A 72,089-nucleotide genomic window follows, 5' to 3' on the forward strand; every position below is an offset into this window, starting at 1 on the left:
ATGTGCAAGTAACAGAGGAGCTAACATACGAGGAAATGCCCATTGCCATTTTGGATAGACAAGTACGAAGGCTTCGGAATAAAGAGGTTGCTTCAGTCAAAGTTCTATGGCGGAACAATAATCGGGAAGAAATGACTTGGGAAGCAGAGGAGAAGATGAAATCTATGTACCCCCATTTGTTTCAATCCCCAGAAGATATTCAAGACAAGACGTCGATGGTGTAAGGTATGTATGTTTTAGTTTTATGTTTTTGGTCGTGTGTGGCCATAAATGTGTTGATATTGTGATATAGCCCTGTGAGGCGAATATATTGTGGGTTGTTGTAATGGAAAGGTAGTATCCAAATTACAAAGGAAACTCTGGCAAAATTTTTCCAGAAGCCCCGAGTGTCGAACATTCGAGGACGAATGTTCCAAAAGGGGGAAAGAATGTTACATCTCGGAAATTTCTCCGTACTCGTATGATGAGTGGAATGATGAAAAGTTAAGTGAATGATGTTTTATTAAGTCGGGAATGGCTAATTAAGAATTTTTGGAAATAAGAAAGTCGAGGAAAATTTTCTAGCCCAGTGGTCGTATATGGCACTATACGGCCCGTAAAGTGGTTTACGGACCGTATAGTGCAATCGTCCTCCAGCTTGTCAAAAATCCCAACTTTCTGTAAATGTTGAGTATGGTTAAATACGACCCAGTTTACGGCCCGTAAACTGGTTTACGGATCGTAAACCAGGTCGTAAACTACCATGTCCATCAGTCAAAACTTTCTGTCTTTGAAATGGTTAAATACGACCAGAGTGGACGGACCGTAAATCAAAAAACGGTCCGTATATGGTGGTTTACGACCACTGTTCACCCCGACAAGAATTCATTAAAGATCAGATTTTGTGATTTTAAAAAGGAACTTAGGCTTCATATTTTTTCATTATCCATCCAACAACTCAAAAGACCTCTAGAACATTCCAAATAATTCCTCCACAAGACTTCAAGAGAATTAAAGGGAATATCAAGATCAACACCACTAAATTCATGAAAATAAGTGTAAGAACACATCAAAGGATCTTCTAAGTGAAGAAATTCCAAGGAAGGTGGAACTAGGGTTTGGCTAAGTGAAGTATTTCAACTTAAGGATTGTTCAACCATCATCCAAGGTAAGTTTCATGATTGTTACATGTTGTTTGAAGTATTGGAAAGCTTAGACACTTGAAATGTAGAAGAACATAGAAATGGGTCATTATTGAGTGAATAGTGACATAAGTGAATGATAGTGGAATTGAACTATGAATATTGAAGTATTGTGAGTACTAATACGTTATAAATGATGTTTATATCATGAAACAAGCATTAAATGCATGAAAACGCAAGGATGAGCTAGAAGTAGAAATGAGGGAAAATTGGAGGAAAATGGTGGATTTTGCTAAATGTACGTAAATGACGATTGTCGATTATGATACTGCGAGTAATGTTATGAATGTTGGGAGTTGATATAAAACATGAGAAAAATGGTATGAGAGAAGGAAGCGTTGTCCGACTTTTCCTAGAATTAGCGATGCGTTCTTGTAGTTAGTTACTAACGTTGATCCAAATTCTCTTATGAAGGTAACGACGTAATATTGAAGGAGAGCAAGTGAGAGATATCTTAGCTAAACGACCAAGGTATGTGAGGCTAGTCCTTCTTTCTAATGGCATGAATCTTTTAACTTGAATCCCTATTCCTTTTATGAGTTCTTACATTCTAAGAAGTTAAAAGCTCATACTTATGAATGTCTATATAAGATAAGTTATACGATATGATGACACTAGAATGATGATGATGTTATTCCTTGCCTACACTCACCTTACGTACTAGTCCTTTCAAGGTGAGGCAGAATGTCCATGATGGTTCCATAATGTAATCGGGGGATCACGACCTTACGTCACCCCGATAGAGTAAAGTTGATCATGAGTCTTATATACGCATTATGATAAGATAAGTATTTTATGATAAGCATATTACTATGAGTATTTACGTTAAGCATGTCATGATTGCATTCACACCGGGCCTAGTTGGCCGGGCAGACACCGCTTCGGCGGGCGGCGATACGAATACACCACGACCTACGGGCGTGGGCAGACACCACTAGTGGGCGGCATGAGATGGTACCCCGGACGCGGGAGGCCTGGACGCGGGCTAATATTATTGATTATCACACCGTTCCGACATAGACGGACAGCTTGCATATGATGCATACATGTCATGATGATGAGTATGAGTAAGATAGCATGCATTACTTCATTTATGATTATCAGTCAGATCCAAATGTCTCATGTTGATGTTATCCTCATATTATTGATGTTTCCTTTCATTATGTATGCCTCTCATACTCGGTACAATATTCGTACTAACGTCCTTTCTTCGGACACTGTGTTCGTGCCCACAGGTAGACAGGGAGGAGAGCTTGGCCCAGGTTCTCAGTAGCTGTCAGCTGATAGATAGCACTCCATCGTTCGGAGGTGCTTCTGGATATTATTTTGATGTACATTCATATATGCATATTTTAGGCATGACGGAGTCTTGTTCCATCTATGTATTCAGTATGTTAGTAGAGGCTCGTAGATACGCATTGTGGGTTAGATGGTCTCACAAGATGTTTTCATATGTATGTATATTATTTTGATGGCCAAGGGGCAAGTGCATATAAAGTATTTATATTTTGATTAAATATGATTTTCCTACAATTGATAAAACACAATTAAATGAGCGAGATAAGCAGTAGAGTAAGCGGTGCTCGGTAATTGCTCCGGGTACCCGTCGCGGCCCCTAGCTGGGTCGTGACAAATAAACAAGAGGCTACAGGGCATTTAGGAAAATGACCATCTTTCTTCTATGAGATCGTGCGATAGAGCCACGTATAAGATTCCATTCTTTCTAAAAGTGTGTTATGATTTCAGAATGCCGCCAAAGGGAAAAGCTACAGCTGCCTAGAAGGACAAAGCTACGACAAAAAGACGGGCGGAAAGAGAGCCTCTGATGAATGTAGAAGAGGGCGAATCACAAAATGAGGCCCCGCCCAATGTAGAAGAGCAAGGAGGAGCCTCGGCTCCGATTCCTCCAGCGGGTGCTTCGGGTCAACAGGTGACTGAGGCCATACATTTATTGACCCAAGTGGTTGCCGCCCAGGCACAACGACAGAATGCGAGCCCGAGTGATCGTTCAGCTAGCACGAGAGCTCGTGATTTTATGACCTTAAATCCTCCGGAGTTCTTTGGGTCGAAGCCGGACGAAGATCCGCAAAACTTTATTGATGAAATGTTGAGGGCCTTAAAGATTATTCATGCCTCTGAGACCGAATCCGTGGAGTTGGCCTCTTATAAACTCCGCGATGTGGCGGTATTATGGTACAACAACTGGGTAGCATCAAGGGGAGAGAACGCGCCTCCTCCGGTTTGGCAAGAATTTGTGGATGCTTTTATTCGTCATTATTTGCCACCCGAGGTCCGTCGAGCTAGAGCGGACAGGTTCTTGAATCTAAAGCAAGGAAGCATGAGTGCCCGAGAGTATAGTATGTAATTCAATTCTTTGGCTAGATATGCCCCAACTATGGTGGCCGACATGGGAGACCGAGTCCATAGATTTGTGAGTGGTTTGGGGCCACACTTGTTTAGAGATTGTCTGACGGCCTCTTTGCAAGACAGGATGGATATTACTCGAATACTGGCCCATGCTCAGAATCTTGAGGTACGACAACAGTCGCAACGAAGTGATCGTGATAGTGACAGAAGACAGGGTAAGAGGGCTAGATCTATGGGAGCCAGCAGTGAGTATAGAGGGGGACCGAGACAGATGCAATCTAGGCACTCAGGTCAGTCAGCGACTAGTATCGCCTCCCAGATTCTCAGACAGGAGGTTTGATCGTTCTTTTCAGTCTGGACAGGGCCAGAGTTCGAGGGCCTCAGATTCTCAGTTTAGAGGAGACTTTAGTCAGAGGAGACCCTCAGTGCCACGGTGCAGCCAGTGAGGTAGACTACATTCCGGACAGTGTCGTCAGGGTTCGGATGCTTGCTATGCCTGCGGGCAGGTTGGTCATATGATGAGAGATTACCCTTCAGCAAGAGGTAGAGTTGGGACTCAGCCTACGGGATCAGCAGCTGGGTCTTTCTCAGTACGCCCGACAGCACAGACTTCTCAGACTACATCAGGTAGAGGCAGGGGCAGAGGGGGAGCATCTACTTCAGGTGTTGTTCAGCCCCGCGTATATGCTTTAGCCGGGCGACAGGATCTTGAGTCTTCCCCAGATGTCGTCACAGGTACATTAACTATATTTGTCCGTGATGTATATGCTCTGATCGATTTGGGTTCTACCGTATCTTATGTTACTTCGTATGTTGCTGACCGTATTGGGGTGAAACCCGAGCCAATTAGACTTTTTGAGGTATTCACTCCGGTTGGTGATCCGGTAATAGCGAGGAAAGTGTAAAAAAATTATGTATTTGCCATATGTGATCGTCGAACAAAAGCTGATTTGATTGAGCTGGAAATGCTTGATTTTGAAGTAATTATGAGTATGAATTGGTTGGCCTCATGCTATGCTAATGTCGATTGCCGGACGAAGATGGTTCGATTTCAATTCCCGGGAGAGCCCGTGCTTGAGTGGAAGGGTAATACAGCTTCTCCAAAAGGTAGGTTCATTTCCTACCATAAGGTAAGGAAGATGATAGACAAGGGCTACATTTACTATCTAGTTCGAGTTCAAGATATCGAGGCGGAGCCACCAACTTTTCAATCAGTTCCGGTAGTGAATGAATTCCCAGATGTGTTTCCAAACGAACTTCCAGGTCTTCCTCCAGAAAGAGAGATTGATTTTGCCATCGATGTGTTGTCGGACACCCAGCCTATTTCTGTTCCTCCTTATCGAATGGCTCCGGCAGAATTGAAAGAGCTAAAGGCGCAGTTGAAAGACTTACTCGAGAAGGGTTTCATTAGGCCTAGTTCATCACCGTGGGGAGCACCGGTATTGTTCGTAAGGAGGAAAGACGATTCTCTACGAATGTGTATCGATTACAGGCAGTTGAACAAGGTGACGGTGAAGAACAAATATCTTCTTCAAAGGATTGATGACTTATTTGATCAATTGCAAGGTGTCAAATGGTTTTCTAAAATAAATTTGCGATCGGGTTATCATCAGGTGAGAGTTAGAGAAGCGGACATTCCCAAAACAGCTTTCAGGACAAGATATGGCCACTATGATTTCCGAGTGATGTCGTTTGGGTTGACTAACGCTCCGGCAGTGTTCATGAATCTAATGAACAATGTGTTCAGGCCACTCTTGGACTTGTTTGTGATAGTGTTTATTGATGATATTCTGGTATATTCTCACACAGAATCGGAGCATGCAGATCATTTGAGAATTATTCTTGGCATTCTTCGAGCTCGGGAATTATATGCAAAATTTTCAAAGTGCGAGTTTTGGCTGAATTCTGTGACATTTCTGGGCCATGTTATTTCAGATGATGGCGTCCGAGTCGACACTCATAAAATTGAAGTTGTGAAGACTTGGCCAAGGCCTACAACACCTACGGAAGTCCGTAGTTTTCTGGGTTTAGCAGATTATTATAGAAGATTCGTAGAGGGCTTTTCATCTATTTCAGCTCCATTGACGAAGTTAACCCAGAAGTCGGCTAAATTTCAATGGAATGACGCTTGCGAGCGTAGTTTTCAAGAGTTGAAAGACAGATTGACTTCAGCTCCAGTGTTAACACTTCCCGAAGGGCCGGATGGCTATGTCGTGTATTGTGATGCCTCCGGTGTGGGACTAGGATGTGTATTAATGCAACATGGGAAGGTTATTGCATATGCTTCGAGACAGTTGCGGAAACATGAACAGAATTATCCAACTCATGACCTCGAATTAGCTACGGTCATCCATGCCTTGAAAATGTGGAGACATTATTTGTATGGGGTGCATGTTGATATTTATACAGATCACAAAAGTCTCCGATATATTTTCAAGCAGAAGGAGTTAAATCTGCGGCAGAAGCGGTGGTTAGAATTACTGAAGGATTACGATGTAAATATTTTGTACCACCCCAGAAAAGCGAATGTGGTAGCTGATGCGCTTAGCCGCCGATCCATGGGCAGTTTATGTGGAGTTCATTCAGAAAAGAAAGAAATGGTTCGTGAGCTCCATCGATTAGCAAACCTTGGAGTACGTGTAATTGATTTGGGTAATGCAGGAATTAATGTCAATGATCCTACGGTCTCGCCCTTGAATGTGGAGATAAAAGAACGCCAGTATGAAGATCCACAAATATGTCATTACAGGGACGTCTCTTGTGAAAAAGAGAAGTCTCCATTTGAAGCCTCCGTAGATGGAGTCCTTAGATATCGAGGCAGGCTATGTGTGCCGGATGTAGCAGAATTACGCCAACGGATTCTAGAGGAAGCACACTATTCTCGGTACTCTATTCATCCAGGTGCAACCAAGATGTATCATGATCTCAAATCACTGTATTGGTGGGATGGCATGAAACTGGACATAGCGGAATTTGTAGCTCAATGTCCAAGTTGTCAGCAAGTAAAGGCCGAACATCAGAAGCCAGGGGGCTTATTACAGGCAATGGAGATTCCTACATGGAAATGGGAAGAAATTAATATGGATTTCATTGTAGGATTACCTCGCTCCCGAGGCAAATACGATTCTATATGGGTGATCGTGGATAGATTAACCAAAGCAGCTCACTTTATTCCAGTCAGGACCACGTATTCCACCGAAGATTATGCTAGGTTGTACTTGAAAGAAATTGTGCGACTTCACGGAATTCCATTAGCCATTATTACAGATAGAGGAGCCCAATTTACAGCTAAGTTCTGGAAGTCTTTTCAAGAGGGTCTAGGTACTCAAGTTAAGCTTAGCATGGCATTTCATCCACAGACCGATGGACAAGCCGAACGCACAATTCAGACTTTAGAGGATATGCTACGAGCATGTGTGTTGGAATTTGGCGGTAGTTGTGATGAGCATTTACCCCTTATAGAATTCGCATACAACAATAGCTACCATTCCGGTATTCAAATGGCTCCATATGAAGCTTTGTATGGAAGGAAATGTAGATCTCCAATTGGATGGTTTGAGACCGGAGAGACACAATTAATAGGCCTCGACCTGATTCAACAAGCAGTCGAAAAAGTCAAGGTGATACGAGATCGATTACTGACAGCCCAAAGTCGCCAGAAGTCTTATGCAGATAATCGCCGGCGAGATCTGGAATTTCAGGTCAATGATTGGGTATTTTTGAAAGTATCGCCAATGAAAGGGGTAATGAGATTCGGTAAAAAGGGGAAGTTGAGCCCACTATATATTGGAACTTATGAAATTATCCGTAAGGTGGGTCGTGTAGCCTACGAATTGGACTTGCCTTCAGAGCTTGAGTCAGTGCACCCAGTTTTTCATGTTTCGATGCTCCGCAAGTGTATTGGAGACCCAACAAGAATAGTTCCGGTTGATGATGTCCAACTGACGGAGAAACTAGCATATGAAGAAGTGTTTGTTGCCATTTTAGATAGACAAGTGCGAAGACTTCGAAACAAAGAAGTAGCTTCAGTGAAGGTCTTGTGGCGAAACAACAATCGGGAAGAAATGACTTGGGAAGCGGAAGAGAATATGAAAGCCAAATATCCGCATTTATTCCAATCTCCAGAAGAGGTTCATGATGATACGCCGAGATTATAAGGTATGTATGCTTACTTTTTATGTTCTTGGTCGTGTGTGGCCATAGATGTGTTGAAATTGTGATGTAGCCCTGTGAGGCGATGATATTGTGGGCTGTTGTGACAGGTTGGTAGCGCCAGATTACAGAGGAAACTCTGGCAAAATTTTCGTAGAATCCCAAGTGTTTAACATTCGAGGACGAATGTTCCAAAAGGGGGGAAGAATGTTACACCTCGAAAATTTTCCGCGAGCCTACAATGAATGGACCAATGAAGGGTATGAGTGTGCGATGTTTTACTAAGTAGGGAATGGCTAATTATGAGTTTTTGGAAATAAGAAAGTTGCGGAATTTTATTTCAGCCCAGTGGTCGTAAAGTGATTTACGGCCAGTAAAGTGATTTACGGACCGTAAAGTGATTTACGGCCAGTAAAGTGATTTACGGACCGTAAAGTGATTTACGGACCGTAAAGTGCCATCGTCTTTCAACATTTCAAAAATTTCGACTTTCTGTTAAATGTTGAAATGGTAAAATACGACCCAGAATACGGACCGTAAATCGAAATACGCCCGTAAACTGAGTCGTAAACTGCCAGGATCTCCAGCCAACCTTTCTGTTTCTGATATGTTTAAATACGACCGTGGAGGACGGACCGTAAACCAGTATACGGTCCGTAAACTGTGGTTTACGACCACTGTACACCCCGACTGTTGTTCATTAAAAATCAGATTTTGAGTATTAAAAAGGGACCCTAACCTCATTTTATTTCATTTCTCATCTCCACAATTCAAGAACACTCTAGAATATTCTCCAAAACACTTCATCCAAGAGAATCAAAGGAACATCAAGATCAACAACATTAAATCCATGAAACAACGTGTATGAAATGCAAGTAAAGGTCATCTACTGTCACGACCCAACCCCGTAGGCCGTGACTGGTGCCCGACCTGGACACCCGTATACATACTCTTTAGCTACATGTTCATTTTACAACAAACACAATATAGAACTTATAACGACCAAACCATGGTCTCGGAACTGCCGCATAAATGTATATATATATATATATAAATGCAAGCCGACAAGGCTGCTACCACATCATGATAATATCTGCAAGCCGGCGAGGCTGCTACCACGATAGAATACGCATACTGATAATACACACACAACTGATCACATCTGAATACGACCCACACACATGTCCACAGACCTCTAAGAGTTTCAGCAGTGCAATATGACGGGACAGGGCCCCGTCGTACCCTTAGACAACTTATGCATATATTTAGATAAAAAAGGATCTATACCAAATCTGGGCTCCGGAACAACGGAACTCTCCAAGATAGCAGAAGGGAAATCTTAAGCTGGCGGATCACCAAAGCGAGTATCTGCACCTACGGGCATGAAACGCAGCCCCCCGAAGAAAGGGGGTCAGTACGGAATATGTACTGAATATGTAAAGCATTGCTGAATCATGAAACAAGGAACAACGTAACAGTGAACAAGTTTAGAAAGCAACCCGGGAGTAACCTGGAACAGCATGTTGAACCATGCCATGTGGTCCCTTACACAGATTCTAGCATACACAATATAAATATAGAATATCCTACTCATAGCCGCTTCCGACTAATAATACAATAGTCCCTTCGGACGGCCGCTTCCGGCTCAATAATAATGGCCCCTTCGGGCAGCCACTTCCGGCTTAATAATAATGGCCCCTTCGAGCAGCCGCTTCCGGCTTAATAATAATGGCCCCTTCGGGCAGCCGCTTCCGGCTTAAGAATATTATAATCCAGCTGATATACATCGACTATTATCCAACGTACAAAAGACTTGAGTGGCAATAGCTCAGTTACCTTAAGAATTCTAACGTCAAGAAGTGAATAAGAATCTTGAATCACACTCGAAACTTATGAATAGAATTACCCCAAAGCTCATATCATATGCCACTTATATCTAAGACATGCCAAAAGAAGGAAGGGACAACTTTACATACCTTTGGCATTTATTCGTAACACAACACGTATAGGCTGCCCAAAGTTTCAACCTATATTAAGACGTCAAGAATTATGGTTAAGCTACGGGGAGATTCAAAACGTATTCTAGCGTTAGTAACTCCTTTCTAGATGTTTAGTCGACGTTTTCTCTTGTATCCAAACCAACTACATACAACCAATCCAACATCAATAATTATATGTTCAATAACAATCCGGACAGCCCACACAACATTCCAAACAGCCCACATTCACAACATGCAATAACGATTCACTTACGGCTACTACATTCTCAAGCTATTCTTAATAGTTCGTAGCCTTAACGTTTGCATGTAACAACTTTATAACAGCCCATCCAACATACACACAATGCATAATCTTAATTATCATTTATCTTCCAAGCTCAATAAGAACAAAAACAATGTGTCAAAACAGCTCGTATGCGATTTCAAATCAATCCATACCTTACAACATTCGATAATCGTTTTCATGCGGTTATGACACCTCTATTTTATTCTCATTAGTTTATAGTCGTAAAACCTCATCAAAATGATTCTATAACAGCCCAATTACCATGACAACATGATGTATACTCTTAGTTATACTTAGTTTCTCCAACTTAACAAAAACAACAACACGTTCAAGACAATCCCTAACCAACAACATAAAGATGCTCAGAATTCTTGCAAACGTTCACGAACATACTAAGCCAACCACATACGATTCTTACACATTATTTCATGTCTTCTTTTCATATAATTTCAGTAAGTTATGACCAGAAACCACACGACAACCACAACATCAATTCATACGCAACCAAGCTACATCGTCATCTCTATAATCCTTACAACAACTCACAAACAATTTTTGTTCCAACTCCAACCATTTAATAACTTTATTCTCATCATAAGATTCATGACAATAACAATCAAAATATCAAGTAAAATCAGTTCACTAACTTCTACAAAAAACAGTCCACACACGGTTTCAACATGCTTCAACATCACTCACATAAAATCATAGATTTAATTTATTTTCATACTAACACAACTTCACCTTTAACCTTCCAATTCTTTTCATTCTTTTTACCAGGCAATCTATGATAGCAACAACTATAATTACTAAAGAAAATAAGTCCATCATTTCCACTAAAACAGTCCCTACGGCCACATAATCATTCCAACGCCAACATTCATGATTTTATGCATGCGATTCATGTTCACCAAGTTACAACCATACTTCAACATTAACATCTATAACCCCATGACTACTATCATGTTCCAACATCAACATACATCATTTCATGCATACAACTTATATTTACACATCTACATCACCCTTAATACATGAAAAAGGAAGTTAGATCTTACCTTGACAATCCGACTTCTCAACTTGGCTAGAGTTTGTGAATTGAGATGGAAATGGTTCTTGTTACTCCAAAGACTATCTTCACGTTTCTAGGGACATTCTAAAGGGTTGAAACACCTTGGAAAATAATTTTTGGATCAACACACAAGGAGCTCAAAATCAGCTCCTTTGGCCGAGACTCTCTCTCTCTAGGTTTAGGTTTTCTTTGTTTGTGTTGTGAAGTTGAAATGAATTGTAATGGATGATTTCTTAGTCATTATTTGGTTAAAATAAGATGCATACAAGGTAGACACATGCTCCACTCATGACATTGAGCCACTAAATTAACTTTACACTAAAATCCCATTTCTTTTTCCCTTACTTTCGGCTAGGGTGGCCGATTGGTCTTCCTTGTCTCTCCTTTCTTTTAATTGTTTACAAGACAATTGCATGTGTGGTGGATGAATCATACACTAACCTTTGTCCATTGTAATCATACAAGGATGAATTGTCAATATTTAATGTACAATGATTCTTCCACCATGTGTGCCTTCATAAAGTAATGCATGCTTTCATAAAATAATGGTTGCTTTCAATATTCAAATGCATGCCTCACATGGATGCCTTAATTTCGGTCACTTGGCTGAATTCTACACTCGTGGATGAATCACATTTAAATGCATATTTGTATGTCTTCCATAATAGCCTTGTTTTAGATGACTTTGAGTCATCTTTTGGGCATTGCACGTTAGTGATCATTCTTGGTTCATTGTTGTCACAAATTTTTAATTAACACCACAATTAGGTAGTTCCTAATCTCCAATAACATTTTTATACTAAGTAAAATTTATAACCAATTAGTTCTAGTTTAGAAATTAAAAATCTGAGGTTTCTATCTCACGTCGATTCCTTCGCAAATAACTCGACGTATAAAATACGGGGTCTAACATCTACCTCAAGAAAACCCAAGAAAGGTTAAGTAGGGTTTTGGTGCAAAGAAGGTATTACTACTCAAGACTTATTCAACCATCATCTAAGGTAATTTTCATGACTTCATCACGTTGTTTAAGGTATTGGAAAGCTAAGATGCTTGAATTGTAGAAAGACATGAAAATGGGTCTTGAATGAGTGAATAGTGTCATAATTGAATGGTAGTTAAATGGAATCATGAATCTTGATGTACTATGATCATGAATACGTTGTAAATGATGTTTAGACCATGAAATGAGTATTATCTATGAGAAGATGCGATAACGAGCTATAACCATAAATGTGGAGAAATTGGAGGAAAATGGTGGAACGTGGTGAATATATATAAATGATGGTTGTTGATTGTAATAATGTGGATGTTGTTGAGAACGTTGGGAGTTGATATGGACTATGGGAAAAGTAGTATAAATAAAGGAAGTTCTGCCCAAATTTCTCCAGAAATAGTGACGTATTCCTTAAGTCAATTAACTAATACTAATTCGAATTCTCTCGTGAAAGTAGCGACGTGATATCGAAGGAGATCAAGTGAACGATAGCCTAGCTAAACGACAAAGGTATGTGAGGCTAGTCCTTTCTTTCCAATGGGATGAATCCTATGGTATAAATTCCTTTCCTCTTTATGAGTTCATGTATTCTGAAAAGCTAAAAGCCTATATCTATAGATGTCTATATAAGATAAGAGATATGCTATGATGAAGATGTTATTGATTACTCACACTCACCTTATGTGCTAATTCCTTCAAGGTGAGGCAGAACGTCACTAATTGCTCCATAATGAAATCGGGGGATCTCGACCTTACGTCACCCCGATAAAGTACAGTTGATCTTGAGCTTTACGCATGTACTATAATAATATGAGCATGTCATGATAATATTACACCGCGCCTAGTTGGCCGGGCAGTCACCGCTAAGGCGGGCAGCTATACGGATACACCATGACCATTTGGCATGGGCAGACACCACTAGTGGGCGGCATGAGATGGTACCCCGGACGCGGGAGGCCTGGACGCGGGCTAATGTTATTGATTATTACACCGATCCGACATGGACGGTCAGCTTATACATTATGCATATATGATTTGATGATGAGTATGAGTAAGACAACATGCATTACTTTCCTTATGTATATCAGTCAGATCCAGAGGCTTCATATTGATATTCTCTTTATATCATTGTCTTGTTTCATTGTTTATGCCTCTCATACTCAGTACAATATTTGTACTGACGTCCGTTTTCTTTGGACGCTGTGTTCATGCCCATAGGTAGACAGGGAGGTGAGCTTGATCCAAATCCATAGTAGCTGTCAGCTGATTGAGAGCACTCCATTGTTCGGAGGTGCTTGTGATTCCCCTTTTGGTATATATGCATATTTTGGGCACGATGGAGTCTTGTTCCGTCTATATGTATTCAGTCTGTCAGTAGAGGCTCGTAGATACGCAGTGTGGGTTAGATGATCTCACAAGATGTTATTCTATGTATATATTATTTTGATGGCCGAAAGGCGAATGTATATAAAGCATTATTATTTCTATCTAAAATATGTTTTTCCTATAATTCGTGTATGAAGTTGATAAAAGGGCCTTAAGTGAGCAAGATGAGTGGTAGAGTGAGTGGTGCTCGGTGGCTAGCCCCGGGTACCCGTCGCGGCCCCTAGCTGGGTCGTGACATCTTGACCGTCTCCCTGTCTACCTGCGGGCATGAATGCAGCGTCCACAAGAAAGGACGTCAGTAGGAATAATGCACTGAGTATGTAAGGCATGAATAATGATATAATAAGGAGATAAGGAGCATGAGATAAAGAAATAACCTGCACATATGATTGCCTCTTAAGACGGATACCATGCATGCTAACTTTTACCTTTAAAACCACATCATAACACACACAGACATATATATAAGTAAGTTGTCTGAGTTATATATCATCACTCGCCTGCGTCCGGTTATCCCGCGTCCGGGATAGTCATCTCACGCCATCCACTAGTGGTGACTGCCGGGCCAATTAGGCCCGGTGCAACTATCATCATCCATAAGCCACCCACTTACGCCCAGTGTAGTGGTGTCTGCTCGGCCAACTAGGCCCGGTATAATCATATATAAAAATAAGCATGCATGTGAGCCCAATTAAAGCTACAGTCATATCGGAGTGACGTAAGGTCGGTGACCTTCGATTACCTTATGAGATCAACAATAATGATAAAATCAAGGAAATCATGAAATAAGCTCAATAATCTCATAAAAGCATGAATTTCTAGAAATGGAATAATCATCATCATGTTCATCATAGAAAACATTTCATCTTTAGTAGCATAAGAAGCTTTTAAGAATCATGAACTTCTAACTTTTGGAAGTAAAAAGATTATGGAAACATCTATGGAATCATAACATAGGAATCATGCCTTTTGAAAGAAAGGGACTAGCCTTAACATACCTTTGTGTCTCCTTAACAACTGAACGTTCTCCTTCCAAGCTCATGACTCTACATTCAAGAGAATTTCGCACTAAAATTCGATAATTGAAGATACGCTTAAGTTTAAGCTAAAGCGACCAAAAGCTAACGAAAATTGGGCAGCATTTCCTTTGTTTCAACAACTCTCTCTCCATAAATTAAACAACTCCCAACATCAATAGCAACACCCATAATACCGTAATCAATAGGCTTCTTCAAGTTAAACATTGTTCAATCCTCAAAACTCCTTTTCAAAGTCATCCATAACCATAACTATAACATAATACCATATTCATCTACATATAATACTTCCTCAACATCATTAGTATCATCCACAACAAAATTATACTCATGGCATACCAAGAACTATGACTCAAGTCAAGTTACTATTTAAGAATACCATTAAATCCATGTTTGAGCTTCATATTCTACTTTCTTCTTTCATTCAAGTTACTCCACAACCAAATACTCTTAATAGCATGAAATAGATGAGAAAAACTCACTTTTGATCATATAAGATGCACTTTGGATGAATATATTTCACTTGAGAGAAACCCCAACTTCAATACCAAAAGATTTCTTGACTTCTACAAACCTTAGAGGGCCTTTCCACACTTGATTCTCTTAATTCTTGGTAATTAATTTTTGATTTCTCTTGAATTTGTGTTGATATGACGTGTGGAACTTTCTAGAATGTTCAAGAGGTGTGGAGAATGTGGGAAATAAGAAATATGAACTTGGGTAATATATTTATACTTGTGAAAAATCTGACCCGTAATGATTTATACGGACAGTTATACGGTCCGTATAAGTGACTGTATAATTCCAGCAAGGACAGACCTTCTCTGGAACTGTTATACGGACCCTTATATAGACCGTATAAGTGGTCGTATAACCCATTTTTTTTCCGAACTTCTCTCGTTGATTCGTTTGACCTCCAATCCTTATGAAACCTTCTTGGCACTTATATAATACTTCATTAACCATCCAAGGGGCGTTATATCTCTTCCTCTGTTATATCCCGCATTTTGTACATTCGGATAATTTAAGACAATTGCAAGAAGTTAAGGACAAGGCTATATTTTTTATCTTGTTTGGCACACAAGTTGTTTATGAAAGCTATTGATGTGGAAATATTAAGAAAGACTAGGGGTAAAAGGGGAATTCACAAGGTGGTCTATGGTAATATTGAGGAAGGCTAAGGGAAAATTTGGAATTTGGAAAATAATTTTTCATGAATTCCAAAACAAAAAAAAAATATACAATGGTCTTGAAGAGCCAAGTGGGCCGTCCAAGTATGGTGTGGGCCAAGGCCCACATGGATGAATTATGTAGGCATATATATATGACTTATTAGTTATATTTCTCACCCAAACTCTAGAACCTTGGAGAGAAAAAAAAAGGAGAAGAAAGAAAGAGAAGGGGGATTCGGCCATGGCTCCCAAATTGAGCCATGGAAAAATTGACCAAGAAAAATTGTTTTCTTCTAGCTTTTCTACCAATTGGAACGTCCTTAACAACATGGAGTGGTTGTTGGAGCAAGCAAACCATTTATTTGTGTAAACATACACCCCTAGCCAAGTGAAGAGATGTGTGGAGAAAGGTATGTGTTCAATCTTCTTTTACATATGTTATGGATGATTTGTGAATATTGTAATATGTAGAAATGGATGAGATTCATGAAATATGGGTGTGGAGGTCATGGCCGAATAGGGTTGTGTGTGTAGAAAAGATGAAATGATTTTATTTAGTAGTTTGATTGTTGTGTTGTGGATTCCATGATGTAAAATGAAGGTTTGGTGGCTCGAAATGAATTTGAAATCGTTTGTGCATTATTGAAGAAGTTAGTGTGGTTTCTTATATTTGTAAGAATAAATTTGTTAATGTATAGGTTGTTGATATAACTCATGAATTTGGAGATAAGAGATGTGTTTGGAAGATTGTAAGTTGGTTGTTGTGATTGGGTTGTTTTGAATATTATGTGAATTGTTTGAAGTATTCTTGAATTGTGTTTGTAAGGTCTTGGGCAAGTATTTGAATGTGTAAGCATTGATGTTGGCTTGATTATATGCGATTGAATTGAGTATAAATGAAATGTCGTCGAATTGTGTAGAAAGGATTGTTAATGTTAGAATGTATTTTGAAATAATTGTTGAAGTTGGAGATATAATTGTTGGTATTGTTGTTGATAGTTTGGCCGAGTTGAATTCTCGGATTGTTGTTGATAAAATTGGCCGAGTTAGATTCTCGGGGATGGTGTATTTACAGGGGAAATGCTGCTGAAATTTCGGCAGATTATAAACGAATTCATTTGAAAGACTAAGACAAGTATATGTCGATAAGTCTAATGATTATGTTAATTCTCTTGAATGTAGACTAGCAAGTTTGGATGAATAAGCGTAGCTAATTGGACGTGAGACAGGTATGTAAGGCTTACCCTTTCTTTCTTTTGGCATGATCTTTATGAAACAAGTAGATGACGTATATGTATGATGTCAAAGAAACTCCCATTCTTAGAGCCACTAGGATGGCTAACGTTCTTGATTTCCATAAGTTGCCTCATATGGTTTTGATACGTATCGATGATGTCCGAAGATCTATTTGATATGACTGTTGCTTCGATTTTCCAAAAATAGCTTCTGAAATGCTTGTAGAAGGTTCTGTACTTCAAACGCTCATAACTTTCTCATACTGAATCGGATTGACCCGAAACTTGTTTCTGAGCCTTCAGGTGTCGGTAAGTATAAGTGTCCATCGAGTCTTCCATAATATATTCGGAGGTTACCGACCTTACGTCACTCCGATAGGGACACAACATTCTTTGGGCTCTCCGGCATGCTGTTTGCATGATATATGTATATGATACATGAACATGATATATGTATATGTATATGGGGTAAGGGAAAGGTGAGGCGCTATAGACGCATAGCCACCTGATCAGTTGGTATAATATGATATCGTCCCGGACGCGGGATATATGGATAAATGGATCGGGCTGCACGTTCCGCAGCAATATAATATATATATGGATCGGGCCGTACGTTCCTCGACACTAGTATATTATGTTTATGGATCGGGCCGTACGTTCCTCGGCACTAATATATCATAGTTATGGATCGGGCCGTACGTTCCTCGGCACTATCATATTATAAATGGATCGGGTATATGTATATGTTTATGATGACATATGATGTCGGCACGCATGGTCTGTGTTTGGAAAGTAAGCATTTTGGCACTCTGGATGATTTACTTATTTTCTGTACCTCTTCTGACATATGACATCGGTATGCACGATTTGCATTCTGAAAAATAAGCATTTTGGTATTCTGAAAATGTACTTACTTTTGTACTGCTTGTTTCGATTATGGTTCTGTTTTCCATATCCCATGCCTTACATGCTCAGTACATTTTCCGTACTGACCCCCTTTTCTTCGGGGGCTGAGTTTCATGCCACGCAGGTACACCCAGATGAGTAAAGGACATTGCTAGAAGATGCTTCAGCTGGATTGGCAAGCTCCACTTACTCCTGGAGTGCTGCCGAGTCAGAGTATATGTGCTAAGATGTCTGATTAATGTTAGAGACTTTGTGGACAGAGTTGTGGGTATTGGAAGTCAGTCTTGTAAGCGGTTCCATCAGTCGATGTGTCATTTTGTGTTATGTCATAAAGTCCATGTGATTACAGATTCTATTTGATTTGAGTACGATGGAAAGAAAGATTCTGGAAGCCTTACTATGTATTTCATGTTTATTTGATTTAGAAGTCCAAAGAGATTATGTATGTAATAAGAGTCAGCGGGTTCGCTCGGCTCCGAATATGGGGTCGGGTGCCCATCACACCCTAGTAAGGTTAGGGTGTGACATCCTCAAAGTGATGCTAAGCAAGGCTTAACTCAAACGATGTGAAATTCTCCCAAAAAAGACTCTACCTTAACTTTCTCCGACGAGCTTTCTTCCTTTGCCTCAAATGACTTTGGAATCTTAATTAGAATTATTAAGTATCCTTTCCTACTTGTAGGGACTTCATGTACATTCTAGACTCACGTTAGTCCATCCACAACACAACGACATAAAATGTCCGAGGTGTAACAAAAAGATACCCTCACCGTTAGTCAACTAGCTCAAAACTGCCATTCAACTAGTCAAATAGCTCAAAAATATACTTCCTACTAGTGATTGCTCCAAATAAGGAGAAAAAAGCCAATTTCGCCCTTATCCCTTCTTTAACCTTTTTTTTTCGGGAGGAGGGGGGGTGGAGGTGGTTTGAATGTATAAGTGTAATAACATCATAAGAAAATAAGTAGTAGTAAGACTTCCTATTTACAAATTAGAAACGATGACATATACCTTCTTCCTTTTTCTCTTTCTGATTCCTTATGCATTAAGGATGAGTTATTATTTCTAAACATGAAATCATGTACCTTTCTTATATAATTATTTAAAATTTTATTTCTACATTAGTTTTATTTTATAACTCTAAGAATGATATGCTGAAAGAAATCAAATTCAATTATACATTAGTACGCTATATTACTTATTGCAACTTTAAGTCATCTCAAATTTCAGTTGAGCATATAATAATTTTGAAAGGAAAAAAATAGGCTAAATGTTTAATTGAAAATTTAATATTAATAATTAAACTTTATATTTCAAAAAATTGTCATTTAAAATCATCAAAGTAATAAATTTCATAATCTCCAATATAAGTTCTTGCTCAAGTCTTATAATTAAGAACACTTGTCCCGAGCTTTGCCCAATTTCGAATAGTTCAAGGTAGAATTCCTCCTTTTCCCTTGTTTAGAGCAACCGTTAGTAGAAACGACATTTTTGAGCTATTTGGCTAGCAAGAAAGTATTTTTAAGCTAGTCGACTAACACCGAGGGCATTTTTGAGCAAAAAAAATGTAACAGAAGACAAGGTTGACATATTTCGAATATGATAAGAGGGTTGCTCAGATGGTAAACACCTCCGCCTCCAACCCTAAGGTTGTGGGTTCGAGTTACTAAGAGAGCAAAAATAGCTCCTCGGGAAGGGGTTTTAAAAAAAGTAAAAGAAAAGTAGAGACCTATTTCAAATAGTTTAGGGATAGTTTGACCTTTTACCTTTTATTAATTAACACATACTCGTCCAAAATAAAATAAAAATAAAAATAAAAATAAAATAAAATCTCAGGCAAATTATTGAAAAAGGGAAAAATGAAATAGAAAAAGAAGTAAATATGCAGGGAAGGTGATTTTATTTTAATTGTTGGGAAAGTTATCTTGACTGTAATGTTTATTTTGGGTGCTTTTTTGTTAATGAGATAGGAGAAAGCGGCAGAGCTGAGTTGAGTTGAGTTGGCGAGAAAGAAGAATCGAAGAAGATGTTAGGAAAAGAAGAATCTCAGACGCTATTGACGTTGCTCAAAGCCGGAGATCATCGGCCCTTCGATGAGATCGTGGCTGACTTCATATCCACCTTCCCTTCCCATCGACAATTTAATGCCTGCATCTCTCTCGCTTTAATCCTTCATGTAAACCTCTCTCCCTTTCTCTATGTACCTTTTAGAATACTTTAGGGTTTGAATCGGTGTTTGATGTAAAAGAAGGATTTTTGCTAGGGTTTTCTACTTTTTGAAATTTTCCCGCTTTTTGTAAACTTCATTTGCAACTCTGGTTTTAGTTCTGCAATGAGACGTAGTTGAATTTACATGGTTTAATCAATTCCAGCTAAAACCCTGGGATTTCGATTTGGAGCCATTAAATTTTTGAACTTCACAGCAATACAGGTTTTCAACTACCAATTGTTGTTTGAATCTAGCTGCTTTTTCCTGGAAACACAAAGGAATAAGAAAAAAAGAAAATCTTCCTGGGAGGGAACAAAATGTTTTTAAACTTTTTGCACTTCAAAAAGAGCTGCTATTGGTAGGGGTAAGGTCTGCGTATACTCTACGCTCCCAAGACCCCACTTTGTGGGATTTCACTGGGTATTTTATTGTTATTTTTGTAAAAAGAGCTGCTACCGTGACAGGAACCGAGCTTTCAAGCATAAAATTAAGGGTATAGTTAATTGTACCGCGTGCAGACAGCTTTGACTTGCAAGATTTGCTAAAAGCAAATGAGAATAACTAATTTTGATTAAATTTGTGTGAGGAATTTTAAATTTTAACTATTTGAAGAAATTGCCATCAGGATCCCTAGGTGTGGCTTAGTGGTTGAAAGTTAAATTATCAACCTTCTAATCCAGCAGAGGCGACAGTACATGAATTCCTCCAATCTGTTTAAGTGTTGGTGGGTAGAATTAGCTGGTATTTGTGCTGGTGAAAGGTAGTAGGTTTAGTCGAGGTGCACGCAAGATAACGTACACCAGTGTTGTCACAAGAAAGGGAAAAAGGAAAAGAAGTTTGAAATCAGGGTCTTGCATGTAGGAGGGAACTGTCTTCCATTCTTTTGAACTTGGAACAAGCAAAGGGGTTTGTCTTGGATATAGGATTTCCTATGGTCCTTGTTTTCCACAGTCAGGAAAAGTCGTTACATACTTCCCTTTTTTTTTCTTTAAGTGGTAATAAAAGTTGCTTGAGAAACTATGTGTTTCCTTTGTACTGTAATCTTTCTCATCACACCAAGAAGTTTTGGCTGTTCTTGATGGATTCATATAGTAGGATATTAGAAGGTTTTCAAATGTTTGTTTAGTTGAATGATAAGTTGGCCTTTTCTCATGTTGGACGTTAAATATCTTGTTAGAGAAGAAAAGTTTTGCAACTTACAGCTATTAACAACCCAATATACCATCATCTATGCAGGAAAAACTTCTTAAACCAGTACAGAGATTAGTTGCTTTTGCAATTCTTCAGCAGGTTTATTCCTCTCAAGGGCCTTCTTCAAACCCGTTCATTTCGTTGCTGGTAAATGTAAGTGCCTGTTTTTGATGCTCATTATGATTCCATTTGCTATCATTTTATGTGCTGCAATTGGGCTGAGGCCCTGTAATATGCAAAATGTGTTTATTCCAATATTATCTGATAGATTCCTGCTGAAATTTCTCCTTTTTTGTGGAATCTTATAAAATTTATAGCTGTACTCATGCTAGATTTTGCAATGTTAGGATGGCCAACTATATAATGTCTCATGCATTTACCTTTCAGCATCTTTGGTTCCTGCTTGTGGTTCTTTTTTCTTAATTAAGCAGAACTTTAGTGGAAGTTGTTTTCTTCTGTTATCCTTTCCATAAACTGAGGTTTGTACATCACGATGGTGATAGATATTGAGTTGAAAAAATGGGTAGTTGCAGGTCTTCCTAAACCCTAGTTATATCTTGAAGAGGTGATGGGGCTGGAAAGTTATTTATAGACATGATTAAGAGATGGCAGAAAGGTATTCATGAAAAAAATGAATTAAGGCCCGGTGTTGCTCGGACCCTTTCAGAATCCCTGTTGCACCCCCGTCGGATTTGGGTGTGGGATGCTCACTGGATTGGGTCAAATTACCTTGGGTGCTTTGACTACATCTATAACCAAGAAGTATAGATGATTGGGTATTTGATTTTATTTTTGAGTTTATATCATATACATATAGTGAGAGAAAAAGAGTTATTTTAAGTATGAGTACGCTTTGCTATTACACAAGATATAACAACAACAGCAACATACCCCAGTGTAATCCAACAAGTGGGGTTTGGGGAGGATAGAGATTAAACAAACATTACCCTACCTCGTAGAGATAGAGAGGTTGTTTCCGATAGACCCTCGGCTCAAGTAAAGCATTCCACAACAGTTTGAAAAGGGGGTGGGGGGGGGGGGGGGGGAGGGTACAAAAATAATGAAAGCAGTAACAACAATGAAATAATGCAATAGGAAAGGCTAACATAGCAACCGGGGAAAAGTCAGTGACAACAGTTGGTAGACTTTTTAGGAAGCATGTAAATAGTTTTTATCTTATTGCTCCTTGTGAATAACTTTTTGGAGGTCTGCAGCATATCCTTAATGTTGAGGAATACAATTTACCAGTTTTCAAAAAAAAAAAAAAAAGTCAGTGACAACAACGAAGTAATGCGATAACAGAAGCACAAGAAACACAGGTCAGGTGGGAACAGAAATAGACGAACAAGAAACTACGAGAATAGTGCTAATACTACTGATAAGAAAGTAGTCAAACACGACCATGAAGCCTAATCCTGCAGAAAAGCGAGAGAATGTTCAACTACCAATTAACCTTCTACCCTAATTCACGACCTCCAAACCCTCCTATCTAATCTAAGGTCATGCCTTGGTAAGGGCAAGATGCGCCATGGCCTGTCTAATCACCTCCCCTTTACTTCTTCGTCCTACCTTTACGCGCGGGGGGGGGGGGGGTGGTTTCGGTTTGGGATTTTCAAACTTCGGTTTGGTTCTTCGGGTTTCGATTATGGAAAAGTGTGCACCGTTCAGTTTCAAATTCGGTTTTTTATAATCATACTTCAAAGATTAGATTAGATTGATGGCAAATTTTAAATAACTTTCTTCTACAATTGAGATTGTAAAGTGAACATGGAAACAAGAAGAGTATTAAAGAGGGCTTCTCATCCATGGCAGACGCAAATTACTTGTTCCCATATTATCTGACTTTTTAACACACTAAGATATGAGAAACGGAGAAAGGAACATTGAAGCCATCCTCATGCAATATTTAAGTACCATAATATGGAGGAAATATGAAGTTTTGGGGACATTCATACTTTGAAGATGGGACATCCACACTCTTAGCTTCACAGGCAAGTGAAGAATGAAGACATCGCATAAGGGGCTTGGATTACTGGAGATCGTAATAGGAAATAAAGAAATAAACTATTGGGGGGCTTGGGTTGGATGGGAATATTTTGGGCTCCAAGTCCAGTGGCAGTGGCTGACGCCTACAATAACAACAACATACCCAGTGAATCCCACAACGTGGGGTCTAGAGTGGCAGTGGCTGACGCCTGAGAGTTTTAAATTTTTTGAACCTATGTAATAAAAGTTCGGTTAAACCAGCCCGTATATGGTTGATAATTTGCAAAGAGAGGAATTCAAGGTGTTTTGAGGACATCAGTAATGAGGCACAAAAGATCAAACTGAACTGCATTAGACTTTTTTCTTTTTGTGTAAGCAGATATATCCAGAAGATACTGAGTCCATTGTAGATATTCTAGGATCTTGTTAGAATGTTGGATCAGTTGTTTTCTTTTGCCTGATGTAAATATGGTTTTCAGCACAACCTATGTGCTGGTTTACTCTATACATACAACTGTTACCTTCTCAAAAAAAAAAAAAAGTTCGGTTAAACCAAAGAACCAAAGAACTGGGACCCCAAAACCAAGAACCAAACCGAACACCAAACTTTTAGCAAAAATAGAATCGAAATCGACCCAAAAAATCGAAGAACCAAAATGAACTTAATTAATTCGGCCTGGTCTAGTTTTTGTAGTTCCTATAACTGTCTTAATCCGATGAAAGACTGAAAGTCAACTATAGCATGATTTTCCAGCATAAGAAGAAAGTCGGCAATACGTGCTAAATTGCTGCTTTCAAGGTTTAACTAAGGGGGAAATCAATAATGTTGAGAAAGTAAGGTAGTTTTATATATAAAAGAAACCCAAGAATTATGCACTCAAGGGTGTGGTTTAGTGGTCAATGAAGTGGGTTGAGAACCATGAGCTCTCAGGTTCAAATATCAGCGGAGGCAAAAACACTAGGTGGTTTCTTCCCATCCGTCCAAGCCTTGGTGGATGGAGTTACCCGGTACCTGTGCTGGTGGGAGGTAGCAGGTATGCAGTGGAATTAGTTGAGGTATGCGAAAGCTGGCCCTGACACGTCTGTTATGCATACAAAAGAAAAGAAACCCAAGAACTATTGCAGCAGTGTAAAACATGTAACATCTATTACGTATACAGGTAAAATGTCTCATCAAATTTGAGGGAGTATAAAGAAAAAAGGTATGTGTTATCCATATTGTTACCTTTCTCCAACAAAAAAAAAAAAAAAAAAAAAAAAGAGACAGTTCGCTGCTGTTACAAGTCTTGAAAAAAGTATATAGACTGTTCGCTGTATGCAATTGGGAATGTTCTTTGAACACATAAATGCAGACTCTAAAAGTCTGAGGCAGATTAAGACAGTTATGGTGCCATCACGGTACAAGCAGGATCAGTTCATGACTATTTAAAAAAAAAAAAAGCAGGATCTGTAGTTTAGATTGTTGGATGAAGAAGCTGGGTAATTAAAGCTTATTTGCTGATGCTGAGTAGATTCCAGATTGTCCTTCTAACCAGCTTTGGACTCGATAAAATTCTTATTATGACTTGGATATTTAAGTGCATGCAATTTGTCAATATTTTCAAGGGAAGGGTTAGAATAGCTATATGTGGGGGTAAAATTTAAATGTTACTGGAAATTTTAAGGCTCCTGACTCAAAAAACAAAAAAAAAAGAAAAAAAGGGCAAAGACAATACATTTTTCTGTGGGCTGTAGACGTATATTGAGAGACTTGTACTGCTTGGTAGCTGATATTTTGTAAGTGTTCACTAATTGTTCATATCATTTTACTCTTCCCTTCACATTCACTTCTCCCCAGCCACACTTATTTTTAATGAGCTTTCAAGGGCTATGAAGTTAGTAAATGACTTTCTTCACCTGTAAGTAATAAGCTTTTAATATGATTTGAATGATACATTCTTGCTTAAATTCCTTGATAGTTGTGATTAGATGACCTTTGGTGTTTTCACTGTGGTTCTTTGTTTTGCTTATTTGCAGGCAGCCTGTGACGAAGAAGCTGAACAACGTGAAAGGGCCTTTATTCTTCAGTTATTGGGCTCAGCCAGCTCAACCAATAGCAGAGAGGTTTAACTATTGTTTCCCTGTTGTGTGTACAATGGTCTTGTTTAGAGGGTAAAACCCCCTTGTTTTGTGCTATTGATTCTGATGTTTAAAGCTTAAACCAGAGGTATTTTGTGTGAGATCATTTCTAACTCAAGGGCGGTAGTTGTCTCTGTGATGAATTTCCTCAATCACAAAAGAATATAATAATAACTATTTCGACTTATTATGATGATAAATGTGGTCTGTTACCGTTTTGTAAGAATTGGTCCATTGCTGCAGAAAGAATAACTGTTCATCCACCCACATGGCTTCCTGGGTATGGTGGTTTTTACCTGTATGATAGATTGCAAATTAGAGTTTATTGTGGTAGGGAAATAGAGCTTTTTGCCATGGTCTTGTATGTAGTGCAGCAGCTTAACTGCTCTTATCTCCAGATGGAAGTTTTCTGTTGCTGAGCAAGTTTTACCTAGATAATTCATTTGTCTTGAAATGTTTCATCATCGAAAAGGGGGTCAAAGACAGAATAGCTAAACCTTACTGTAGTGTAGTATTGAAGCAGTTGGATTTGAAGATACAAAAAGACACTTTGGATATGCTTTGTCCACATAAATTTTCTTTCTTCATTCCTTTTGAATTCTAAGCTTGTCAGCAGTCAGACTTAATTTATGCCCCATCCCACCCACTCCCCAGCACCAGGAAAGGGAAAAAGGTATTACAATTTTGGTCAGTGTTATTTGGTTATAATTCTGGAATGTTTTAAAATATCTCGGTGTGTAACTCGAGTACCATGAGTGATTATTTTGAGGTTATTCCATATTAGAACCCTATCACAAGTAATGATACATTGCAGGTTCTTAAACAATCGGCGACAGATTACATGAAAACGTTCGATACTTCACAACATGTAAGTGACTATTTGTCTAAAATATTTATGTGCTTATAAGAAATTTGACTCCAGAATATGGGTATATATGGTGCGATTAATTAGAAACTGTCAATAGAAAAAAAGCCTGGATATTCTCATATCTTCTTTTTCATTACTGATGGTTACCTATGCATAAAACTTACCCTCTTTGGTCTCTATTTTGACCTTCAGTCTTTCCCACAACGAGAGCAGTTGCAACAGCAATATGGTAGCAAAGCTCTACCAGAACAGTTTCAATGCTTGTTCGGGAACAACTCTGTGAAAAATAGCATTCCAGACCCTGATGTACCTCGTGGCTGTGACAGCAATTCATTAGAGTACAGTTCACGCTTTTATTTCTTGGTATTCTGTTTAGGTTACCACCTTATCACCAAAGAGCCCACTCCCTCCACTCCTTTTGTTTGTTTGTTTCCCTTTACAGATCCACAGTTGGAGAAATTTGTCTGTGTGAATTTTCAATCATCATATCTTAATCTTGCATTGAGAACTCAAGTCAGACATTTGGTTTCTTATTCTTGGGCATTGTGTAATATTTAGCATTGGGCAATTTCAGGTTTGATCTTCTCCCTGGATCTAAACCTAAGATTGGATCTGGGGATGTTGATGAGACGATAACTGGATTGTTATCAAATTTTTCATTGGAAGGATTAGGATCTCAATGGATAAGGCCTCATCCTCCTAGGCTTCCTGTATTGGATGGAGAGGTAAGGGCGACATGTGGTTATGTACTTATGTCTAGGGAATAAGTTGATCAATTTCTAGAGTTCTGTTAGATATACCCTCATATTTGGTGCAGCTAGTGTGGCTAAACCCCGATTACAATTATGAGCTTCTATGGGATCATGGGATGTGTGCCGATACTAGCAGAGGAGCGGCAGTCAGGGATTTGATTGCAAAAGCTTTAAAAGGTCCACTTGTACCTGCTCAACAAGAGGTGCATATTCTTCCTGTTGGATATTATTAAACACATGCTTGTTTAAGTTCTATTATTATCTAAATAAAATGATTCACAAAATAAAGGCTTTTTTCCCTGATAAGTAAGTCAGGCTTGGTCTTTTTGCTTGGATTTCTATGGCTATTCCTTGTGGATATATTATCATGAGAAAAATGTAGGGTTGATGCCAATGAGAAAAGTGGCAAGGTGGAATTGGAGGTGGTCAAGTTTGCTTATTCGTACTTATTGAACCTCCTTGGCTTTATGGTTCTAACTTTCCAAAAACAAAAAAGATTTAGAGGTTCAACTACATACCTGGTTGAATGGCATCTACACTAGTTTAGTTTTGCAATTGACCATGCCAACTTTGAACGTTGTCAGCACATGGCAAGTAGCTTCTCTCGTAGATCCAAGTTGGATGGATGGTACTTTTTTTTTTTTTTTAATCATTAATACAACATACCCAGTATAATCCCACAAGTGGGGTCTGGAGTTTTTAATCAGTAATGTAATTTTTTTATAAAGACCGGAACTGAGTTGGAGCTGCAATATATATTTCTCTAAGGAACTGATGAAGTCCAATAGAATTTACATACTCCATTCTACCCCAGAGAGTAAGCAAAAGTACAGAATTGCGTTTGATCTTCAAATGGAGTCAGCTTTGTCCTCAAAAACACCTGGGATTTCCTTCCTTCTATAATGTCCACCAGATGCATGCTGGGATAGTGTTCCATATTCTTCTTTTGGTTTTTCTCAGAACTTTCCTGTTTAAGTTCCTTGGTAGTTCTTAGCATGACTGATTTGAGACCCAAAAGGTTTAGATAAAATGCAACAACTGGATGCTGGGCTGCTGGGCCAACACAAAAAATATATGGTTGTTCCCTCAGCATCTTCTGTTGCAGATATGCGATCCTTTCTCAGAAGATTGTCCTTGTCAAACCGGTTTCATAAGCCACTACCAAGAGAATAAACCATATTATATGGTGCGCTTGTTTTCCGGATTGGTTTTCAACGCTTGGGTGAAAACATGAGTTCTGACCATATCCTGCAGGCAATTAGAGAATTGTAGCAAGATTTCACTGTGAAGACGCTATTGCTCCGTGCTATCCAATTTAGCCTGTCATCTTTTGAGGTGAGGCCATGAAAGCTCTCCAGTAAATTGAGAAGCTATAATATCCTTTCCATTTCTCAATCGCTCCTTGAAGACAATATTCCTGTCATGTTTATGCTGCCATGAGCCAATTCTGTTTCCCTAGTCTGGAATACGGTCAAAGGATCTGTTCTTTCAGCTCCAGTTATTATGTTTTCATACCCCTAACTGATGAGTTGTCATCCCAATCATTCTGCATCCTGTATTTTTCTATAATTACTTTCGTCATAGGGCCTTTTAAGACTATATCTCCATAACCACTTCCTATGAGCCTTAGGTTCTTTATTCCCATCTCACAATCCTTCTCGTTTGCTGTGACAGAGCTCCACCTCGTCAGCTGATATGCACTCTTGTTCCTAACAAATATCTCTCCTAAGGTTGTCTAGTCTCCTCTATTCTTTTGCTGGCGTAGGGAATAGGAATATTACATATGCTGGTAGGGAGTCTAGTACACTTGATACGGATCAGTCCCACCCAAAAAAGTACCGTTTCTTCCAGTGCGCCAGCTTCCTTTCACATCTCTCCACTATTTTTTTTTTGATAAGGTAAATAATTTTATTAACAATTGGGGAAACCCCGTATACAAGCCGTATTTCTACTATATTAGAAGCATGAGTTGGGGGTGGTTTTGTCGTCCACCTCCAACTCAGGTAAAAAAAAAAAAAAAAGTGGACCCCACCACTTCCAAACTCATGTAAAAAAAAAAAAAGGAAGTGAACCCCATATTGAAAAAACAAGCAATATCAAAAAAAAAAAACGTGCACCCCATATTAAAAAATCAAACAATATTCATGTAATTCAAAATATCCCCATTAAGTCAATAATGGTGGATTCATTGCCACATGCGTATCAACCCATTAGTGGGAGCAAATGAAATTATAGTACAGCAAAAAACGTGGACCCCAATGTTAACTGTTCAAAAAAAAAAAACGCGTGGACCCCATATTATTGCTTTTCTTCAAAAGGTTATAAGTAGCCAAACCATACAATTTCCTTTCTTTTCATATATTAGCCTGAGATCTAATATGGATATTTAACTGTTGTATTTGCTATTCCGCCATGTCATTTATTTGTTATGTTTACTAAAATAAATATACTTAAAATATTTATATTTTAAAATATGATAGAATTTAATTACTTTTTCATTTTTATTTTTACTCTAATAAATGTGTGAAGAGATTAATGTCGTAAAAGAAAAAATAATATTAAATGGAGATCAAATAATAAATAAGGTAAATTAGTCAAATTCTAATTCTAATTGACGTTTCCTTAAAAAAATGTGCAAAAGACAACATGACAAGTAAAATGAGCTAAACCAAGAATATTCACCAAAAATTAAAAAATAGTAGTTTTTCGTTTAAATAGAAAATCAAATTTCTACTTTGTTTCGTTTTAAACATGTAAAATTAATTTAATAATTTGAATTAGAATTATCCAAATCAAAATTTGATAAAAAATAATAAGTATTGTTTAGGTCCAATCTACATACATTAACAATAGAATATTTTACACCTTTAAATTAATCGAATTAAAATTCAAAGTATCAACTGATGCTTAAATATTGCTATTGTTTTGTCTCCTCCAAGAGAGGAAAATAGTTTCCTTTTAAACAAGTCTTCTCTTTTAAAAAGTATTAATAAATTTTTGCAAACTTTGTATTCGTAGCAAACACTAATATAATAAAGTTTTGGATACGAAGCACAAACTACAATGTTATATTTATTATCAATATAAAATATATATATTATCACTACCCAAATACAACTACATACACATAGATACACTATAATCCAAAGTGTTGGGCCCGTGCTGCGCCATCTAGTACCAAAAGAAGAGAACCTACATCAAATATGGTTCTCAACAAAATAGATCCCATCCTCTATACAAATAGGGACCTCGAAAGTACACCAAAAAGAAACTAGAGACAAGACACTACTATGCGTCTTTACAAAATCTTGTTCCACCCCTTCGAAAGCCCTTCTATTTTTCCCTTTCCAAATGACCTACATGATTGCCAAAGGGGCAACCCTCCATGCCCTTCTGCTTCTCTTCCCCCTCTTATGAGACCAACTTTGGCAGAGCCTCCTTCACTGTGCCTGGCATCACCCATTGCATCCCACACAAATTAAGGGCCACCCTCCATAACCGACTAGTCACCTTGCAGTGCAATAGGAATAGGAGATGATCTACACTTTCGTCTGTACTCTTACACATAAAACACCAACTAACATAGGTGATCCTCTTCTTCCTCAGATTTTCCGCCGTTAAGATCGCACCTCTTGCCGCCAACCAAGCAAAAAGACATTCCTTCCTCGGTGCTCTAAGGATCCAAATAGAATCATGAGGGAAAATGCACTCCTCTCTCACTAATAGTCTCTTATAAAAAGAGCTAACAGTGAATAAACCATCTCCACTCTCTCGCCATCTCCAAACATCTGATAAGTTGTTTGGTGTGACTAGCTCGTACAGTAACTCACTCAAATTGTAAAATTCTTGCATCTCCCAATCCTGAAGGTTTCTTCTGAATCTTAAATCCCAATGAATAACCCCCTCGTGAGACATACAAATTTGTTGGACTGTATCTCTATTTGGCATGAAATGCGATATAAGTTAGGAAAGACTTCCCTCAACTCGTTCTCCCCACATCACTTATGAGCCCAAAATTTAATCCTACTTCCATCCCCAACTTTAAATGATACATGTCCACAAAAGTCTTCCTACGCCTTCATAATACTCCTCCGCAAACCACACCCAAACGGAGTTATAATGTTTCTAGTCGTCATCCCCCTTCCATTATCCCATACTTTTCCGCTACCAAACCCCTCCAAAAAGCATTTTCCTCCACCCCAAATCTCCAAATCCGCTTTCCTAACAAAGTTTTATTAAACATCTTGAGGTCTTTCACTCCGAGACCTCCCCATTCTTTTGGAGATGCGACAACTTTCCAATTCACAAGATGATGCTTCTTAATGCCGTTTGCTGTATCCCATAAAAAGTTACGCTGAAATCTTTCCAGGGGCCTGCAAAAGTGACATGAAATAGGTAGCGACGCTGGAAAGAGCGCTTTTGATCAAAACTTCCTTGCCCCCTTTCGATAAGTACCTCTTTTGTCATCCTGCTAGCCGTTTCTCTACTCTTTCAATCACAGGATTCCATACTGCAAGATCTTTGTTCGAAGCACTCAAAGGTAAACCCAAATAGGTAGTACGTAGAGCACCCACCTTGCAATTCAGTTTCTTCGCCATATCCTCAATGTTACCCACTACTCCTACTGGTGTGATCTGACATTTTTTGAGATTGATCTCAAGTCCTGACACAATCTACAAATAAGGATCCGTCTCAAGTGATCTAGCTGGGACACCTCTGCATCACAAAAGACCAACGTATCATTTGCGAATAAAAGAGGTGTAACTGTCACATTGCTATGACCTCTAAAAGAAGCATCAAAACCCTCTAAGAGATCTCCACTGATTGTCCTATCCATCATTTTGCTCAATGCTTCCATTACTAGAATGAATAACATAGGAGATAAGGGGTCTCCGTGTCTCAAACCCCTCAAACTCCCAAAGATACAGCAAGGACTCCCATTCACCATAACCGAGAATCTGGCAGTAGAAATGCAAAAATTGATCCATCTCCTCCACTTGTCCCCAAGACCCATCTTTGACATGATGAAATCCAAGAATTCCCAATTCACATGATCGTATGCTTTCTCCAGATCCAACTTACATAAAATTTCGAGCTCACCTCTCTTCTGTCGGAATCAACCACTTCATTTGCCACCAAAGCTGCATCTAGTATCTGTCTTCCTTCCACGAAAGCGTTCTGAGAAGAGGACACCGTCTCATCCAGGACCTTTTTTAGCCTATTAGAAAGCACCTTAGACAAAATCTTGTAAATGCTTCTTTCCAGACTAATAGGTCTAAAATCCTTTATACTCGTCAGTCCTTCCTTCTTTGGCACAATAGTAATAAAAGTGACATTGAGACTTTTCTCGAACTCCCCAGTTTCTTGGAATTCTGCAGTGGTCTCCATCAAGTCGCCTTTAACTATCCTCCGACACTGTTGGAAAAAAGCTAAAGTGAATCCGTCTGGTCCCGGAGCCTTATCCCCTGCACAACTCTCCACCGTTTCTCTCACCTCTTCTTCTTCTATAGCCCTTTCCAGCCACTCCTTCATCCCCTCCCCTATTTGACTAAATACTAAACCCCCCCAATTTCGGTCTCCACCCGACGTCTTCTTTGAACAAATGTCCATAAAACCCTACAATGGGCCCCCTTCACTTCCTCCTCCCCCTCATACACTTCACCATTCACCTCTAAAGACTCAATAAAATTTCTCCTCCTATTTGTTACCGCAACCCTATGATTTTTTTTTGTATCAGAATCCCCCTCTTTCAACCAGAACACCCTTGATTTTTGCCTCCAACTAATCTCCTGAGCAACCGCTAAAGCAGCAATCTCACCCTTCACCTCCTCCATCCTAATCATCTCCCTCTCTTCTAGCCTCTCATCCCTTCCACATGCTCTATCTCCGCCATCTCATTTATTAACTCCCCCATTTTCACTTCCACCCTCCCATTACCTCCCTGTTCCACCTCCTTATATCTCCTTTTAACCGTTTCAACTTGCAAGCTAGTCGAAAAGATGGAGTGCCAACTACTTCATACCCATTCCACCCAGCATTATCACTATCAACAAAATCTAGAGCTCTGAGCCACATATTCTCGAACCTGAACGGGGTACGTATGTTCCTCCTCCTACTCCCATCCAGCATAATAGACGAATGATCCGAGATCAATCTGGATAGGTGAATGATCCGAGATCAATCTGGGTAAAGGAACTTGCAAAACATCTGGAACAATCTCCTCCCAATCAGTGGACACCAAGAATCTATCAAGTCTAGACTTAGATATAGAGTCTCCTGCTCTGGCCTGAGTAAAGTTTGCGCCCGTCAGTGGAAGATCAATAAGACCCTGATTATCAATAAACTCTGAAAACTCCTCCATTGTCCTAGAAGTTGTCCAACAACCAACCCTCTCTTCGGGAAATATTATTGTGTTAAAATCTCCTCCTAACACCCAAGGCACGTCCCACCCTGCCTTTAAAGTAGTCATTTCTTCCCAAAAACTCTCTTCAGATCCCTCCCCTACTGGGTCGTACACTCCCCCAAAACTCCACTCTTCACCACTCCCCAAATTTTTTATACGGACTGTGAGCATGAATTCCCCCTTACTTACATCCACCACCTCCATCTTTCTTTCATCCCATAATAATATAATACCCCCTGCATTTCCTAGCGCTGGAACCCAATCAAATTTCACCATCTTCCCCCCATAAACTTCTCACAACCGCATCAGTCATTACCTCCATTTTGGTTTCTTGAAGGCACAAGAGATCCTGTCCCCATTTCCTAACTCCCGTTTTGATGATGTCCCTTTTATTTGGGTCATTCACCCCCCTCACATTCCATGTTATGATTTTAACTTCCATGGACAACATCTTTACCCTCACGCCCACCCCTCTCCTCTCCCATACCTCTGCCCCTGACCCTACTCCTACCTCTCCTCTCATACACCATCACCTTACGTTCCTCCTCCTCTTGTTTCCCCAAACTCCTTTCCTCTTCCCTCCTGAGATCACCTATCTCCTTTTCACTGACCTCTTTTGCCTCTTCTTCAATGTCTTGAATAAGTTATAACACCCTACCCTCCTTCCCCTCAAGAAGCACTCCCAAAATATCCCCGAACTTCAAGTATTTCTCTTCCACCCGGCTAGTCATGTATCTTCCTTCCTCAACACAATTAATGGCAACACATCCTCTCCTTGACCACCATTACAGCCGCTGCTAGAGCAAAAATCAATTGACGGTTGACTGATTCTTGAAAAACAGCCCCTTCCCCCTTAGAAGAATTGAAATTGGATATCTTGCCAAATTCAACTTTGTGCTTTATCCTGAAGGGAGGCCTAAAGATGTTGCAGGTGGGCTTCTTGTTTTACAAGTTACTACCAAGTACTTTAGCCAGGTCCATAATTTTTGGAGCATCATTCAGTGATTATGCTACGCGCTTCATCAAATGATTTTAATATATATTATACCTAAAAAAAAAAAAAAAAAAAAAAACTAATATCAACCTTAGATTTCTCAGCTGTTCTACTATAATATCACATACAGAATCAATGTGTTATTTCTATTCAGGGTATTTGAAATGGCTGAGGTGTCCAGCCCACAAGTAACTTTAGATCATCCAACCTTCATGTACTTCCATTTTGTTCATCTTTCTAGAACCTTCCATAATCAAGATGAACAAGAAAGGGGATGTGGTTCCCTCTGGGAAGCCAAAAGGAAAAAAAAGAAGAGAAACCATTTAGGTGACCCATCGGTAAGAAAAGAGAATCTCATTGTGATGCTATAGAAACTTATCCACTTAATTCACGTTCCACCAATCCCCATATCTTTTAGGTGTTGATCAAAACTCCAAATTCACATGATCATACATGTCTCCAATAGATTTTAAAGTTTTTGAAGCCATAGTATTCCCACCTGATTCTATTTTCTGAATAAGTTTTAAGTTCCTTCTTACGCTAGATGATGTATGTTACAATAAGATTAATCCTCTACTAATTGGCCCCTAGGGATTAGTTTAATAGTCAAAGGTTCAGGGATTTATGTCTTAGGTCACAAGTTCAAGTCCCGCGCCAGGCGAATAAACTCTGATATCGAAGTTTATATCAGACTGATTTCTCGGTCACCAAAAAAAATTGATCTATCTTCTACTGATTATGTTGCAGCAAATGAAGTTCTCCTCCTTGCCACTTATTTGTACTTGTGAAAGAATTTAAGCATGCAACTAAAAACTTTTAAGACACTGGATAGAATAACCAAAAACCTTTATTAACTCTTGGAAAATCTTTTACGTCCCATCGTGGACAACATAGCGTAACATCCTCTAGCTCGTCTAACTTGTTTTGGAGAGTGACACTGTCATTTATTTTTAGTTTGTATGATATTAGCCTGGGATGAATTTAAATGGAGTGACAGTGTAAGTGAGGATTCATATAGTTGACCCCAATTTGTTTGGAATTGAGGTGTAATTGTTGACAGTGCATACGAACTTATGAGTGAGAATGAGCTTACCAATTGTCTGCTTTGATACCGTGCGGAAGAATTTGAGCCACCAACCAAAAGCTTAAAGTAAATGGCAGAGTAGCTAAGACCTTGGAAGCTCATATACAACCAGGTGGGACAATTATAGAACTCAATACTATCATATAACCGCCTATGATATCTCCTCAGTGATATTGTAGAATTTGTTACCAACAATGAGAGGTTTTCCTTTGCTTTCTCCGACTGAGATCTAGGTTCAACTTGATCGCTTTTCATATCGCCCTATTCTAGCCTCACTTTCTACCTCACCTTATTCTAGCCCTAAGTTACCATGTTTGGTTCGAAACTGGATGCATATTGCTGGAGATTTTGCTGTAGTTGTTTGGTAGTTGCTCCTGCTTGAATCAATTTTCTGGGGAGAATGGAGAAGCTCTGCACCCAGCTCTGCACCCAGCTGTTGGATAGTATTCTTTCAGTTCTTCATTACATGGAAGTTGTTCGTTCCTTGTTCAAAATAATTCATTATGGGAAGTTTTTAGTTTAGCATAGCAAGTTCTTTGCTTCTTATGACTATAAGCAGAGTAATAATCGAGAAAGTTCATTAGGCGCTTAATTCTTTTTCACGCACATTTTTTGAGATTTTTGTTGCATTCATTAGGCGTTTGTTGAAAGTGTTTCTCTCTCTTGACCAGCAAGTACTATTGGAGTTGGCAAATGACCCAAAGCTTGTCTACCATTGTGGGTTGACACCAAGGAAGCTGCCAGTATGAATTCTGCAACCCCAAATGTATTGTGAGTGCCTAATAACTAGAGGCTCTGTTTGATTCTGAAGAATTATGTTTATTTTCAGGAACTTGTGGAGAACAATCCTGTTATTGCAGTTGAAGTTCTGGTTAAGCTGGTCAATTCACCAGAGATTGCAGAGTATGTATTTGGTTCCTTGTTCCCTTGTTCATTGATTAGCATACCTGATGCCCTTGAGATCATGATTTCAGAGCCTCATACACTAATTCATAGATTACAAGTGTCAGTTGGGTGGTTTATTCGACCTGTCTTTGTTGGAAGTTGCAGAACTAGCATTTTATATTTTGTTTGGATGTTCACATTTCTGAGATTGCAGTTTATTTGTGGTTGCAGGTATTTTACAGTTCTTGTTAATATGGAGATGAGTCTTCATTCTATGGAAGTTGTTAACAGGCTCACTCAAGCAGTTGAATTGCCAACCGAGTTCATACATATGTATATCACCAATTGTATATCTTCCTGCGAGAACATCAAGGTCCTCTATCTGCATAACGTCTTTCTTATTAATTGAACTTCCATTGACTAGAAGTGACAATCTTCCTGCGAGAACATCAAGGTCCTCTATCTGCATAACATCTTTCATAACATCTTTCTTATTAATTGAACTTCCATTGACTAGAAGTGACAATCTATTTGACTGGCAATTATTAGGTCATTTAGAGTGCGACTTAATCGAACTCTTCACTGGCCATGAGTTACTTGGGTTACCATGCTATTCTTGAGTTAGTTTCTGTAGGTTCTTGGATGACTTTCTTTATCATAAAACATTTTCAAGGGGTGGAATACTGCTCATGTTGGTAAGCAGTGTAATCGCTGCCTGCAACCATCCTGCTTCTGAAGATTATAATGACCCGTGTCTCATTCTATTTCGATCATGTGGCATTTTTGTTATAGCTGGTGAAGAGCAGAAGTCAGTGAACTGGTGTTTAATATCATAGCAAAAGGGGTGTGAATCTTTTTTACTCTATTCTTCTCTGTCATATTAGTTGGTGGCAGTGGTTCTAATGTATACGTGAGAGATGTAACGGTGGAAGAGCCGAAGAGACAGGCATGATCTCATTGCCTCTGCAGATTTGAGGAGACTTACCAAATAGTTCGTCTAATGTAGGAAGGAGAACATCTGTCACGTACGAATTGAGTGTCATTACACGCTGATTGATTTCCTTTTACTAGCATAATTGGCATTCCTAGAATCTATGGTGCTATTCTCATTGGTTGCGTGATTAACATTCCTTTTCCAATATTTCAGGATAGATATATGCAAAACCGACTTGTAAGACTTGTCTGTGTTTTCCTACAGAGCTTGATCCGGAATAAGATCATTAATGGTAAGTGTCTATTATCATCACTTTAGTGTTATGGGACTTAATAAATAGATAGCAAAGCTGCATATGTCGCATACTTCTTATAGCGAGTAGTTTGAGAACTCAACAAGAAACAACCAACCAACTGGAGCGAATAACGAGAGTTTGAGAACTCAACAAGAAACAAAACAACCAACTGGGGCGTGAGTGCCAATCTGTGGGGTTGCAACAGAGGATGAATAGGATAATAATTATGAGAGACTTGTTGCATCAAACCAAGCTTCACTCCTTTAATACTTGGGTTGATGTTTGCTGCTCTCTCACTGAGCCTAGCCTTGGCAACTGCTGTTTAGTGCAAAATGTGTGGACTGTATGGTTTCGCCATGCTTTTATCCATTTTGTAGTGCACCCTGCTTCATTTCCATTCTTTCATTGTTTTTTATTTTTGTGCAATGCATTAGTGTACATCTGCTTTTTATTTTGGGAAATAGCTAGTTCCTAGTTCTTTGTTTTGACTTTTTGGAGGACCACAGAAATATGAGACTTTCTGGGGAAATGCTGAGAGAATATACTTGTTGGCTGAGCACTTAATGTGTCTCTTGTTCTTTGCAGTCCACGATCTCTTCATTGAAGTACAAGCATTTTGTATCGAGTTCTCAAGGATTAGAGAGGCAGCGGGGCTGTTTAGGCTTCTGAAGACATTGGAGTAGACGCTACCTCATTCATCCCATTCCTTCTATAAAGTTCACTTTGATGTAGCATGTGTACATGTGTTCTGATTTTTCTTTTGTTCTGATTGCGTTCTTCCAAGTAGTTAGCACCCAATTGTGGGTCATTGTATCCTTGGATCAGAAAAGTTAACGTTAGTATAAAGTTTATTTCACAGCTAGAACATTCATTTTTCCAAATTCTAAATATGAAACAGTGGAAGAACGGTTTGGTTATTGTCATGGTCATTCTGATAATACAGAGTTACATTAGAGGTGCGTGAAAATTGCTGGAGACAGGAGAGAAATACTCATTGTGCACCCATCCAACTCAATAAGTAAAAAGAAAATAGAAATAATAAACTAATCATAGATGCTCTAAGAATGAAAGCACGGCACGATTGTGAGTTCCTGAAATCAAATGGAAGTCAAAATTTAACTATCCTAACAGCCAAAAATTGTAGACTTCGGAGCTAGAAAGTCTGGGCAGATCCAAATAATTGTCCTAGTATTTGGATTAAGGTTATCTCATCCTCCTATTGCTCTAACAGAAAAACTCGCAAGAGTCTTCAAGGTAATTTTTTATTTAAGTAAGTTCACCCAAAGTAATTCATCACTTTGCACGGTTGAAATTAACTGAATTGACCCATATTTTGCTGTAGAGAATATATGAGTATTTTAGTGATAATAAATCTCTTATGTTGCATTCTCGAGAGATGCGAGGTTCAATTCGCCATAGTCCTATTTTTTCTTGGGTCATTCAAACAAATGCCCCGTTTTGGGCCGGTCTTTAATTTTTGCCTCTCAACTTTGGGGTCCTTAATTGGTGTCCTTCAACACTTTTGGCGCGGTATAACTTAGATTTTGCACGGCGAAGTTTACGTTTAGTTTTAAATGTATTATAACATTCCACAAGTTATACCGGACAACGCAAAATTTTCAACACTCGTCATAATCTGAAAAATGACATAAGTTTATTTTGCTCGGTAAAGTTTACATTTAGCTTCGGCTAATGTATTATAACATCCATTCAAGTTATGCTAAATAAGGCAAAATTTTCAACACTCAGCATAATCTGAAAAATACTATACAATTTATGCCGCATAACTTAATTCCTACAGAACTTGTGCTGAGCGAGGTAAAAGTTCAGTTCCGAAGATAAAAAATGTTACATAACTTACGGCGAGCGAAGCAGGTTTGGATATTTTCATTAAATAAGCAGCAGAGGCAATTAAAGACCAGTTCGTTTGAAGGGAAATCCGTGCAAAAACTTCTTTTTTCTTCTCTTACCTATGCCTAGGGATGGCAATGGGGTAGCGTGGGTTCAATTTTAGCTCACAAAGATTTCAACCTGCTCTGCCCTCCCCCTCGACCCCACACCTAGTAATTTATTTTTATTTTTATCCTATCCCACACCACCCGCAAAAACCCGGAGTAGTGCTGGCAAAATTTAAAATTTTAGTAACAACCTGCCCAATTATTTACGGGTTGAGTGAGTGACCTTTATGATTTGGTAAAATGTGGGTTTTGTTACAAGTGAAAATATCAACAATATATGCAAATATATGAAGAAACCCTAGGTTTCATATGAGAGAGGAAAGAAAGAAGTTTTATTCATCTTGTGTGAAAAAATGAAATGTACAACTGAGTTCTCTAGAATATTCCCAAGTCCTTATATCTATTACAAAACCATCATGTACAGGGACTAAGTAGCAAAATATAAACTACACTTTAACCACCAGCTGGGCCTAGGATCCGGGTTGAAGCAGAAACGGCCAGCTTGCCCAACATAGTATGATGAAAAGGACCTGGTAAAACCTTAATCATAATGTCAGCAAGTTGATCAGCACTGGGAACATAGTGAAGAGAAATGAGTGAGGAATTCAAACAATCACGAACATAGTGACAATCAATCTCAATATGTTTAGTACGTTAATGGAAAATAGGATTTTTTGGCAATTTAAAGTACAGCCTTCCTGTCATAAAACACCTGAACAGGACATGTAATAGACAAACCAAGATCCCCAAGAAGCCTAACAAGCCAAGCAACCTCAGCAACTACTTTTGTGCAGGGCCCTATACTCAGCTTCAGAAGAAGATAAGGCAATAGTGGGCTGTTTCTTGCATTTCCAGGAAATAAGGTAGCCACCAAGAGTAATATAAAAACCAGTAACAGATCTCCTTGAATAAGGGCAAGAAGCCTAGTCAGAATCAGAGAAAGCAACAATGGTAAAATCTGGAGAAGAGCTCAATAAAATCCCTAAATCAGGAGCACCTATGAGATATCTTAGAACATGCAGTGCAGCTGGCATATGAGCTACTTTGGGACAGTTGAGGAACTGACTGAGGTGTTGGACAGAGAAAGAGATATTAGGCCTAGTATGTTGCAAGAAATTAAGCTTGGCAATAAGCCTTATGTAGGTGCTGCTGTCAGGAATAGGGTCACCAATATCAAAGGTCAATTTGATAGAGGAATCCAAATGAGCAGTGACAGGGGTTAAATGAGAACAGTGGAATTCAACCAACAGATCAGAAGTAAACTTGTGTTGATTCATTAAATAATCGGCAGAATGAGGGACAATCTCCAATCCCAAAAAATAATAAACCAGCTCCAGGTCCTTGATCCTAAACTGAGAATCTAGAAAAGACTTGGCACTAGACATTCCATCAAGGTCAGAACCAGCTAACAATATATCATCAACATAGACCACAAGAACAACCAATGAGTCCCCAGATGACTTTGTGAAAAGAGAATAGTCATTTTTGCTAGCAATGTAGCCTCTAGACAACAGGGCTTCAGACAGCTTAGAAAACCACTGCCTGGAAGCTTGTTTAAGGCCATACAAGGATTTCTTGAGCGTGCAAACCAAAGGAGAAGATGCAGAAGAGACCTGAAGACCAGGAGTATCTTTGTCACGACCCAACCCCGTGGGCCGTGACTAGTGCCCGAGCTGGGCACCCATACACACTCACTTACCAAATCGACAAACCAACGACTTATCCATATTCAACATACCTTAATTTATGTAGACACGAAGAGCGGATGTCGTCTTAAGCGGTCTTATATAACCTACATATCATGTAGAAGCCACCAAGGCTGTCATAAAACATATCGCCCAAAATATATATATATATATATATATATATATATATATATATATATATATATATATATATATATATATATATATACGTATTCACACATACAAGCCGTTAAGGCCGTCATAGCATATGAAATCACTTATGAAACATATCACACGGACATAACCAAACGAAAACAACCCATGACCCACATACATGTCTACAGGCCTCTAACAAAGACAACAAAATCATATGACGGGACAGGGCCCCGCCGTACCCCTAAATAGTCATATACACATAAATATGTACAACGGAAAGATCTGTACCAAAAGTGTGGGCTCCGGACCAAAGGAGCACTCCAAAGTAGCAGAATGGGTACCCTAGGCTGGCGGATCACCACAATAAGCATCTGTACCTGCGGGCATGAAACACAGCCCCCGAAGAAAGGGGGTCAGTACGGAATATGTACCGAGTATGTAAGGCATGAAATACAGAAGGTAGAACCATAACCGAAAAAAAACCAGTACTAGAGTAAGTACACTATCTAGAATACCAAAATGTTTACCTTCCAGACACAATCATGTATACCGATGTCGTATGTCAGAAGAAATACAGAAAATAAGTGAATCATCCGGAGTGCCAAAAGAGCTTACTTTCCAAACACGGATCATGCATGTCAGAATCATATATCATATATGCATATAACGTGCCCCGGCCCTCCAGTGAGGGGTGCGGTAAATCATATATCATGTATGCATATAATGTGCCCCGGCCCTCCAGTGAGGGGCGCGGTAAATCATATATCATGTATGCCAATGTCATGTATCATATATGCATGTAACGTGCCCCGGCCCTCTTTTGCGGGACGCGGTGAATAGAATCATCATATGCCATCCTGGCCACCGCCCCGTCATCATATCATCATGTCATCATATCATATATATCGTGCCTCGGCCCGCAAGTGAGAGGGACTCGGTGAACAATGCAGAGAAGTACGCACGAGAACATATCCTGGCCCGGGCTCAGTGAAGGACATATTGAGGCTTGCACGAACAGAGTAGCGCGAAACCATATGCATACAAAACAAGAGTCGATAGACAAGTATACTTACCGACACCTGAAGGCTCAGAACAAGTTTCGGATCAATCGGATTTAGTATAAGAAAGTTATGAGCATTTGAAGTACATAACTTTCTACAAACGTTTCAGAAGCCATTTTTGGAAAATCAAAGCAACAATCGTGTTAGGCACCCTTCGAATATCGTTAGGGATCAAGTCAATATGCCGACATCATATATACATATAACCGATTCATGCATGCATACTCATAGAACATCATACAGTGTATTGTTGCGGAATGTGCAGCCCGATCCATAAATATATTGCTGCGGAACGTGCAACCCGATCCATGAATATAGTATATTACTGCCGAGGAACGTTCGGCCCGATCCAAGACTGTATGCAAAAGTTAGAAACATTAATACTTACAGAACCATTCTTAAGGACATGAACTCTTATACTTGACTCATTATCCAATTATGCCATAATCTCAACCATACTAAGTAAACTCATATCAATAGGCCAATAAGAATCGTAAACAAACTCGGAAGCTCATCAAATAGAGCTTCGGAATCATGGATACGTATCGAAACCATATGAAGTAGCTTATGGAGATCAAGGGTATTAGCCATCCTAGTGGCTCTAAGAATAGGAATTTCTTTGAATTCATAAATATACGTCATTTGCTCGTTTCATAGAGATCATGCCAAAAGAAAGAAAGGGTAAGCCTTACATACCTTTCCCGCTTTCTACGCTAATCCAAATTTGAGTCTTTGGCTCGCAAGATCTACAACAATATTATTATATACCAAACATTAGCCATAAACACTTAAGAGTCCAATTCCAAACCAAGACTTTATTTACAGAAATTTCGGCAGCATTTCCCCTGTAAATTCAACAACCCCGAGAATTCCACTCGACCAATCATCAACAACAAATTCGAGAATTTAACTCGGCCAAATTATCGACAACAATACCAACAGTCATTCTAACAATATCAACAATCAATTCAAAACGCGTTCCAACGTTAGCAACATTCTTTCTACAAACTTCAACGACATTTCACTTATGTTCAATTCATATTTGCTCACATATTCAAGTACTACTCCGAAACCATTCAAACAATATTCAAGAACGCTTCAAACAATCCACTCGACATTTCAAACGGCCAAACCAACACACTACTCGGAATCTTCCAAACTCAACAAGAACAATGACAACACATTTCTTTCTTTCAACTTCATGAATTACACCAACAATTCACACTAACAACATTATCTTCCATAAATACAAGAACACTATATGCAATTCACATTAACTTCTAAAACAAGTCTCCAACCATTACAACTTCATTAGGATCATTAAACTTTCATTATCAACATGGAATCCATAACAACAACAACCAAAATACTAAGTAAAATTGGTCCCTTAATCCTACACAACACACACGGCCACAATACCATATATGCACTGCCACAACAAATTATCCATATTTTCGTAAATTTCATCCATTTCTACATGCTACAACATATACAACCATCCATAACATATAAAAAGAAGATTAAATCTTACCTTTTTCCTTCAACTTCTCACTTGGCTAGGGTTGTGAACTTGCAACAATAAGAGGGATTCTTGCTTCAACAATTATACCACGTTAAAGAGGACCTTCAAATTAGTAGGAATACTAGAAGAAATAATTTTTTTTGATCAAGATTCTTGGTCTTCAATTTTTGGACCCCTTGGCCGAATAGGCCTCCCTCTTTTTCTCTCAAAGTTTCTTGAAAGTTCTTAAGTTGAAGATGATAATATGAAGAATTGGGTCATCTTTTTATTACTTATTTTGAGCTTCCATATGGGCCTTGGGCCATACCCCCTTGGCCGACCACTTTGGCTATTTGTGCAAGCCCATTTTGTTTTTTTGTAATTCATGAAAATTATTTTCCAAATTTGCCCTTAGCCTTCCTCCACATTTCTATGAGTCATCTTGCGAATTTCCCTTTTTACCCCTAGCCATTCTTAACATTTCCACTTCAAAAATTTTCATAAACAACTTGTGTGTTAAACAAGATCACAATATGGCCTTGTCCTTAACTTCTCGCAATTATCTTAAATTATCCGGATGTACAAAATGCGGGATATAACAATCTTCATATACACATCCTTATGCAAATCACCATGTAAAAAGTCATTATTGACATCAAGTTGAAAAACTGTCCAGTGTCTCTTGACAGCCAAGGATAATAAGCATTTGACAGTAGTAAGTTTAACAACTGGTGAGAAAGTCTCATTGTAATCTATACCTTCCTTTTGATTGTCACCCCTAATGACTAGTCTATCCTTGTACCTCTCAATGGTGCCATCTGATCGTTGTTTGATTTTGTAGACCCATTTACAAGGTATGGCTTTCTTATGAGAAGGAAGAGGGACAATGTCCCAAGTATGGTTTGTCTCAAGTGCTTGAAATTCTTTTAGCATGGCCTCTTGACAAGCAGGATGAGAAACTGCTTGTTGGTAATACTGAGGCTCATGCAGATGTAGAGTAGAAATAGGAACTTTAGAATTGACAGGAAGAGAAGAGGAAGAAGGAATAACAGTGTTGCAAATGAAATTAGATAGATGAGTAGGGAAGTGAGAAGGTCTAGAACTTCTTCTAGAAAGAGGTGAATGAGGGATAGGTGGAGGGATATTAGGAAGAGGTGATGGAGGAGGTAGATTATCATGAAGAGGTGGATCAGGAGGTAAAAACTGATCAACTATTGAAGAATTGGCGGGAGGAGAATGATGTGTGGAAACAGGAGTACAAGAAATGGGAACATCAGCAAAAGATTGAATGGGAGGAGGAAAGAAAGAGGCAGGAGATTGATGATATGTGAAAATATGTTCATAAAACACTAAATCCCTGGAGAAAAAGACAGAATGTGTGTTGAGATTGAGTAATTTGTACCCCTTCTTACCACAAGGATAACCAATAAGGACACAAGGATTCTAGGTTGAAACTTATCTTTACTAGATATAGGAACAATAGCATAACAGAAACAACCAAAGGACTTTAAATGGGTATAAACAGGATGGTGACCATGGAGAACTTCAAAAGTAGCATTGTGTAGAACCACTGATAGGAATCTATTAATGAGATAAGTGGTTGTAACTACACACTCACCCCAATACTTCAAAGGGAGTTTGGACTGAAATGGAAAGGCCCTAGAAACCTCTAGTAAATGTTTGTGTTTCCTCTCTGCTATCCCATTTTATCGTGGGGTATGTGGAATTGTGGTTTGGTGAAGAATACCATGATCAGAAAAGAATTGTTAGATTTCAGAACTACTTCCTAATTCATAAGCATTATTAGAAGGTGAGTCCAGGCTACTCTGGAGAAATCATCATCCAAAGTCAAAAAATATCTAAACCCATTATAAGTCTGAGTGTTGTAGGGACCCCATATATCAATGTGAACAAGTCAAAAAGGGACAGATGGGTGAATGGTGCTAGTATGAAATGGTAATCTTTGTTGCCTAGCCTTGGGACAAATATCACATAAAAAATATTGCTTGGAAGAGATATGATCAGACAGAGAAGGAATGTATCTCATTCTATGAAATGGAAAGTGACCTAACCTTTGATGCCAAAACAAATCAGTTTTATTAATGTTAACTGTTGAATTACAAGTAGAACAATGCGAAATAGAAGAACTAACATGTACAGAACTAGTACAAGTCACAGAAGTAGAAATAGGGATAACAGGAGAAACACTAAAGAAAACAGAAGAAACAACATTAGACATCAAACCATCACAGTTGAGAAAGTACAATCCATTTGAAGCTTTACCAATTTCAAATTGCTTCTTCAGAGAAAGTCCATGTAAGATACAATTAGATTTTGAAAATAGAGCGTTGCAATCAAATTGGACAAGTAACTTATGGACAGGAATGATATTGAAATGGAAGGAAGGAACCAAAAGAACATTATGCAAAGTCATGTCTGACCTAAGGTGCAGGGAACCAGTGGAGATTACTTTAACCTTAAAGCCATTAGGTAATGTGATTAAGAAAGGTGTAATAAGGGGATTAATGTTGTGAAGAAAGTTTTTATGGGGTGTCATGAACACCATCTTGATGTGGACTCAAGTGACTCTATTTGAACATTCGTTAGAGGTGTTGATAATGTTGGTACTGATCCTTGGTGAAACCATGACCAGCAAGATTAGGCTGAGATGTATAAGGGGACAGAGCTTGGAATGAAATGAGCATCAGACTGAACACAGGAGGCAGGTTTCTTATTCTTGGTGAAATTGAAATCTACTGGGAAGCCATGGAGCCTGTAGCACTTCTCCATCAGATGTCTAGGCCTCTTGCAGAATAGGGAGGAGTTATAGTTGGAAGAGGAACCCCTCTTTGGATCAAAAGGAACCCTATTGTTGTTGTTGTTGTAAGAAGGTGAAGGAACCCTATTGTTGTTGTTGTTGTAATAAGGTGAGTCAAATTGAACCCTCTGAGAGAAATTCCTGTTGGAATTGAAAGTAGAAGGTATGTTCCTGTTCTAATCACTACTGTAATTGCAAGAGCCACTAGCATTGAAAGAGGCTGAATCATTTAAGAAACTAATTATGGGAGAAGAGGTCTCCTTTTGTTTCTCATCATGTTGTATCATAGAGTAGGGCTTGCCTAGAATAGGAAGATCAGCCACCATCAAAATATTACTCTTGCATGTACAATATGATTCATTCGAAGCATTAAGAAACTGAATAATTTCTGTTGTTCAATGAACTTGGGCAGAGGTCCACATGTACAAACAGGCCCTACATAGGTTGTGTTCAGCTCATCCCAAAGGCTATGAAGTTTAGTGAAATAAGAGGCAATGCTAGAAGATCCTTGGGAGGTAGCACTAATCTCCCTTTAAATCTGAATATACTTTGATCCATTAGAGGATCCAAATCTCTCATTTATGTCATCCCAAATGTCTTTGGCAGTATCAAAACACATTACACTAGTACCAATGTCTGGGGAGAGGGAATTTGTAATCCAAGCAATTATCATGTCATTACACCTCTCCCAAAAAGCGTAATAGGGAGATTCAGGTGGTGGAGTATCAACTTGTTACATCTCAAAAATGTTCACGTCGCTTACATTAACGTTATCTCGGAGAGGTCATGGAACCCTTATAAGGTTAAGGAGTACTACTAACAAGTGTTAAGCCAGTGTCTAAAGGTTCTGGGATCAAGCAAATCGAAGAAAATAAGTTTGTTGAAAATTTGGAAAAAATTTGACAGAAATTTTGGGTCAAATTTAGAAAAGCATATCTCTTAGCGTATGAAGAGCTTCGAGGTAAAGTAAAAGCCTAAAATGAAGTTCATGAAGTCTAGTTTCCAATGCAACAAACTTCTTGTCGATACAACATTGGAGTAGAGAATTATGGACGTTAAAAGTCAGGCGGGCAGAGCAGAAACGCGCAACTACAGTGCGCGAAAAGTTCTAGGTCAGTACAAACCGACCCTAGAACAATATAAAAAGGGATTTACCCCTTTTTTCATTCAATCACCTCCTCAAACCTTCCCTAACCCCCTATAACATTCTCCAAACTTCCTCTATAAAATTTTAGCTCAAATCAAGTGAAACCTCGGGATTTAGGCTCGGGAAGCGTATAAGGTCTTGTAGTTCTTGTTCTAAACAATGAATCTCGACGAATCAAAGGATGCCACCGAAGATAAATCAGATTTCAAGCTCTACCAACCTTGATTGAGGTAAGGATATTCTTTACTATGGATATTATGAATTGTATCATGGAAATTTAGTTGTTAAAGCTTCGTAAAGTCTAGTGATTGGTTGAGAAATTGGGAAAACATCGTGTGGGATGTTTTATTGAGCATATTGATGTTGATGATGATGTTGTTGATATTGGTGTTGCTATTGTTATTGTTTTGTTGGTATTGTGATTTCAGGCTGAGGATATAAACAGGGGAGATACTGCCCAAATTTTGGCAGATTCTAAGAGGATTTAATTTGAAGGCTTAAGAGGATTCCACTTTATCGGAGTGATGCATATACATATATATACATATATATATATGGGACGAAGGGCGAGGCGTTATATACGCATAACCACCTGATCAGTTGGCATATTATGATATCATCAAGGACGCGGGATGCTCGGACGCAGGATGCCCTGACGCAGGATATATGGGTATATGGATCGGGCTTCACGTTTCACAGCAATATAATATATTTATGGATCGGGCTGCACGTTCCGCAGCAATACTATGTTATATATGTATGAAAAATATGTTTTTAAAAGAGACTAAGCATGCATGGTATTCGCCTTAAGAGGCATTCAAATGTACATGTTATATCTTTTAACTCATGTTATGTTCCATATCTATTGTTATGTTGTTATTCATGCCTTACATACTCGGTACATTATTCGTACTGACGTCCCTTTTTCTGGACGCTGCATTCATGCCCGCAGGTAGACAGGTAGACGGATCTGATCCTTAGGGGCTTCATCAGTGGAGTTTCAGAAAGGCTCCAGTTGTTCCGGAGCTGCAACTTATCGGTACTACTCCTGTGTGTGTGTGTGTATATATATATATATATATATATATATATATATATATATATACTTAGGCATGGCGGAGTCCTGCCCCGTCTTCATGGATTCCTGTATTCTATATAGAGGCTCGTAGACGGATGTGTGCAGCTAGAAGTCCCATATCTTTATCAGTTCATATTGTTGTATTATATTTTGGCAGCCTTGTTGGCTTATGTTTATGGGCATAGTTATTGATGATTACATAGTGATTTGTCATTTTCTTGTGATATATGCCCTTACAGATTATGATACTCATGAACTGTCTTTGTGGTCCACCTAGAAATGATTATGAGATGTATGTTCAGAGGTGCTCGGTGGGTTAACTCCGGGTGCCACTATCTGAATGGTGCCATACAAGGCGCATAACATCAAAAGGGCCATGACGGGCACCCGGAGCTAACCCACCGAGCACCTCTGAACATACATCTCATAATCATTTCTAGGTAGACCATAAAGACAGTTCATGAGTATCATAATCTGTAAGGGCCATATATCACAAGATAATGACACATCGCTATGTAATCACCAATAACTATGCCCATAAACATAAGCCAGCAAGGCTGCCAAAATATAATACAACAATATGAATTGATAACGATATGGGACTTCTAGCTGCACACATCTGTCTACGAGCCTCTATATAGAATACAGGAATCCATGAAGACGGGGCAGGACTCTGCTACGCCCATGTATATATATATATATATACACACAAGAGTAGTACCAATAAGTTGTAGCTCCGAAACAACTGGAGCCTTTCTGAAACTCCACTGATGAAGCCCCTAAGGATCAGATCCGTCTACCTGCGAGCATGAACGCAGCGTCCACAAGAAGGGACGTCAGTACGAATAATGTACCGAGTATGTAAGGCATGAATAACAACATAACAAGAGATATGGAACATAACATGAGTTAACAAGATAACCTGTACTTTTGAATGCCTCTTAAGGCGGATACCATGCATGCTTAGTGTCACACCCTAACCTTACTAGGGTGTGATGGGCACCCGACCCCATATTCGGAGCCGAGCGAACCCACTGACTCTTATTACAGACATAGTCCCCTGGACTTTCAATCAAACAAAATGACAAATAAAAATAAATACTTTCAGAAATATTTTCTTTTGTAGTACTCAGACCAAACAAAATCTGTAAACATATGGAATTTATCATATAATACAGAAGAATAAATCGGCTGATGGAGCCGCTGACAGACTAACTCCCAATACCCACGACTCTGTCTGCAAAGTCTCTAACATTAGCCAGACGTCATAGCACATGTACTCTGACTCGATGGCACTCCAGGAACAAGTGGAGCTTGCCAACTCCGCTGGAACATCTTCTGTAATGACTTCTACTCATCTGGGTGTACCTGCGCGGCATGAAACGCAGCCCCCGAAGAAAGGGGGTCAGTACGGAATATGTACTGAGTATATAAGGCGAGAAATACAGTAAACAGAACCATAGTCGGAGTCAGGGTACAGAAGTATAACAGACAGAGCCATAATCAGAATCAGAAGTGCAGAAGGTAAGTACCTTATCCGAGACATCAAAATGCTTACTTTCAAAACACAAATCATGTATGCAAAAGATCATATGTCATCATATGCACATACAGATAACAGATAACAGATCCCGGCCTTCTAGCGAGGGACACGGTAACAGAACCCGGCCCTCTAGGGAGAGACGCGGTGAACAGTGTCATATGCCATCCTAGCCGCCATCCCCATATCATCATATACAGATAACAGAACCCGGCTCTCCCACCGAGGGGCGCGGTGAACAATGCAGAGGAAGTGCACGATAACAGAACCTGGCCCGGGACGCAGTGAAAGACATACTCAGACATGCACGAGCAGAGTCTTGAGAAACCATATGCACACAAATCAAGACCCAATAGAGACACATACACTTACCGACATTTGAAGGCTCAGAAACAAGTTTCGGGTCGATCAGACTCAGTAGTAGAAAGTTACGAGCGTTTTAGTACAGAAACCTCTACGGGCATTTTCAAGCTATCCGAGATCGTATACAGAAGTTGGGGACATTAGGGCTTACAGAGGATACTCATATCAGAATACTCATATCAGAATACTTGTAACAAAATACTTATATCCTAATACTCATAGCGGATTTACTGAATACTTATATCAGAAGGTGCATACGAATCATAAACAGACTCAGAATCAAGAGTAGAGTTACCTCAAGGTGCATATCATAACTTACTTGGCTCTAGGACATGCCAAAAGAAAAAAAAAAGGGCAAGCCTTACATACCTGTTCCACGTCCTGTTAGCTATGCTTATTTTTCCAAATTTGCTAGTCTACATACAAAAGAATTCACATAATCATTAAATTCATTATCATTCACTAGTCTTAACTTCTCAAATAAATTTACTTATATTCTGCCGAGAATTTGGCAGCATCTCCCCTGTAAATATACCACCCCCGAGAATCTAACTCGGCCAATTTATCAATACAATCCGAGAATTCAACTCGGCCAAACCAACAACAATGCCAACAATTGTTCTAGCAACACTACAATATTCAAAATGACCCAATCAACATACAATGCCGCCCGAACCTCTCCAACTTCAATAAAAACATTGGCAACATATTTTCTCTTGCTCTAGATTCATAAACCATATCAACAACCATACATTAACAACATTATTCATACAATGTAAGAATCTAAGCTAGTAGCGCATTAACTTCTTCAACAACCCCATAACGACTACAACTTCATTTCAAGCCATGCAACCTTCATTTTTCATCATGAAATTCACAATACAACAACTAAAATATTAAATAGAATCAATTCACTACAATCTTTCCAAATCACCCATCATTCGGCCACAACAACTACATACATATTCTCATGAGTTTTTCATCCGTTTCTATATATTACATTTCAACAACAAAAACAACCAACATGCTACACAAAATCAATCCACTCTTCTTACACAACATCACACACACACGGCCAATACCAACCATGCACGGTTACAACATAACACCCACATTTTCATGACTTTTATTCATCTCTACACACTATAACATGTACCAAATATCCATAACACATAAAAGAACATTGGTTCTTACCTTTTTCCCTTCAAGTTCCCACTTGGCTAGGGATATGAATTTGTACAATTGAATGATTTTCTTGTTCCCACAACTCTTCCATGTTGTAGAGGGCCTTCCAATTGCTTGGAAAACTAGAAGAAAATATTTTTTTGCTAAGTCTTCCATGGAGCCAAATTTGGCTAGCCATGGCGGAATGCCTTGGCTCCTTTTTCTCTCTTCTTCTCTTTTTTTTTCTCCAAGGTTCTTGGTATAAAATGATGAATTAGTCATCTTTCTCCATATATATATACTTGCCCCCTTTAAATATGAAATGGCCACATGCCCCCTCTTCTTTCTTTTTCTAGAGTTTTCTCCCTCTTTTCTTGAAATTTCTTAAATTGGTCCAAGAAGACCTAGTTTCTTCTTATGTAAGCTTTAGTCCCCATAAAAAAAATGTGGGCATATACCACACATGTCACACGACCAACATGGCCCTTCAAGAAGATTCTTGAACACTTTGGTCCTTCAAGAACATTCTTGAACACTTTGTGAAATTACCGTTTTGCCCCTAGCCTTTTGCAATATTACCATAAGCCATTTTGTGAATTTTCCTTTTTGCCCTTAGTCTTTCTCAATATTTCCATACTAGTAATAGTCATAAATAATATTCATAACCACTTGTACATTAAAATAATTTTTGAAAGTGGTCTTGCCCTTAACTTACCACGTTCACCTTGAAATATCCGAATGCATAAAATACGGGATATAACACTTAGTCTCTTTTAAAAAAATATTTTTCATACATATATAACATAGTATTGCTGCGGAATGTGCAGCCCGATCCATAAATATATTATATTGCTGCGGAACATGCAGCCCGATCCATATACCCATATATCCCGCGTCCGGGACGATATCATAATATGCCAACTGATCAGGTAGTTATGCGTACATAACGCCTCGCCCTTCTTCCCATATCCCATATATATATATATATATATATATATATATATATATATATATATATAATTAGCATGCATGAGAGCCCAAATAAAATTTACCACTTTATCGGAGTGACGTAAAGTCGGTAACTTCCGATTTATATTATGGAACAATTGTCATCGCTATATCTCAACTTGACGGGACAACTATCATAATGTGAGATCAACAGCAATGAATAAAATCAGGAAAATCATGAAATAAGCTCAATAATCTCATAATAGCATCAAATCGATAAGCTTTGGAATCTCTAGAATGGAATCATCATCATCATTATTAGCATTGGAAACATCTATCTTTAGCATCATAAGAACCTTGAGAATCATGAACTTCTAGATTTTTGGGAATAAGGATGTTATGGAAAACATGTATGGGTGCATAAGAAGGGAATCATGCCTTTAGAAAGAAAGGAATTAGCCTTAACATACCTTTTCGGTCGCCTTAACTTTAACTACTTAACGCTTGTCCTCCCAAGCCTGTAAACCTACATTCAAGAGAATTCATACTATTGTTAGGCTTATCATCATATGTTTGTCTTAAGCCTTCAAATTAAATCCTCTTAGAATCTGCCGGAATTCGGGCAGCATCTCCCCTGTTTATATTCCTAGCCCGAAATCACAATACCAACAAAACAACAACAATAGCAACACCAATATCAACAACATCATCATCAAAATCAATATGCTCAATAAAACATCCCACACGATGTTTCCCCAATTTCTCAACCAATCACTAGACTTTACGAAGCTTTAACAACTAAATTTTCATGATACAATTCATAATATCCATAGTAAAGAATATCCTTACCTCAATTAAGGTTGGTAGAGCTTGAAATCTTATTTATCTTTAGCGGCCTCCTTTGATTCGTCGAGATTCGTTATTTAGAACAAGAACTACAAGACCTTATACGCTTCCCGAGCCTAAATCCCGGGGCTTCACTTGATTTGGGCTAATTTTATGGAGGAAGTTGGGAGTATGTTCTAGGGAATTAGGGAAGGTTTGGGGAGGTGGTTGAATGAAAATAAGGGTAAATCCCCTTTTTATATTGTTCTAGGGTCGGTTTGCACCAACCTAGAGTTTTTCGCGCACTGTGGCGCATGTGTCACGCACTGTCGCTGCGGGTGTCGCGCACTGTAGCTGCGCATTTCTGCTCTTCCCTCATGAGTTGTAACATCCATAATTCTCTACTCCGACATCATATCGATGAGCAGTTTGTTGCGTTGGAAACTAGACTTCATGAACTTCATTTTAGGCTTTTACTTTACCTCAAAACTCTTCATATGTTAAGAGACATTCTTTTTTAAAGTTGACCCAAAATTTCTGTCAAATTTTTTCCAAATTTTTGACAAACTTATTTCTTCGGTTTGCTTGATCCTATAACCTTTAGACACCTTGCTTAACACTTATTAAGAGTACTCCTTACCCTTATAAGGGTTCCATGACCTCTCTGAGCTTACGTTAATTTTCAAACAACGTGAAAATTTTCTCGATGTAACATTCTCCCCCCTTTAAAAACATTCATCCTCAAATGTTAAGCTCTTAGGAATGCTACGAAAATTTCGCCAGAGTTTCCCCTGTAATTGTACCACTACCATCCTGTCGCAACAACCTAAAATATATAGTGCCTCACAGGGTTACAACATCAATATCCATATTGGCCACACACGACTAAGAAATCATTCAAAGAAGCATCACATACCTGAGGATAATGGTATCTCTGTCTGGAGCTCTTCTAGGGGTGGAAATAGATGCGGATACCTGGACTTCATATCTTTATTTGCTTCCTAAGTTATTTCTTCCCTATTATTGTTTCTCCACAGAACTTTAACTGAGGCTACGTCTTTGGTTCTGAGTCTCCGAACTTGCCTATCTAGAATAACAATGGGTACTTCTTCATAGGACAATTTCTCAGTAACTTGGACATCATCTACAGGCACAATTCTGGAAGGATCTCCCATGCACTTACGAAGCATTGACATATGAAAAACTGGGTGGACTGACTCCAAATCTGAAGGCAGATCTAACTCATAATCTACTTGGCCTACCTTGCGCACAGTCTTGTAAGGCCTGATATATCGTGGACTAAGCTTTCCCTTCTTGCTAAATCTCATTACACCTTTCATGGGCGACATTTTGAAGAATACCCAATCATTAACTTTAAATTCCACGTCTCGTTGACGATTGTCCGCATAGGATTTCTGGCAACTTTGAGCTGTTAATAACCGATCTTGAATAAGCTTGATCGTCTCCACCACTTGCTGGATCATGTCTGGCCCCACTAACTTTGTCTCCCCTACTTCGAACCATCCAATTGGTGATCTACACTTCCTCTCATATAAAGCTTCATATGGGGCCATTTGAATGCTGAAGTGATAATTATTATATGCAAATTTAATGAGCGGCAAATGATCATCCCAATTACCTCCAAAATCTAGCATACATGACCTTAACATATCTTCAAGGGTCTGGATGGTGCGCTCAGCCTACCCATCAGTCTGTGGATGAAATGCTATACTAAGTCTCACTTGTGTTCCCAAACCTTATTGGAAGGACCTCCAAAAATTAGCTGTAAATTGTGCTCCTCTATCAGTGATAATAGATACGGGAACACCATGAAGTCACACTATCTCTTTAATATACAGCTTTGCATAATCTTTTGCTGAGTACATAGTTTTGACTGGCAGGAAATGAGCTGATTTTGTGAGTCTAGACACAATCACCCATATAGAGTCGTACTTATGCCAAGAACGGGGTAAGCCTATAAGAAGTCCATATTAATCGCTTCTCATTTCCAAGTTGGAATTTCCATAGCTTGCAACAATCCTCTGGGCTTCTGATGCTCAATTTCACCTGTTGGCAGTTAGGACATTGAGCTACAAACTCTATGATATCTTTCTTCATTCCACCCCACCAATAAATTGACTTGAGATCATGGTACATTTTTTTTGCTCCCGGATGAAAAGAATAATGGGAATGATGAGCTTCCGCCAGAATTTGTTGACGTAACCCTAAAACATCAGGAACACATAATCAGCCTTGATATCTAAGAACTCCATCTACAGGAACCTTAAATGGTGACTTCTTCTTCTGATGAAGTGCATCCCTATAATAAACTAACATGGAGTCCTCATACTGGCGCTTCTTTACCTCTTCTACTGAAGATGACACAGTTGGTTCTGGACAGTAACTCCCATATTGCCCGAGTCCATTAAGCGAACTCCTAGGTTGGCTAGCTGTCGAAGCTCTCGAGCTAACTCCCTCTTCTCCGGATGAACATCACATAAACTGCCCTTGGATTTGCGGCTAAGAGCATCAACTACTACATTCGCCTTTCCAAGATGATATAAAATACTCACATCATAATCTTTCAATAGCTTCTACCACTGCCTTTGCCGTAAATTCAATTCCCTCTGTTTGAAAATATATTGGAGACTCTTGTGATCTATATAAATATCCACATGAATACCATATAAATAATGTCTCCACATCTTTAGAGCATGAATAACCGTAGCCAACTCTAGGTCATGAGTCGGGTAGTTTTTCTCTTGTTTCCGCAACTGCCTAGAAGCATAAGCAATAACTTTTCCATGCTACATCAACACACAACCCAGCCAAATACCTGAAGCATCACAATAGATAACATAACCTTCCGATCATCTGGAAACGTTAGAACTGGGGCCGAAGTCAATCTATCCTTCAACTCCTGAAAACAGCGCTCGTACGCGTCCGTCCACTAAAACATAGCTGATTTCTGAGTCAGCTTTGTCAGTGGTGTCGAAATGGAAGAAAATCCTTCTACAAATCTTCTGTAGTAACCGGCCAACCCCAGGAAACTATGGACCTCTGTAGGCGTTATAGGCCTCGACCAATTCTTCACCACTTCAATCTTCTGGGTATCTACTTAAATACCGTTAGCTGAAATAATGTGCCCCAGAAAAGTTACAGAATTCAGCCAAAACTCACATTTTGAAAATTTGGCATATATCTCCCGAGCCCGACGAATTCCAAGAACAATACGTAGATGATCTGCATGCTCTGCCTCCGATCGAGAATATACCAAAATATCATCGATGAACACAATAACAAATAAATCTAGGAAAGGCATGAACACATTATTCATCAAATTCATGAATATCACTGGGGCGTTAGTCAATCCAAACGACATTACCCAAAACTCATAATGGACATATCTAATTCTGAAGGCTGTCTTTGGGATGTCCTCTTCCTTCACCCTTACTTGGTGGTATCCTAATCTTAGATCTATTTTTGAGAAACACTTGGCACCCTGCAATTGATCGAATAAATCATCGATCCTTGGAAGTGGATATTTATTCTTTATCGTCACCTTGTTCAATTGCCTTCAATCAATACACATCCTCAATGAACCATCCTTCTTTCTTACGAACAACACCGACATTCCCCATGGAGATGAACTAGGCCAAATAAAGCCTTTTTCAAGCAGATCTTTCAGTTGCACCTTTAACTCCTTTAATTCCGCAGGGGTCATTCGATAAGGAGGAATAGATATAGGCTTAGTATCCGGTAATACGTCAATGGTAAACTTAATCTCCCGTTCTGGTGGAAGACTGGGAAGCTCATCCTGAAACACATCTGGAAATTCATTCACTACTGGGACAAATTAAAGAGTTGGCGGCTTTGCTTCTGTGCCTTGAACCCGGACTAAATGATAGATGTAGCCCTTAGCAATCATCTTTCTCGCCTTGGGATAGGAAATAAACGTACCTCTCAGGGACGCTGTATTACCTTTCCATTCTAAAATTGGTTCTTCCGAAAACTGAAATCGAACCATCTTTGTTCTACAATCAACATTGGCGTAACAGTAGGCCACCCAATCCATACCCATAATAACGTCAAAATCTAACATTTTCAACTCATGTAAATCAACCATAGTACGACGGATGCAAACTACAACCACATAATTGTTATATACCCATCTAGCTACCACTGGTTCCCCTACAAGTGTGGACACCTTAAAAGGTATGATTGGCTCAGGCTTCACCCCGATACCATTGGAAACATAAGGAGTAATATATGACAAAGTAGAATCCGGATCAATCAATGCATATGCATCATGAGAGGATATTGACAATATACCTGTGATAACATCATGGGAGGACTCAAGATCCTGTCGTCCAGCTAGTGCATACATACGGTTCTAAGGGCCACTTGAACTGGATACTCCTCCTCTGCCTCTACCACGGCTTACTAGAGTCAGGGAAGTCTTCCCAGGAAGGCGCACAGAGGATGAAGAGCCAACTGCAGACCCCGTTGGTTGAGCCACACCTCCACCTCTTCTCAAAGGATAATCCTGCATCATATGACCAATCCGACCGCAAGCGTAACAAGCGTTTGAACCTTGGCGACACTGTCCCGAATGCAGCCTACGATATTGATTGCACCGTGGAAAAAGTGGCCTCATCTGACCGGATTCACCTCTATATTGAGAACCCAAAATCCTGGAGCTCTGACCCGGTCTAGAATACATATGACGATTAAATCTCTTGCCGGCGAATTGAGGAGGTGCACTAGCCACTGATTGGCCGGAATGACTGGAATACTGTTGCCTTTGACTCTCTCTGAACTCACTGGCAGCACCGAAAGATCTGTCCCTCTTACTATACCTTTTATCAGAATCACGCTCGCCCCTTTGCGGCTGGTGCTGTTCCTCCAAATTCTGGGCATGGGCTAGAATACGAGCAATATCTATCCCATTCTGGAGTGAGGCCTTCAAACACTCCTTAATCAGATGTGGCCCCAAAACACTCACGAATTGATGTACACGGTCCCCCATATCAGCCACCATGGCTGGAACATACCTAGCCAAGGAATTAAAGTGAAGACTGTACTCTCGAGCACTCATATTCCCCTATCGGAGATTCAAGAACTTGTCAGCTCGAGCCCATCAAACCTCTGATGGCAAATAACGTTGGAGGAAGGCATCCACTAATTCTTACCATACCGGGGGAGGTGCATTTACCCCTCTTAAAGACATCCAAGTATTGTACCAATGGACGACCGCATCCCGCAATCTATAAGAAGCTAATTCAACTGACTCAGTATTAGAAGTGTTTATTATCCATAGCGTCCTCAACATCTCATCTATAAATCCCTGCGAGTTTTCATCCAGCTTTGACCCTTAGAATTCTGGAGGGTTCAAGCTAATAAATTCACGGGCCCTTGCATTAACCACTCTGTCACCTTGACCCGCACCCTGCCGCTGAGCTTGAGCGGCAACTAACTGGGTCAGCAATTGAATGGCCTCTCTTATTTCCTGGCCTGAGGCATCTGGTGGAGGAACTGGGGAAACTAGAACTAAAGCTGAGGCCCCTTCATGCTCCTCTAAAATGGGTGGAGTATGGGAGGTCCGAGATGGAACCTCATTATAGGATCCACCCTCTTCCATCCCTGTCGGTGGCTCCCTTTCAGTCCTCTTTCCGGCTACCATCTTTCCCTTCTAGGCCACTGTAGCTTTCCTCTTCACAGGCATCACTGAAATCATAGCACACAATTAGGAAAAAGGGGGATCCTGATAACATAGCTCTATCACACGATCTAAGATAAGAAAGAAAGGTCAATTATTCCTGAATGCCCCGCAGCCTCCTGTTTATAAGTGTGGCGCGCTTCACAACCATAAACAAGACTCTACTGGACACGGCTCGTAGACATACCCTAGGACGAACTGCTCTGATACCACTTTTGTCACGACCCAATCAGAGGGCCATAACGAGCAGCTGGAGCTAACCTAGCTTTACCAGTTATGATATATAATTTTTTCTTAGCCGATAGGGCAGTTAGCATATTCTTATGCCAAAGTACAAACCCAATTCTATCAAATTTAGGAGAGACTAGATGATGTCTAGGGCTATCTGAGGGATGTACATAAAATGCATGATTGGTGGAGATTGTAAACTCCTCAAAAGCCTCAGTATCACTAGTTGTGACAGTATTCGTAGTATGGGACCCCATGAGGTAACTAACAGTAGAATATGCGAAATACAGGATAGCAAATCAACGATTCTAACAGAGTTCAACTAATCAACTCTAAATCGAAAGTAATCCCTAAAATAAGAAATTTGAGAGCAATGAAATTGTTACTGCCCTTCTTCGTGACCTGAAGAAGTAAGGCCTTGAAAAAACGATAATCGAACCCATAAAATGCTTGCACACTTTGAAATCAGGAAAACCTGATCGAAAAACCCTAGATTTGCAGATTTTCTTCAAAATCCCTTCGAATTCACAAACAAAAACCAAATGATTTGTAGCTTTTCTTCAAATTCCTTTCAAATTTGAACCAAAACCAAAATATTAACTGTGATGTCAAACACAAATTTCAAAACAACTGCAATTTAACAGAAACAACCTTGAATTTTGACGAAAAAATCAATTTCGAAAAAAATGTCAAAGAAAACCTGTCAATGGTACATTCACTTGATAGAGAATCTAGAGCGAATCTCGAAAAACCGCTCTAATGCCATGTTACAAGTGAAAATATCGACAATATATGCAAATATATGAAGAAACCCTAGGTTTCATTTGAGAGAGAAAAGAAAGAAGTTTTATTCATCTTGTGTGAAAAAAATGAAATATACAACTGAGTTCTCTAAAATATTCCAAGTCCTTATATCTATTACAAAACCATCATGTACAGGGACTAAGTAACAAACTATAAACTACACTTTAACAATCAGCGGGGCCTAGGATCCGGGTTGAAGCAGCGGGCCTTGTATGTGTTGGGCCAGTGTCAACAGGTTTTAATCCAAATAACCCATATGTTACCTTATTCATAAAAAAATCAAATAACTCATACTTTAAACGGGTGAAAAATGGGTTGAACTAAGACCCATATTTTAAAACCTAAGACTGATATCCATATAATCGATTCACTTTGAGTTATACCTAAACCCTGTCTAAACTTTCTCTATGATTCAACATTTAAATTGTAGAATGTTGTTGTTGCCTTCCTGGATTATAACATTTTCAATCTAAAATCTCTTGAAGAGTGACTTTACTCTCTTTGTAGGGTGTGTGGCGAGAAAATAGACACAAAAAAAAAAAACATTCATGTGATATTTTACATTCATTTTTAAAATTAATCATTCATATTTTTTATTTGCTATTTTCCCTTTTTTCTTTCTTTTTTCCTTATTCATTTTCTTCTTCTTCAGGACTTTACATTTTTGGCTAAAAATAGTAAAGTAGTTGGAACTAATAACTATAGAATAACCACCAAAAGTAATTTATTTAATAAAGGAAATGATAAAATGGTTATAGATTACAACTAAATTTTATCAATTACAATAGGCTCAGTTAATAAGTCATAACCCATAATGCACACTGTTACGGTACATTTCTACGCGGGTGCATAAAAGCTACTAAGAGGTTATGGACTCTATTTGGATTTTATATTTTTAGAGTCGGCACCTAATTTATAAGGAAAAGTAGGAAGATGAGTTAAAGGGTTTATTCAAACAAGAGAAAAATTCTTTGAAACCAGAGTTCGAGGTAAGGGTTCTAGTGATCCCCTAGGGATCGTTTTAAGCACCCTAGTATTAAGGATCCGTAGAATACAGTTGGCCTACGAGCTTCAATGTGTGATTAATTGTGATTATTTGCTAAAATGTTTCTTTCTTGCAAAAATTGTCATGTTAATATCATAACTTCATCTTTTTGGCAAAATATTTTTAAGAAAAAGGGGTTGGTTTCTTTTTTTGAAAAATGTTATAAGGGGGTAAAAATCACTTCATTCTCGGATCAAAACACACTTAAGATTTTTTCTGAAGTAGAGTTTTCACTAATTTGGTCCAATGTTATCCGATTTTGTCCCTTATAAGTTGTTTTACATATAATAGGAAATAAATGGTGTATATCTCCTTTTGAAAATATAGCATAGGTCTTTTATATATACATAAAGAGACTTTTACTTATTATGTTTTTCCCATTTTTTAGCTCACTTGGGTCAACCATATTCTAACCAAAGCCATCTTCACCTCAAAATCAAAGTCTAAATATACCCCTCTTGTTTGATTGCCTTAAGATTTTGGGCTTGGGGGCGCAAAAGAGTTTCAAAATGCCTCAAGTTAATTATAAGTTGAAAAGAGTCCATTTATGCCATGTTACTTTTTTAAAAATCGGTCACAATGTCCTTATGCCAAAACTAGTCCAATTAAAAATCTTAACAACAAAGCCCAAGACAGTTTTTGAATCCCCCTTTTTAGTTCAAAATGATCCATTTTATCTCAGATCTTTCCTAACGCTTAAAGGCCTAAAACGGGTCCAATTTCTTATTCAACAAAATTATTTGCAATATTATTGATTCAGATTTATACTACTTGCAATGCTTTGCAAAAATTTTCACATCTAAAAATTTACATGCAATTATTAGCTTGGCACGTGTTTGATTTTTTATAACAAAAATCATTTGAAAGCTTTTTCCTAATACGTGGGATTTCCTAAGTCTAACCATATATGGGTTTCAATATGTTCATAGATGTTGTTTACCTATACAACTATTATATAAATAGTTATATACATGTATGTATAAATAGGAATAAGAGAGGATATAGGCTGGTGGGCCTACCTAAGCCCACCAGTTGCCATTTTCACCCATGGTTGGGCCTTCAATCATTTCAATCTGGACTCGATCAAATAAAGAAGTTGGGCCTCTGGCCCAACAGGTTTATCGGCAGAAAATGGCCAAAGTGGACCGATTAGTATTCCCATGCAAACAAAGAGGGGAAAAGGAGAATAGCGGCTAGAGAGTACCTAGCCTTAATAACTAAATTAACAAGAACTTAAGTAGTAAACATGATTATATACAGACATATATGCATATATGATAAACTCATTTTCTTATGATTTGATAGACGACAAGCAAAAACTAGAGGCCCAAACAGCAAGGATTCAGAAAAAATAAGCCCAAGTAAGAACAACCTTAGGACGAAGTCCAATTTAACAAACATGTGAAATCAACTAAGGAAAACAAGCCCAATTTTTAATTATCAGATTTAAAAGGGGAAGGGAAAGAGATGGTGCAGTTACATACACATTAGACATCATAACCAAGTATAAAGCATGCTTTCAAGTACAACAAACTACTTCAAATACAAGATTGAACCTTCATTCAAACAAAGATAGGCATTCTGTTATACTTATGGCATTTAGGCAACCTAAACTAAATGGAATCAGACATAGGCAGTTGTTTATCATGCTAGTGAACCACAAGTCCAATAGAAAAAATAGCCATCCATTAATGTTAGGCTAAAACAGGATCATGATTGACTAAACTAAAGAGGAATCATGCTAATATTGATGATAGCTATCAGTAATGGCATATAGGTGAAAATAAGTTAAATTACCACTAATCTAATGTTTCTTACAAGTACAGATGACTATTAAACTTGACTAGTGACAAATACTGCTACAGAGCAACCAAACATTAGATCTAATCAATAAGCCTTAATAACTAATAAAACATACCCATATTGATAGATGCTAAACTAAACTAACTTAGATCAGGCCATAATGAGCATATAAAAGTCATTAGCTAGCATGTAGACACTTAATAACTTCATGTTAGACTAAACAGAACAGACCTCTAATACCAAACTCACTAATATGCTAGTCTAATAACGAAAACTCACAACTGATCACACGTAAAGCATATAAGCATGTGAGTACTTAAAGCTACTAAAATAAATAAAGGAAGACCCTTTACTAATGACCAGGGGATAGGAAAATAACACAAAGGAAAACGTTCACTTAATCCATAACAGACAACAATACAATCAGTTGAGTATATGAAATAACTTAAAGGTAACTAAAGGATAGAAAACACTACATCTTTTTACTTAAGCAAATCAACACATTTTCTTAGTTTTCACCTTAATCAACTTAGGCTACACACATGAATCAATACTACAAAGAGCTAAGAAAAAACCCGACAAGCATACTGATTATCATACATAACCATTAAACTAAATTAATTTAAGCAACAAATGCAAGTATTAACCACAACTAAATTAAGCAAGATATGAAACTAAATTAACACACATTATACAAAACAGAAAAGCATACAAAATTACTAAAAATAAACAAGAAAGTAAAAAAGTTTACCTTTTCTATGCGCAGCCTGATAGAGGATGAAATTGGAAGCCTCCTTGCACTCCTCAACCTCGATACTCAGCCACAAAAGAAAAGCAAAAATGTAAACGTAAGATCGAAAATATTAAATTTCAACTAGGTGTCCAGTTCTAGTCGGTCACCCTGTCAAAAACCCTAGTTTCGAGTCCCTTTTTGTGAAAACATATGATTTTCTGTGTGTGTGTGTAATGTAAATTAGGGCTCCTTTATGTAGGCCCTAAAAACCTCAATTTTCGGTTTATCAACCGATGTGGGATAAACAAAAATCTGGGTATGTTTTCCCTTCAATTTAATAGTATACGGCTAGGATTAAAGCAAATAAGATACAAAGGGTCCGATTCTACTCATTTTTGGTCGATCCATTCAGTTCTCCATGAACCAATGAGGATTGAGAGTTCAAAAATGGTTGAGACAAATCTCATTAAGGGATTTGTACCCTATTGACCGTAGAAAATCAGAAAAGTAAGAGAGAAGAGGAGGTAATACCTTGTTTGTGGTGGCGTTCGGTGGAAAGAGGACGAAGCATTAAATGCTTTGCTCGATCCGGCCATACCAGACCTGGGAAAGGTGTTGTACACCTGCAACTTTGCCAAAAATGGCGATGATGATGCAGGAGAGAGGCTTTTGCCGTTGGGCGGCGCTAGGGTTTGATACCCAAAACCTTTGTCTTCACAAAAGAAGACTAAAAGGTCGTTTGGGTATGCTGACCACAGACTTAAGGGGTCGTTTGGGTGGGGTCTGGTCCTGTTAGACTGAGCCTGGTCCTACTAAAAAAAAAGGAAAGGGGGCGGCCCAGGCCAAGTGTGTATATATATATATAAGGGAAAATGTGTTAATTTTAACCAATTGCCAAAAATTAGAAAATGTCTATTAATTAAACATTTCAATTATGACCAAAATTTAACTAATAAATCAATTAATCAAATTAAAGACACGACTACTTACATAAAAGAACTTAAATTGCAAATTTAGGCTTAATTGAACTAGGCCATGAAATTGGCTATTTCAATTATAGCCATAATTAGCTAATCAATTGATCATTTCAATTGTCGCAATTGGTCATATGATGAACAATTTCAAATATAATCACATTTAAGTTATTTAATTAATTATGATTAATTTAAAATTTTCTTGTGCAAATTGATTATTCAGAAATTAAAAATTTGATAAGTAAAATGATTATTTATTTAATTAATCTAATTTCTTGAATTAAACAGATTAAAATATTTGTCAATTGGACACTTGATAATACAATTAATTGAATAATTGTTTTGATTCATTTCCTGATTAATCTTGACAAATATTTAACATTAATAATAAAATATTTAAATTATTTTTAAAATGACTTAAAATATATATTTGAAGTTATTTGCTAAATGAAATGGAAAAATATTATCAAAATAGTTTTTATAAAATCATTTTGTTTTATAAAAAATACATATTTCACTTCGTTTCAAATACAAAAATCCTGAGTAATTAAATAAATTATTGGAGGTCCAAAATTAGGTGTCAGCAACTGCCCATTCGCTGTTCGGGGATGGCAAGCCCATCCCTGATCATCAAAATTTGACAAACCCTGATTTTGGCCAACCAAATTTCAAAACCTCTCTTTTTTATGCAAAATTTTGAATGGACGGACCCCGATGTGTGGGTTTCTTACATATGTCAGGTTACATGAGAATTCAGGCCTATTGTAGTTCAATTTAATTAGACTTCTAAATGCAAGATTTTTCAAATAAATCCCGAGTTTTCCAGTGTCAAAATTGAGAAAATCGGAGTGATTGGTTGGAGTGTGACTGATTCCCTGGTATTGAGTTTGCGTACCTATCCCTAGTCTTGGGAATCAAGTCACTTACAGTTCGACTCAATAGAAGGAAAAGGGTATATCTTATGTGGGAATGCCTTTGTGTGTGCCTGACCGGTTTGCGGGAAATTTAAAAAGAAAGCAAGCAAGGTAAATGAACAAGTTGTGTGGCTGAGCATTAGGTGGAGCGATCTTCCAATTCTTAGCCGGAGAGCTTGACTCTTATAGACAACCTATCTCAACCGACTGCGTAAGAAAATATTCCACGTTTGCTCCGCATGCGTCTGGATCTGGTTTGATCAACCTGCTTCTCTCCTTGGCGGCTGCTAACCTGCTTCCACCTGCTAGGTAACATTGTGGTTGACCTCTCGGTCTTGTTTCCACTTGTGCCATCTTGGCATGGTTTCGATTTTACCTTCTTGGCCATCTTCTTTGTGTGAAGGCCTTCTCGGCACCGCTTAAAATTAAATGACCACCTATAGCCTCCCTATATTCTGAGATAGGGGTAAGGTCTGCATACACTTTACCCTCTCCAGACCCCACATTGTAGGATTTCACTGGGTATGTTGTTGTTATTGTTGGTCTTGCTTTTCCCACTCCTGCGAAGTTTTTGATGGGCCTCTTGGCTATTTTATGAAAATAGATGACTTTTTTGGTATTGTTCGCTTTGTTGGACCTCCTCCAATCTTTGTGTGCATGAAATGGCCCTCCCGGTAGCTTTGTTTTGAATGGCACTTTTGGCGACTTGTACGAGTGGCCCTCTCGGCAGTATGGCCCTCTTGGCAGTATGTCCCTCTCTGCGGTATGGCCTTCTTGGCAGTTTGAATGAATGACCCTGCGTCTGTATCTGGTTAGCCTGCTCCTCTCCTTGGCGGCAGCTAACATGCTTTCATCTGCTGCGTAACATTGTGGTTGACCTCTCAGTCTTGTTTCCGCTTATGCCATCTTGGCGTGGTTTCGATTGTACCTTCTTGGCCTCATTTTTGTTTGGCAGCCTTCTCGGCGCCGCTTAAAATTAAATGACCATCTTGGTCTTGCTTTTCGCACTCCTTCGTGGTTTTTGATGGGCTTCTTGGCTATTTTATGAAAGTAGATGACTTTATTGGTATTGTTCTCTTTGTTAGCCCTCCTCCGATCTTTGTGTGCGTGAAATGGCCCTCCCAACAGTTTTGTTTTGAATGGCCCTTTTGGAGACTTGTACGAGTTTCCCTCTTGGTAGTATGTCCCTCTTTGCGATATGGACCTCTCGGCAGTATGACCCTTTTGGAAGTATGGCCTCTTGGTGGTTTGAATGAATGACCCTCTCGGCAGTTTGGATGAATGGCCCTCTTGGCAGTATGGCCCTCTTGGCGGTTTGAATGAATAGCCCTCTCGGCAGTTTGGATGAATGGCCCTCTCAGCAGTTTGGATGAATGACCCTCCTGGCAGTTTAGATAAATGGTCCTTTAGGCAGTTTGATATGAATGGCCCTCTTGTCGTGTTAATGACCGATATGGCCCTTTTGGCCAAAACATCTTTCTTTCATCTTTTATACTAATTGTGACCCTTTCTGGCCTGATGTTTTCCCTTATGGCGTTCGTTCCATGTAGCGTTTGTGGCTAGATATTGGCCCTTGTGGCATTTTGACCTTTGTTAGCCCTTTCTAGCTAGATATTTTCCTTTGTGGCGTTTTAGTCCTTCATTAGCCCTTTCTGGCTAGATGTTTTCCCTTGTGGCATTTTAGTCTTTGTTAGCCCCCTTGGTTAGATTTTACCTTGTGGCATTTGAGTCCCTTTTACAGCCCCCTGCGGCTAGATGTTTGCCCTTATGGCATTTTACTCCCTTTTACAGCCCCCTGCGGCCAGATGTTTGCCCTTGTGGCATTTAAATCCATTTTAAAGCTTCCTTCACTTGGTTGTGGTCCGGATCTTCCTCCGATAAGTTGCCTTTACCTGTTATGAGCAAATAGATTTAGATAAATGGTCGTCCTCCTGACGACACCGGAGACCAGCATCATAAAAATGTTAGTTTCCTATAAAATTGATCCATGTTGTTGTCTTCGATTGCGTTTGTCATGCCCCAAAACCCACCCTAGACGTGACCTGCATCCGACGTCATGAACAACATCGGAAGAACCTAAACGACATAATAATAACACTTGAACCCGCCAGGTTCAATATTTGCTTCCAACAGTTTATAAAATAAATGTAACGTCAAAAACCTTTTTAATAATCTTTCCTTATTAAATTACACAAAGTTATAAGTAGTTGCATATATCAGGATCAAAATTATGAAATAAGATCAGCGGAAGTCTAATATAAGTAAATAGTCATAAACGTGACAAACACCCATTAAGTCGTACGAGACTTTGACAATCTACCCATAATTCTGACAACTATCTAGGGAGCTTTTAAGAGACACAACCATCATCTAACTTCGGGACGCAACCCGTAAATCTAGAATAATAAATGAAACAGGAAGTGTCCCACGAACAAGGATTTGGGCTCACCAAATCAACAGCAGCGGCAAGTTCTCCTAAGCGTCGAGATTATCACGAACTTGCTCTTCTCCGTTACCTAACATACCATAAAAAACAACAATGGTATGCCTGAGTACTTTCGTACTCAATGAGTGCCTCGGGGACAACAAGTAATAGAAAAATAAAATATAATAATACATAAAGAAATCAGTTCTGAAAAGATAGTATAAAAACAGTCATTCCACTTTATGATTCTTAATATCATTTGTTAAATAGTTTACAAAGTCATTAATCAATATAAAAACAGGAATTCAACATGTGTGTCTCAATAAGAATTATCAAAACAGATTAGCCTTTTGTCAAGTTTCAACTTTCAATTATGCCCTTCAAATTGATCATGATTGTCAATAACAGTTCCATCAGAGAATAAGGATATCACACATGCCAATATAGGCCCAAGAATCAATCACATCGAAGGGATGACCGTAGAGGTTCCCTTGTCACAGCGCCCCACACCGGAATATGAAATTCTCGGTGGCTATCCTTCTTCCCGAATAGCTAGGCATTAACCACACTCCAGGTACCGAACCCGGTAATGGCCACTCTTCCTCCCGAATGGCTAGGCAATTACCACACTAGGATCCATAGTGGCTACCCTTCCTCCCGAGTACCTAGGCCAAACACAAAAATAAAGTTCATAGCATAGAAGCTGATTCACAATTTGTCTCAAAGTATGTCACACCAACAATTACATTAAGGTTCATTATGCCATATTGTAAAGATAAATCATTTCAATGAATGTCTTGAAAACGTTTCATTTCGTTAACCAAGATTTCAATGTCATAATTCATCATGAAAACATTAATACCAATCCTTAGCCATCATTATTGATTATCTCTTATAGAGGAAAAACGATTATGATTTCATATACGTATATAGAGGATAATACAATCAAGGTTTAATGTGGGCTTGTCCCCTCACGCACACCAACCACAATCAAAACAAGGAATTAGGGTTTTGCATGAGAAATTCACCTCTTTATTCAACAAATAATCTTTGAGAAGAAAACATATATCCATGATGAGGTTTTTAAAAGAGAGACATACAAATTACCTTTATATTAAAAAAAGATTTTATTTTTAAAGAGACATACATCCAAAACCAGTTTTCAGAAAGAGACATACCTTAATATGTTAAACGAAGTTTAACAATTCACTTTTCTAATGAAGAACACCCAAAATCCTAGCTTGAATCACTTTAGGAAGAATTTTGTTGCAATCTTTGTTGTGGGAGGTTGACAGGAGAATAACACGTTGTTCTAGGGTTTAGAGAATGAGGGAAATCTGATTTTTCGAGTTAAGGGACAAATTTATATAACTGGGAAATTGGAGCCCCTAGCTCGCCGAGCAAGACCCAAAGCCAGGGGTGACCTCGCTATGGCCCTCGCTCGGCGAGGCCCTACCTCGCTTTGAGCCTCGCTCAGCGAGGTCACCCTAAAAAAAGGACCTAGTCAATTTTTCCTTAAGTTTTTACTTTTGGACCACCTTACCTTGCTGAGTGAGGGCTATGGAGAGCCCCTACCTCGCTTTGGGCCTAGCTCAGCGAGCTCTCCTATCCATTTCACACTTAGCCAAAATTTTACGATTTTTGACTGCTTCAACATCGCTTAGTAATTTGGTCATAACTTCTCGTACAGAGCTTTTCTTGAGCTCCACAATTTACCGTTGGAAAGATATTTCAAAGATATACAACTTTAATTGAGGACGTTTTCCCAAATTCGCAACACATTTTCATACAAATCACCTAGAAGACTAACACATTTTCATAAAAATCACCCAGAAGACAGACCTACCAAAACGTAGGCGAATTTAAGAGCCCTTAAGAACTTCAATTGTTGGTTTGACTTCAAAACGACCATCTTCCACCCGAATTCATCAAGAATGGATTTATATAGATATAATATCATCTTAACACTAGATTTTTACATATTAACACTTAGTTCAAGTTTACGGGGTGCTACAGCGTCCTGGCTTCACTGTTTTGGTCTTTCTTCCTTGGGCTCGATCTTCTCGGGTTCGGTAGTTTGAAAAGATGAATTTATCTTAAAGCAGTATATACTTGTTAATCAAATGTTTTTCGTAGTTTTATTCATAAAAGAACATGTAAATTTTGAAAGTTATCTAAATTGATTGTTATGACACGCGCATTTAAAGGAGGATTCTTCCGCCCTTTGCTGCGCCTGGTAGTTAGAGCCGCAACTCCCTTGTGTGGAATTTGTGAGTGCCCTAGTTTAAATCTTTACTTCGGCGAACTCTCATGTTGAATCTTGATGTCTCAAAATTTCTTCCCTAGTTTGGGGTTTTGGATCGATTGTTTCTTAGGTGTGAACTGTGAAGGGAAGTTGTCACGACCCATTTAACGGTTCATACAGGCACCTACCTTATCCCACCTGGTAGGCGAACACTTACCAACCAACCCGCTAATAAAATTCATTTGACAAATAAATAACAAGTGAAAATGATAAATATGTCAAAATAAAACTGACACTTTTATTATCCAACCGAAAATTACACTCTCCTAAGACGGAGTCTAGACATGTACAAGAGCCTCTACAATACATAGGAGATAACCTAAAATAAAATGACACAACTTTTGCCTTTGGAATGAGATATTCAGAAGCTGTAGGAAGACATCCGCTACTCCAGCTAACAAAACTTCGAACCATCACCTGAAACACATCTACACCCCAAAAAGGAATGTAGCAAGAGTAGTATCAGTACACCACGCGTACTGGTAAGCATCATAGGTTGACTAAGATTAGTTCACGTATACAGTATAGAATCAATCAAGATAACCAGATAAGTACAATTGTACACACTCTTATATATCCTAACCATAAACAACAACCATGACAAAGCGTACTAATTTCCCTCTACCACTACCACACGAAGGTAACAACAGGATATAGAAACTAATAGATAAAACCAGTCATAACCCTCGTGGAACACCTAGATCACCTACCTCTCAATACTTGATGAATAACAACCAGTACCATTCACACCCACAAATCCTAAATGAGACCACTACCGTTGCCTCCCCTTCGATAATTAAACGGACTCGTGATCTCACAAGTAGACACAACAGCCCAACAACAACAAGTAAATCAACCATGTATCACAAGAATAAGTTAAAGTCCATGCAATGCAACCAATGATAGTATCTCAACTGTACACACATGCTAAAGGAAATTTTCGCACAATAGTAATGACCTGCAGGGGACCCATGATGTCCATGTACCACTCGTTCTGGAACTGACCTCGGATCACGAGCCCATAACTAGGCCACATCCCCACCCCCTGTCAAATGTGCCTGTATATATCACTAGAAGGCCACATCCTTACTCCCTGTCAAACGCGCCTTATATATATATGTATGTATACAAGATGAAAATTTCAAGATATGAATTCGAATATAGAAACCCCACTATGAAACATCGACTCATATGTAAGCATGAGAGATGAGAATGAATGCATAGTACTCAACCGATAGCCCGCATCCTTATTTGAACGTATCACCATAAGCATAACAAGAAGTCAACAACCTAGTTTAGGTAACCATAGTGAACCTACTATACCACCTTACTTCCAACACAACAATTACACCACATGCCACAATGCGTAAAACAACTCAGAGGAA

General features: G+C 38.8%; 1 protein-coding gene across 2 annotated transcripts; it reads left to right on the forward strand.

Annotated features, from left to right (window-relative positions):
- Positions 1-19,681: 19,681 nt before the first annotated feature.
- LOC132616139 (uncharacterized) lies at positions 19,682-38,427 on the forward strand. Of its 2 annotated transcripts, none has more exons than XR_009573022.1 (12): positions 19,682-19,967; positions 21,237-21,344; positions 25,194-25,280; positions 26,110-26,163; positions 26,356-26,501; positions 26,738-26,888; positions 26,981-27,118; positions 36,068-36,139; positions 36,226-36,299; positions 36,513-36,735; positions 37,429-37,507; positions 38,096-38,200. XR_009573022.1 is itself a non-coding variant. In XM_060330735.1 (12 exons), exons 1-12 carry the CDS (start codon positions 19,818-19,820, stop codon positions 38,191-38,193), a joined length of 1,299 nt encoding a protein of 432 aa, XP_060186718.1. In that variant the 5' UTR covers positions 19,685-19,817; the 3' UTR covers positions 38,194-38,427. The 2 variants fall into 2 exon arrangements, 1 of the variants encoding a protein (XP_060186718.1); XM_060330735.1 differs by having other exon boundaries at positions 19,685-19,967; positions 36,513-36,654; positions 38,096-38,427.
- Positions 38,428-72,089: the final 33,662 nt, after the last annotated feature.

The sequence above is a fragment of the Lycium barbarum genome, chromosome 10, assembly GCF_019175385.1.
Source record: "Lycium barbarum isolate Lr01 chromosome 10, ASM1917538v2, whole genome shotgun sequence".
In the NCBI taxonomy this organism is placed as follows: domain Eukaryota; kingdom Viridiplantae; phylum Streptophyta; class Magnoliopsida; order Solanales; family Solanaceae; genus Lycium; species Lycium barbarum.

Bases quoted from the DNA above. Each gene is read 5' to 3' on its own strand.
- LOC132616139 (XM_060330735.1), top strand. From the start codon at position 19,818: ATGTTAGGAAAAGAAGAATCTCAGACGCTATTGACGTTGCTCAAAGCC. The intron at 27,119-36,067 runs GTGCATATTCTT...TCTCTTGACCAG, and splicing joins TTGTACCTGCTCAACAAGAG to CAAGTACTATTGGAGTTGGC. The intron at 36,300-36,512 runs GTATGTATTTGG...TTGTGGTTGCAG, and splicing joins AATTCACCAGAGATTGCAGA to GTATTTTACAGTTCTTGTTA.